Here is a 72,089-nt window from a genome sequence, read left to right as displayed (position 1 = left end):
TAGGATCAACTTGGCGATATTGACTTGAATAGATTTTACGGTAAGTTTAATTAAATCTAAGTCAAAGTTCAATATCGGTCCCTTCCGATGCATACTCCATGCATCCAACCTGAGCTTTACTTTAACCAATGTTCTGGAAAGAACATAGTATTTCTCCAAATACAAGTAAACTCTTGTTGTAGATTATCATATCAGTAAAACCCTGTGTCTGATAAATCTAGGAAACTTTATTCACATAGTCATGTTTACTTTCCAATGTGTTGACGGCACAATAAACAGGATCAAGTATGTGAAAAGGGTTTCAGATGAATCTATACATTATGTACATATAATCATGAAATAAATCAAGTGAACCATGCAACATTAAATGTTATTTCTGATTTATATTAATAAGTAAATCTGATTATATTGAAATGAGTTTTATTTAGGGCATAAAACCCAACACACTGGATTTAGACTGACATGGTATAATCAGCGATAGGTATTCTTACACCTTGGAAAAGTGTTATGTCCTTTCCAGGACATTGGCAAAGTTTACCAGTATCGGATGTATGGAGTATACATCGGAATGGACCGATATTGAACTTTGAATTAGATTTTGAAACTTACCGTAAACATCTATTCAATTCAATATCATAAGTTGATCCTAGATCACATGATCGAAATCCTGATATGGTTAGGCTCAATTTCAAGAGTATTATTCGTGTTCTTTGATTTGTTAGTTAAGCCTAGTTTTGTATCAGGGTGATACGTACATTTTGGGAACACGGTAATGCAATTGAGTGGGGGAGCGCTACCATAAATATGGAATCTATAGCTTCTATTTGGCAAATAGAAGTAAAGGATGATTTCCTTCGAGCTTAACCAAACGAAGATAAATGGTGGAGATCTCATTTCACTTAGGTGAAATATCATTTATACAGGGTTAAGTGTTTTAAGGATAAAATACATTGTAGGGTGTTACGATAATTTAATCCTGTACAGTGTAAATCATCTATATAGAGGATCATTGATCACATTAGGGTTATAACAATGGATAACTAATGACGTGTCTATATCGTGGAACATATAGAGCGTTTCTATATGACTGAGAGTGCAATTCCAAGTTCTAAGTGTGAATTCAATGAGGAATTAATAAGTTAGGGAATTTACTTGGTAAATTCGGTTCGACGTATTGGAAGCTCGGTTATATAGACCCATGGTCCCCATACTAGTTGAGGCCATACTGCTTGTAAGACTCAGTTAATTGATTTTAATTAATCAATTATAATTCTAAAAGTTAGACTATGTCTATTTTATGAATTTTCACTAAGCAAGGGTAAAACAGTAAATAGAGAGTTTAAAGGGTATATTTATTAATTGGGAAACTTTGATTAGTTTTTATTAATAAATAAAATAAATGACAATATATTATTTAATAATTAATTATAGTTATTAAATAATTAGATTTGACATTTATGAAGTTGAAAGAGAGAATTGGCAATTTTGAGAAAATGGGAAACTAGAAATGATGAAATAGGAAAGTTTGAAAAGTGGAAGGATTTGTTTCCCTCAATGAATGGCCGGCCACTTAATGCTCCTATTTCTCATTTTATTTTTCATTTTTTAAATACCAAATAATTCAACTTTAACCCTATGTGGTATTCTATAAATAGAAGGTAAAGACTTCAGTTTTGAGACAGACACTTTACAGTTTATTCTCTCAAACACTATGAAACCGCCACTCTCTCTCTTTCTTTCTTTCTTCTCTGTTTTTCGAATTCCCTTGAGTGAATGAGTAGTGCCCACACACATCAAGTGGTATCTCAATCATAGTATGGAAGACTATGGAATTTCTGCATCAAAGAAGGAGAAAAGAAGATCCAGGTTCAGATCTTGGTGATGCTCTGCTACAGAAAGGAATCAAGGGCTAGAGATCTGAACGGAAGGAGTCATATTATTCCGCTGCACCCACTGTAAGGTTTTCTAACTTTATATGTGTTTATTTTCATTGTTTTAGAATTCATATTAGGATGTTAATCCAACATACTTGTTAGTAAATCTAGATCCTGGTAAAATAAATTCCAACAACTGGCACCAGAGCCATGGTAATGATTTACTTTCATGTTAATATGAATTAAAACGATGATTGCATGTTTTTGTGTTGATTTGGATGGTTTCATGTTGGTTTATGTGTTGCTTGATGAATGTTGATGTTGTACAGTTTCGTTTTCCATGAAAAATATTTTTTCAATTTTTGAAAATATTTTATTTGGATTCCTTGTGAAAAATTAAGCAATTTTGTTTTTTACGAAACTCGATTCCGATAAAATTGAAAAAGTTATGAATTTTGGAAAATTGGGTTTCTTGGATGTCGAAGCTAGGTGCACGAATGCACCAGGTGCTTCGATCCGCGCGCGCGTGAGCCTGGGTGTGCACCCTGCAGACGCCGAAGTCTGCCGCACACGAGACCCTGCTCCCGCCGAGGTTTCTCGCCCATGACACTCCCTGTCCGCGCGCGTAAGGCCCTGCATGCACCTCTATCCGGGCCGCTTCGTGCGGCCCCGTCGCCAGCTTTCCCAAAAAGTTGCGATTTTTTGGATTTTTTCCCAAAAATCCAATTTTTCCATGGGATTGTTTCCCAAAATTCATTTTTCCAATTTTAAATATTTCTAAATTGAAATGTTTCCAATTTTAAATATTTTCAATTTGGAATTTTTCCAATTTTTAAATATTTCTATTTTGGATTGTTTCTAATTTTTAAATATTTCCTATTATGGTCAGATTTAAAAATTTGTTAACTTCTTTAATATTTATTTGTTATTTAATTATAAGATTGGATATTTTGATATTTAAGATATTTTAAATTAAAAGATAACTTTGTCTTTTTATTTAAAATATTATATTAAAATTATCTTATATGGCAAATTAAATAATTAATAAATTTGAAATTAACATAGATATTTTTATAGATATACTTACCATAATGTTTTCAAATTCAAAAATTTGTTATTTTGTTAAATATTTAATTATTTATAAATTATAAGTATAAAAATGATATTTTTTCTATATATATCATTTTTTCCTTATTAGAAATTTATAAATCATATTTTAAATATTTAAATAACATAGATATTTTTGTAGAGATTTGAATATTGCTTAATTTGAGATATTTTGACATATAATTATGGTAATTATTATTTAACCAAATCTATTTTAAAATTGGTTTATTTTATTAAATTATAAGATCTGAAAGTGATATTGAAGATTCTTTCCTTTCAAATCATTGATCTTATTAGATATTTAATTTGATTCAAATAAACCTAGATATTTTAAAATTAGTTTCCTTTATTTGGTTGGTTTAAGAATAATAATTTAATTATATTAATATATTGATTCACATCTGTTACATGGACAATGTTTGTTTATTTATATTATTTATTCAAAAACTTTTTTAACAAACCTATTATTTATCTGATCTAAATTGCTATGATTAACCTGGTGATAGATCATGATCCATTAATCTGATTTTAATCATAGTCCAATTGACGATAGATCTTATAAATAATTTGTAACAGGTAAATTTTGTACTTCTTTCATCTGTGTAAACCTAGTAACATGATAGGGCCCATCCAAATCATTTGACCTGTGTGAGCCTATATGTTTGCTTTTGGGCTTAGATACATATAGGGAGCCCATTTAAGTTTTTACTAAGTAAATGGACTAGGTTGCTAAAATAAATTTTGACATAAGAAAATTTATTTAGGCCCAATTAGATTTGGGCTTATTCAATGAATAACAATTGTTTATTTTAAGGTTAAATTCCTCTCTTTTGGGCCTTGTGTGAGAGTTGGGGGCCATAGAAGTGGGTACGACATACTGAACCCAGCTCCCCCTCACATGAACTACCCCAATTGTGAAGGCCCATTTGCCTTATTTAAATAATTGTATTAGGTTAATTATATTAGTCTAACCTAATTAAAATTGAATTAGCAACATAATTAACTTTTAAAATATATGAAATTTATTTTTCATGTAATATTTTAAAGTTAATTTTAGAAAAACACGTAGTCAATGATATATTCTAGACAGTTATTTCTAGTACTAGTTATTATTTCTAATATTAAATAGGAAAATATCTTAGATTGTGAAATTAATTGTTTCATAATTAATTTTGGTACAATCTAAGTTTAGTATATTTTCCTAGTATTAAACTAGAATTAATAATTAAGTTTCCTCTTTACTTAATTATTTATTTCTTGAATTTAATACATTTAATTAAATTGAAAATTTTAATATCTAAGTTGATTTTCATCATGATACTTTAATATTGTTATTTTCATGTTATTTAATTAAAGTTGAAAATTATTTTAAGTTTGGAATCTTATTTCAGAATAACTTAAGTTTGAATAATTTTCAGAATATATTTTATTTTATTTTATTAATCATTTCCCAAAATTTTGAAATTGCATTTCTTTAATGCAGAAATTTCGAATTTTATTTGAAAAATAGATTAAAGTTGAAAATTATTTATTTAATTTTGGACCAACTTAAATCATTGATTTTTTCATTTAATGGTTAATTAAAATAAATGAACTAAAATATATTATAATTAGAAATTGGATTAATTAGTCTATGAAAGTCTAGATAGATATTATCTGTTTTGCTTGAAGTATTTTTCTAAGTGTATTTAATTAAATAGAAAATTAATATTTAAGTTGATTTTTTAATCATGATACTTAAATATTTGAATTTTTTCTTAGAAATTTAATTAAATAGGGAAATTATATTTTTTGTTGAAAATTAATTTTTATTAATTTGGGGCCAACATAAAATTAGAGTAATTTTCCAGGATTTATTTTATTTTATTTTAAAGCATTTTCGAAAATGCAATATATATTTATAGAAAATTAAATTTGAGTTGTAAATTAATTCAAATTAATTTTGAAACAACTTAAATTGAATAATTTTCTAAATATTTATGGAAATTATTACTAAGATGGAAATAATTCACGTTATTTATCCATCTAAGTATAATTTATAAATATTAAATTAAAATTTATATTTAGAATTTTTCATTCTAAATTGGAAATTTTAATCAAATAAATATATATTTAAAATAAATTGATTAAAATAAATATTAGAAGAAAATACAACCCTTCATTAAATAATGAGCTTTATTATTATAAGGATATTCGATCTCCATTGTTGGTTTTACATAGCTATTGTTTTAGTGAGTAATCCTCCCTAATGGAGGAACGTTCATTAGCAAGTTAGCACCGTTTAATCTCGAAAGATAAGTAATCTTGTAAGTTTTTTATATAGTTTATGATCACCCTAATGGTGGCGACTATATAAGACTTGCAAGAATATGAAACAATGGTGGAAGCTCATAAGATAGAATAGCCTTGACTCTCGCCTAAACGGGACAACGCGGATTCACATCTTGATCGAATAAAAGGTTGCTAGAATGTTTGTCATTTTAGATGAGCTGACAACTCTGTTCAATGAATGATAGCTTTGACTCTCGCCTAAACGGGACACTGATATCAGTTTGTTGAAAACCTTGGAAATTATTTAGGATTGTATGTTTTAGTATTTTCACTTGTCATTCCTACTTGCTATGTGCTTCATAATTTCTGAATTGTGTATGAATTTGTATTGAACCATGTTATTTTCTGTTATTAAATTGTAGTTTAATTTCGAATCTTCATTGTTGGTCTAACTTGATTTGTTTTTCTAATGAGATAAATCCCTAATGGATTTTCACCATTAGACTAACATAATAGTGTTAGATCTCGAAAGATAAATATTGTATATGCAACATCTAGCTGTTCATCAATTGATGACACCTTAGACTAGTGTTTTACAATATGAAACAAGAAGATTGTATAAATAAGATTACTTTGACTCTCGCTAATCGGAGCATCGTTGGATTCTTATTTAAAACGAAATTATCCTAATTCCTCTTAGCTTATTCATTTCGAATTAGCTTAATGACATATCATTGGATGAATGGTTTATAAATCATATAAAGTCTTATTTTCTCTTAAGAAATTAGATGACGCATATGATTATATTCCCGGAATTCTATCCCTAAATGATATAAATCCTCAATCTTAGATGTCTCCTACTTGTATAGACAAATCATAGAGTTAGATTAGTAGTGGTGGTCCAAGAAAGAATTACTAATTATACAGTTACACTTTCACAAGTGTTTAATAACCATTTTCTTTCAATGGATTCAAACTGTATGAGTTTAGTATTCTGTGACCAGAATCCACTTGCACTATTCTAAGAACTCTTTGATGTAACTAAAGTAAGTCATCAAAAGATACAATCACATATTTTATAAATCTAAGGCATTTGTATCTTGTTCATAGTGGTTTTGACAAGATCATTCTCTGCAAAGAGTTAATATGCCTATATCCACTGAAAGTAATTTCATCTCATTCGCAGATGGATGTACGTTCAGGGGTGGATATGAGTTTTCGTTGTATTCTTAAAACGATCACTCTAGATTTTACCTTATGCAAAAGAAATTTGAAATGTTTGAAAAATTTCATGAATTTCTAGCAATGGTAAGTGGTTAAAGATCTTGAGAACTGATAGGGGTGGAGAAAAGTTAGTAGATATGCAGTTCAAAGATCATTAATTTTATTTTGAATTATATCCAAACTTACCTCCCCAGAAATTCGAGTTGCATATTGATGATTAGTTACTAGTCGTTGCCTAAATCCTTATATGGAAATTTCAGAATGATGTAATGGTTGTATACTTAATGTAAATCATTACTAGATTCATGGATGACCTAATCGAAACCTTAAGAAAAGCTAGAACTGCTAACCCTGGTTTGCATGTTTGTTAGCTATTCTAAGTGATTAGGGGTGGAGCATCCCATAGTCATTAGATAAGAAAGTGTTTGTTTAAACAAATACTACTTTTCTAAGAAAATGACTAAGTCTGAAAGTAAAGTAGCAAATAAAGGAGATATTTTTTCTTGATTCCATAAGTGTTCTATCATCTTATTCGTTACAAGATGATCCCACTGCCTCTGTTGTCTTAACACAACTGAAGAGGTCTATACCATTTAGTTTTCTTTGACATAGTTCACAGTACCTTGTTGTAGTGGGAGAGTTTCTAGGAACTCACCTTCTTATAACTTGGAAGACACTAGTGATTAAAATCCATTGTGAGTTTAAACAAGTAATGGATTGTCAAGATAAGAAACTAAGAAGAAAGCCAATAGAACTATGGTTTGATCCATTCACATGGAGTAACCTAAAGTTTTCTGTTACAAGGACATGAAAGGAAATTTTTGTTCATAAGTCTATTCAATGGACTTAACAAAACTTCTTGTTCCTAGTATTGTAGGTTTGAGTTTATCTAAACCTATGGCTTGTGGTATACCTGGTAATTACTTACTCTAATACAAGCAACTTACTTTAGTAAGATGCTTGAGCATTTTCTTTCCAATAGAAATCTATAGAAGCTTCACAGCTTCTTAGGTATAGATTTTATTTATCTAAGGAAAAGTTTCAACTATTCCAGAAAAGATAAAGCCATGAAAGAATTCTTAAATCAACAGTGAGAGGTCTCAGATATGCTTTTGTATGCCTTAGACCAAACACCTGCTGTTGAGTGGGAGTAATGAGTAAGTATCAGATTAATCCAGGAGAGGAACATTGGAAGACAATCAAGTAAATCTTAAGATTAAGAAGAGGAACTATATGTTAGTCAATAAGGGTGGTTTTGAAACTCTTAGACTACACCACATCAGATTTTAAGACTTGCCTTTGTGCTAGAAAGTCTGCTGATGAGATGGTGATTACTTTGGGGGTGGAGTAGTGATTTTGGAGAAGTGTAAAAACCTATCTGAAATCTCTTGGTCTACCAGAAAGAGACTGAATGTTAAAAGTTGCAGGAAAGATACTTTTTGTAACGCCCGTATTTTATAATAATAAACTCGAAATTTATTTTAATAATTTATATATTAATAATCATATGGATCGGGATCCCGAGTATCAAAATACAAGTTAAAAGTATTTTACTAATATGTACATATATATATATTTTTTTTTAAGTTTAGCGGACAAGCATCCTCAAAATACAGACTCCAAAATACTAGAAAATCGAAACCCTCCAGGTTGCACTGCCGCGAGATGTACAATCATGCCGAGTTCCGCCTCACTGTTCCTCCAGCTTTGCTTTTCCTTTACCTACACAAGGTAGCAAACTGATGAGTCAACAGACTCAGTAAGATATGCAAGAAATATATAAAAGTAGCACGCTGCCAGCTTTATGATTAAGCTGCCCTGAGCTTAACAACGAAGCTCACCAATGATTAAGAACGTTCTTAAGGGTAGTACGACTACTATACCAAATGCACTAAAGTACCAACTCTGTACTTGTGTTGGTAGAGCCCTAACTGTACTCCCGGGAATTACTAAGTGTTGTACCACGAACACGACGTACCCAGGGTACTCGTGTTGGTAACACCGTAACCACCTTACCATGCAATACTATACTAACACTCTAATAATCATTTATTATTAGTGCTAGTAGTATAACATTCAAAACAAGCATATACATTCATATATATATATATATTCTTACGCTATCTTACCTCGTTCCGTGCTCAAGTGTGCCGGTCAGCCTGAGTGGAAGTGCAGCTCGACGTTTTACAGGGCCCTAAACCATAATGTTCAAAATCCGATGAGAGACTCGCTAAAACACTTAGCGGGGATTTAAAATAGAAACTAAACTTAACCCTATCGATAAATAGGATGCCAATACCCTAAATTACTTAAAAAGGGGAAAAACTAGGGCTCGGGAAAAAGCCCCAACCGGCAGGCCGGTTCCCAACCGGAACCCCAGTTCCTGGGTACCAACCGGTCGACCGGTTGCAAGGGGCTTCTCAGAACCGGTCGACCGGTTCTGAACTGGGAACAGCAATTTGATCCCCTTCAATTCAAACCAAGCCCAAACTCTTCAAAACTTTCCAGAACACCTGCCTATACCTTAATAAGTTCAAACCAAGCAATAAAACACCATAATCAACTCAAAACTTAAAAACACCATTGGAGACTCAAGATGAACATTCAAACCTCCAATCTTGCATAAATCATACAACACCTACCATTAAAGCTTAGAACCATCAAAAGAAACCTAAACTAGATTTTAACAATCACAAATAAACAATCCTCAACCCACAGCACCAAAAACCCAACCCTTGCATCAAAACTAATAAAAACAAACAAAGAAATCAAAGGGAAAGAAAGCTAGGGTAAAATACCTTGGGTTGAAGCTTCACAAATCAACTAGAATTACACAAAATTGCTTGGAGAGAGTTGGATTCTCAGCTGGTTCCTTGGGGTTCGAAAGAGAGGGAGAGAAAGACTTAGAAATTTCTAGGTTGCTTTTGACTAAATTCCTTTTTCTTGATTTTATTTTATCCCTTATATTAATTAAAATTAAACATAATACTTTACTAAAAAGATATATATTCAGCCCCCCAAAAGTCATAAAATCCAAATAATAAAAGCAAGAAAAGACCTATTTACCCCTAACTAAATTAAAAAATAAATATTAATTACCAAGGGTAAACTAGTCATTTCCAAATCCCGAAAATCCCATACCGCTAAAGCCTAAGAAAGATACCCCGAATAAATTCTAAATTATATAAAATGCGACTCTCTATAGGCCCAACGTCGCTTTCCACGGCTTCCAAACACAATCACAGAAATTGAGAATTTACATAAATAGCATAATAAATATATACGAACTCAAATAAATTCCCATAATTGTATTATTATCAATAATAATAAAATCTCATACATAAACCCTAATTATTTAATAATTTAAGGTATTAATCATATGCGGTCTTTACACTTTTTCAGTCTAAGGAAAGTTCTATACATTTGTGGCAGTGTTCCAACTTGCCTTAACTACTAGGGTTACTTCCTGTATAACAAAAGAGTAGTTGCCCAAAAGTATAGAATCCAGTATCCCAAAAGAGTAGACATATAGAGAGGAATTTCACATTATCAAGGATTTTGTGATTAAGGAAGAGTAATGGTAGAGAAGAGGTTGTGTTTAATTCAACCTGTCAGATCCCATTACGAGAAGTTTACTACTATTACACTTGATTGGTATATCAAGGTGTTTATGATTATTTGAAATGCACTTTTTGTTTTATATTAGTGCAAGTGGGAGTTTGTTGGGTTTTATGCCCTAAATAAAACTCATTTCATATAATCAGATTTACTTATTAATAAAGATCAGAAATAACATTTTATGTTGCATGGTTCACATGATTTATTTCATGATTATATGTATATAATGTATGAATTTTTTTTAAGTCCAGAACATATGAGTTGGTTAAAGATTATAGTGTTGTCAGCACAGTGGAATATAATCTTTATATGTTCAAAAGTAGATTCCCTGATTTGTCAGAACACTGGATTTAGACTGACATGGTATAATCAGCGATAGGTATTCTTACACCTTGGAAAAGTATTATGTCCTTTCCAGGACATTGGCAAAGTTTACCAGTATCGGATGTATGGAGTATACATCGGAATGGACCGATATTGAACTTTGAATTAGATTTTGAAACTTACCGTAAACATCTATTCAATTCAATATCATAAGTTGATCCTAGATCACATGATCGAAATCCTGATATGGTTAGGCTCAATTTCAAGAGTATTATTCGTGTTCTTTGATTTGTTAGTTAAGCCTAGTTTTGTATCAGGGTGATACGTACATTTTGGGAACACGGTAATGCAATTGAGTGGGGGAGCGCTAACATAAATATGGAATCTATAGCTTCTATTTGGCAAATAGAAGTAAAGGATGATTTCCTTCGAGCTTAACCAAACGAAGATAAATGGTGGAGATCTCATTTCACTTAGGTGAAATATCATTTATACAGGGTTAAGTGTTTTAAGGATAAAATACATTGTAGGGTGTTACGGTAATTTAATCCCGTACAAAGGTAAATCATCTATATAGAGGATCATTGATCACATTAGGGTTATAACAATGGATAACTAATGACGTGTCTATATCGTGGAACATATAGAGCGTTTCTATATGACTGAGAGTGCAATTCCAAGTTCTAAGTGTGGATTCAATGAGGAATTAATAAGTTAGGGAATTTACTTGGTAAATTCGGTTCGACTTATTGGAAGCTCGGTTATATAGACCCATGGTCCCCATACTAGTTGAGGCCATACTGCTTGTAAGACTCAGTTAATTGATTTTAATTAATCAATTATAATTCTAAAAGTTAGACTATGTCTACTTTATGAATTTTCACTAAGCAAGGGTAAAACAGTAAATAGAGAGTTTAAAGGGTATATTTATTAATTGGGAAACTTTGATTAGTTTTTATTAATAAATAAAATAAATGACAATATATTATTTAATAATTAATTATAGTTATTAAATAATTAGATTTGACATTTATGAAGTTGAAAGAGAGAATTGGCAATTTTGAGAAAATGGGAAACTAGAAATGATGAAATAGAAAAGTTTGAAAAGTGGAAGGATTTGTTTCCCTCAATGAATGGCCGGCCTCTTAATGCTCCTATTTCTCATTTTATTTTTCATTTTTTAAATACCAAATAATTCAACTTTAACCCTATGTGGTATTCTATAAATAGAAGGTAAAAGCTTCAGTTTTGAGACAGACACTTTACAGTTTATTCTCTCAAACACTATGAAACCGCCACTCTCTCTCTTTCTTTCTTTCTTCTCTGTTTTTCGAATTCCCTTGAGTGAATGAGTAGTGCCCACACACATCAAGTGGTATCTCAATCATAGTATGGAAGACTATGGAATTTCTGCATCAAAGAAGGAGAAAAGAAGATCCAGGTTCAGATCTTGGTGATGCTCTGCTACAGAAAGGAATCAAGGGCTAGAGATCTGAACGGAAGGAGTCATATTATTCCGCTGCACCCACTGTAAGGTTTTCTAACTTTATATGTGTTTATTTTCATTGTTTTAGAATTCATATTAGGATGTTAATCCAACATACTTGTTAGTAAATCTAGATCCTGGTAAAATAAATTCCAACAAGTGATTGGTCATAGGGTGTGTGGGGGAAATTGGAAGAGTAAGGGCAAGAGGGTTGATTATAAATAGGACTCTCCAGTCCATTGAGTGGGGGGCTTTTGAATTTCTGAGAGCTAAAAATTGTATGATTGTAAAAGCATTTAGGGGATACTATTCTCAAACACATTAAAGACTCTAAAGTTCTTTCTTCCGAGTATTATAGTCAATGTTTCATTAAAGTTTATCAATATTATTAGTTGAAAAAATTTATCTATATCGTTAACGAGTTCAGACCGTTAACATTTTGGTGTCTTCTATGGGAACGACAAGCTCTGGCTACGTTGGTCTCAAATCATTCACCATCACTTTCGAAATGTCAAAACATTCCCATTATCTCAAAGAAAATGGGGGTCACTTAGATGAAAATCAGTCAGCCACCATATTTAGAGGACACCAACCTCCCGTCGTTGGAAAAGGCAGAAGGATGAACAACAAAAGTGTGGGCTACCAAGAAAACGCTCGAAGAGAGCCCCCAGCACTGTGTGACCCGATAACAACTCTGATGGTTAACCCCGTCAATAAGAACGTTCAACTACCGAGAAAGTCGTCTCTGGTGCAGAGCCTTCTATCACATGCATCATCAAATCCCGACACATCAAGGCATGGACCTAGAAAGGAAGAGCAAGTGTGCTGAGTGGGTTCAAGCTCTCGGGCTCGCTACTATGAAGCGGAAATAAGTGACCTCCACTAAAAGAATAAAAAGCTAGAAACTACTGTGGCTGGTATGCAAAAAGTGTTGAATATAATACTCAAAGGCAAAACCCAAGCCTCACATTTACGTCATAAAAGCCACCAAGTAGAGAATGAGATCTCAACTCCATGTGCCAACAAAGGTGATTCCCTATCATCCACTAATAGCACCCCAAGAGATGAGCACGGAAGGGTCCTGTCGCAAGACAGGAGCCCAACGAGCCAGTTGAGACAACTCAAACCTATCCACTATAAGGAGATTACGTTGAGGGAAACACCCCATAGCAAAAGAAAGAGACTTCACCCCAGAGGCCTCATACTAGGGGGCACCTCTCATGAGGCCCCCCCAAGGGCAGGGCCCAATGCAAAGCACACACAAGACAAAGGGAGGACGAGTAAAAGGATGAAGGAGTTGGAGGCAGAAATGCAAGACCTACGACGGAGAATGGCCATCGCCTCTGCAGCATCAGCCACATTAGACATTCTTTTTTTCGCAATGCCTTTTAAACTCATTTTTGGATCACCTTTAGAGGACTTCGAAGGAGGTTTCTTAAGATGCTTTAAAAAAAATTTAGCAGGGAAAAGGAACTTGGAACCCAATCTAGTGGTGGCCATTTATACACAACGAAAAAAAAAATGAGAAGGAAAATACAAAATACAGTTGTGGAAGAGAAGGGATCATGACTGAACTGGGAGGTTGGAAAAATAATGGGTTAGGGCAGAGATGGTTTACACAGGCAAGTCGTGGGTTATGCATAGAGAAACAAAAATCAACAGAAAAGAGAGAAGAAAAAAAACAAAAAGAAGGAGAGAGAAGAACAAGGGAACAATAACGTGTAAGGGAAGAGAAAATGATGACATTAGCATGCATAAGTAATTTTTGAAATTTAAAATTGAAAAACATTTTTTTTCAAAAAAAGTTTAAAAAACCGTATAGTAACAAATATGTAAAAAAAAAATATCAAATTTAACATCTAGTGTAAAAATCTCATATATCATATACTTTTGGTTTAATTTTCAATACTTTTTTAATAGGGTAAATGGCGGCAAAACCCCCAATACTTTCGTTTTGATTTCATTAAACCCCCAAAACCCAAATTTCTGCGGGTAAACCCCCAAAACCAGAAAACTGTTAGCAATTTAACACTTCCGTCCAAATTTAGCTGTTAACTGCCAGGTTGGATTGTCCACGTGGACACAATAAACACGTGGCACAATTTTATTGGTCCACGTAAAAAATTATTCAAAAAAAATTTTAAAAATAAAATAAAATTAATTTAAAATTTTAAAAAAATTATAAATAAAAAAATATTTTCTTTTCTTTCTTTTTTTTTCTTTCTTTCCTTTTCTTTTTCCTTATTTTTTGTCTTTTCTCACACACATATACCCTCTTCTCTTTCTCTCTCTCGCACGTACACAAGCCCACCACCATCTTCAAGCTCTGCAGCAAGCGTCCACCATCTTCATTCCTTCTTCTTCATTCCTTCAACTAACAGCACCGCCACCACCAAAACAACCACTACCCTACCATCGCAACCACTGCAACCAACACCACAACCAAACCATCAAATCAACGTAAAAACACAAAATAAAAATTAAATCCATAAGCAATCTCAAATCCAGAAAATAATTTTGATTTTACATGATTCTCTCTCCTCAATTCTCAGATCCAAAAAAAAATCCCCAAGAAAATCAATAAACAAAAAGAGAAAAAGAAAGAAATGATAAACATCTTACTAAAGCTAAATAAAATACCAAAACGAGATCTAGGAGCTCCGCATCGGGGTTGGTTTTTGGAGTTCGGGATTTCATCTTCTTCTTCTTCTTCGTTATCGAAATCCATAGCTCTGAATCTTCTCCTGCGATGGGGATTACCCATCATTCCTAGTTAGATTGGAGAAAGAGAAAGAGCTCGATCAGATCCAAGATCGGAACTTTGAGAGGGATTATCTGAACCCTCTTCGTTGTTGTTCATTTCTTCGATGAAACCACTTTGGCAAAAGGGGCATTTGATTTCAACCATTTCCATGATTGGGTTGACTATTTCGGATGAAGAAGAAGGTAATGGGTGGTGGTAGTGTGGTCTGGAGAGAGAGAGGGAGAGAGAGAGAGAGAGAGAGAGAGAGAGAGAGAGAGGAAAAAAAAGGCAGGAAAAAAAAGGGAAAAAATTATTTAATGATTTTTTTTAATCTTTTTTTGTGTTTAAAAAAAATTAATTAATTTTTATTTTATTTTTTAAAAAAAAAATATTTACGTGGACCAATAATATTGTGCCACGTGTACACTGTGTCCACGTTAGCTAAACTGAACTGAGCCACACTAGCAAATAACGAAGTCAAGGGAACGGAAGTGTGTTTTTGCTAACAGAATGCTGATTTTGGGGGTTTTACCGCCAAAATTTGAGTTTTGGGGATTAATTGCAAGTAAAATAAAACTATTGGAAGTTTTGCCGCAATTAACCCTTTTTAATATTACTTTGGTTTAAAATGTTAGTTGTATTAGTATTTAATTAATGATTAATATATCATGTATATATGCATGTGTTTAATTATTATGAGCACAAAAATGTATTAATTAATTTGTATGCTCTTATATTTATTTTTTATACACTATACATGATCATTTCTACAAAATTAAGAAATTAACAAAGCACGTTACATCAAAACCATGCATACGTACGTATAGGCGTATACATATTATATTAAATTTATTATTTATAAGAACAATATTATATATGACAACATATTTTTTTCCAATATTCATCTTTTTTAAAACTACTCATCTTCTTCCTCTCAAATTCCTAATTTTCTTTTTATATATAACTCACCTAATATATATGGACAAGACTATGGCTGGACCTAGCAAAAGTTCGTTATCGGTAGGGAACTTTTTTTGACCATTGATTTTAGATCATGTGGTTATTAATTATGCTGTAAGGTATATACTCTTACGATAGGACTGCTTGTATACGATTAAAACTTTATACATATTATAATAATATTTATTTTCTAAAAAATAATATTAATAATTAAAATTTTATTAATTTTTATTTTGAATTATTATTTTTTTAAAGTTACTTTGAATTATTTTTATATTGGTATTTATTTTAAAAAAGAATTATTTTTTTCTAAACTTATTTTTTTGGCTTCTTATTTTTGGTTTTTCATAATTTACTGCTAGTTTTTTTTATGTTTACACCTAATCTTTTCTTTGTTTTGTTTTTAGGCTGTGTGTAGTTCTGGTGTTATTGACTGTTTTCTCAGTAGTTTTTATTATCTTGTTGTTGTTTGGATGCTCTTTTGAGACGTCACTTATAAAAAAAAAAACAAATAATTAATTCGGTTAGATATTATTTTTTCTGCCAAAAAAATTGAGTTTAGGAGAAGCAAGTTGGTACGGTTCCAATTCTAGAGCATCTAAAATTATTCAAGCGATCTTACATTAGAAGAATTTTTGAAAATAAATATCTATATAAAAATAATTTAAATTAATCTTAAAAAATAATAATAATTAAAAAATAAAAAATTAATAAATGTTTTGATTATTAATATTATTTTATTTTTTTAAATAAATATATTATTAAATATTATTATAATATGTATAAAATTTTAATTATATACAAGCAGTTCTATAGTAAAAGTATATACCTTACATCATAATAACCACAAGATCTAAAATCAACGGTAAAAAAAAAGTTCCTATCAGTAAGGAATTTTTACAAGGTCCTACCATAATATTATTCTATATATATATAAATACAAATTTTAATAGGCGCCAATACTATGAGCGACAAAGTGAGGTATTAGAATGCCTATATATATCTTGACTATAGTATATACCTTACTTCTTACTTCTTATTTCTTATAGTAAAATGACCTATTGATCCGCTCATATACCTTGAGTCAATGGGGGTGTGTTGGATCAATACGATGAGCGACAAAGTGAGGTATTAATGACGAATTTTTGTGAGTGAAAAAGAAATACTTAATTTTATTCTCATAATTAAGTATATGTACTTATGTGTCTTATTTCAAATACACCAATTATAATAGTTTAATTGGTGAAAATATTAATCACCTTGAGATATTATTATGTTTTATTGGATTTATATGTGACATTGTTTAAGTATTACTTATCTTTCTTTCTTTTTTTTTGCAAATTAAGTTTTACTTACTTCAAAAGTAATATAGTGAAATTATTTATTTTGACTGCATATATAATATGTATTTTACGTGGAGTTGTCACTAATAATTTATATTTAACTATAATATTAATTAATTATTAATACTTTTTTTTTGGGTGTATTAATTATTAATACTTAATGTCTAATTATGTAGTTTATACAGATAAGGAGGCGTTTAGTTGGAGATAATAAAATGGAATGGAATGGAAATGAAATAATTTTCATTTCATTCCGTTTGTTTAGTTGTATTTTAAAGTATTTTAATTTTCACCTTTTTGGTGGAATGACTATTTCATCTTAAAAATGAAGGAAAGATCATTCCAATGTAACAAGAAAAAAAATTTAATGATTTTTTTATCAAATTTTTTTATACATTTTAAATTTTATTCCATTCCATTCCTATTATTATTCACATTCTCATTCCTATCTAATCTTATATTTTCATTCCTCCCAACCAAACGTCATTATCATGTTTGATTTATTTATATTAGTGGGGATTTTTTTTTTTTATTTTTACACTTTAAAGTAGTTTTTTTTTTTTTGGTATTTTTACAAAAATTCACATAGCAATTAACGAATCAATTTAAATCACAACCAAAATTTATATAGTAATCCACATTAAAACTACCAGAAGTTCGGAACAACCACTAGAGCAACCTAAATTATGAATTTAAAAAAAAAATTAAAAAATAATATACGAAATCATTCCCTATATTGACAAAAATATTCATTTATCAATTAATTAATAGTTTTAATTTTAAGAAAATACGTACAAATGTCATTTTACTTCCATTTATTATTTTTTTAATAATGTAAAACTCATCACATGGGTGTATGATCTATTCCAAAGTACTTAAACAAAAATTACCATAAAAAAGTATTACAAGGAATTCATAAACAAAGCAAACAATGACAATTATAAACGCTTTTATTCAAAAAAAAAAAAAAAGCAAACAATGACAACTTTAATTCCATTACAAACTTCATTCCCATAACCCAAACATGAACTAAGAGTGTTGAGACAGAGTTTTAATGCTCTTTTTAGTTGGCAAAAAAAAAAGCCATAAAAATTTTTGTATATAACTTATTATCATACCCACTAACATGGGCAAATAGCCTAAAGTCACATATATTATTATTAATATCTTTTTTCCAAAATGAGTAATAATGTCAACATAATTGAAAAAGTGAACTTATTAAAGGTAAAAATATTTTGTTTTAAAATTAATCAACAACTGCCTTAATCATGTGAGACTCAACCAAAAAGTGCTTCACATCCTCACAATGAGATGTATACGAAAAAATAAAATAAAAATAAATGGGAAAATATAATCTCTATTTTCCACGTATTATTAAAAAGGAAAAACACAAACAATGAATATTATTATTAGAGTACTTTTAATATTTTCACTACTCTATTTTTTTAAAATATATCATAAAAATTTAACTTTTTTTATTTTACCTCACACGTATATATATTATACTATACATAAACTTCTTTATTTTATCCTCTACATCATTTAAATATTATATTTTAATATATTAAAATATTTTAGAGCATGTGTTATATCTATTTTTCGAGCAATTATATAAATGTGTCTGATCGCATATACATGTACAAAACAATAGATGAAAAATTAAATAAGACTCATTTAGTCGCATAATGAAGAAAAGACGTCACATGACAATCTCGAAATGACACTTCAGAAAATGTTGGCAGAACTATGATAAGATCTGATTTGATCAATCAACAAGGAAACTAAAGAGAAGGGCTGCTCGAAATTGTCCTTCAAAAAAAGCAACTCTCCGCCTTAGATATAGAATATATTTGACTACTTGCTAAAAAAATTACTTCTTAAAGAATGCTTTGGAACCACACTCTTCTCGAGACACCTCTCTTTAAGAAAGAAGATTACCATGTTGTTAAAGAATTTGATGATGCAACTTATGAATCAACAGAGGAGTAGCTGAGGAGAAGTGGGACCGAGTGAATGAGGGAATCTCAAGGTTTATTCTGTAATCATTTTCTGTAACAACTTTTTGTTAGGCATTGTATTCTGTGCCCCTTTATTCACCACGTGGTGTATCTTTATTGGCTTGTAATATTCCCCTGTATTCACCAATTGCCTATATAATGAAAGCTGCTGCACTCACTCATATTGAGTTGAGTTTTCCAATTTCTTTTCTCTCCAAATTTAACTTGGTATCAGAGCCTTTTCAAGGCCTTCCACCATGTCGACTGAGTAAAGTCAGACAACTCAACCCTCACCTGCAAAAGCAGCTACTGGAAACTCGCAAGTAAGCTCCATGGCACAGTCAAGCTCAACAATGGCTGCTGCTCCTATGTTGGTTGCTCCTTTCAGTAACACTCTAAGCCAGCCTTTCTCTCTTAAGCTGGATCGGAGTAATTTTCTTTTGTGGAAAACAATGGTGTTCACCATAATACGAGGTCACAGACTTGAAGGGTACCTTAATGGTCAAAAACTCTGTCCATCTGAGTTTATCACAGTCGAGACAAACTAGAATGAAGAAGTTACAACAGAGACTTTCTAAATCCAGACTATGAGTCTTGGATTGTCCATGACCAGCTTTTGATGGGTTGGTTGTATGGATCTATGTCAGAAGGAATTGCATCAGAGGTAATGGGAAGTAAATCTACTGGTGCTTTGTGGACAGCTTTAGAAGAACTTTATGGAGCACACTCGAAGGCAAACATGGATGATTTACGCACCAAATTGAAAACCGTTCAGAAAGGAGCTCAACCAATGGTGGATTATCTCAGACAAAAGAGAGTGTGGGCTAACTCTCTTGCTCTTGCTGGAGACCCATACCCAGAAAAACACTTGATATCCAATGTTTTGTCTGGGTTAGGTATTGAATATTTATCTATTGTTCTCTTGCTTGAACACCGTACTGATCTCACTTGGCAGGAGTTACAGGGTTTCTTACTCAGTTTCGACAATGAACTTGAACGGTTGGGGGTTGTCTCACCCACTAGCAAAAATCTTGGAAATCCTTCAGCTGCTTTTGCACAGAAACCCTCAAGTTCACCAAACAGAGGAGGATATCCGAGTCGTGGTGGTAGCCATAATAACTACTCTGGCAGAAACTATGGAAGCAACTCTTCATACCAAGGAAATCAATCTGGTGGTAGAGGAGGTAACAACTATGGTGGCAATACTCGTGGTAGAGGCATATCTGGTGGCCGTGGCAACTTGAAGCCCACTTGTCAAGTTTGTGGGAAATTCGGACACTCTTCTACATCGTGTGATAATCGGTATGATGAAGGGTACATGGGACAACCACCACAGGCTGAAAACAATCAGCAACAGGATAGATAAGCTCAGTTGGTAGCTCTTGTAGTAACCCCACAAACTCTTCACGATGATAGTTGGTACACCGACAACGGAGCTACCAACCATCTTACACCAGAGGCTGATAAAATGAGTAACAAGATGGAATATATGTTGGAAATTATTTTACCAGGATCTTAGATCTACTCACAAGTATGTTTATTAACACCCTAAATATGAACTTTCTAAAACGATAAAATAAACACATATAAAGTTTAAAGAAACCTTACATTGGTTGCAGCGGAATAATATGACTCCTTCCGTTCAGATATCTAGCCCTTGATTCCTTTCTGTAGCAGAGCATTATCAATATCTGAACCTGGATCTCTTTCTCTGAATCCTTGATGCTGAATCTCCTTTGCTGATGATCTTTCTTCACGATCTTCCTCACTATGATTGAGGTATCACTTGATGTGTGTGGGCACTACTCTAATCACTAAGATTTTTGAAATTCAAAGGAAGAAGAAAGAAGAAGTGGTAGCTAAAGATAGGGAGAGAGAAGGCTCAGTTTTTCTGATTCAGAAAGTGTCAGAAGAAAAGTGTAATTTTTTTGAAGCCTTCACTATCTATTTATAGCATTCCACTAGGGTTAGATTTGAATTATATGGCATTAAAATAATGAAAAAATCAGTTTAAATTTCCTACAAAAGTGGCTGGCCCTATACTAGTGGATTTGGGCCTCACTTTTTGCAATTTTGCAGTTTTATCTTTTCTGCATCTGATTTTCTCAAAAACGCCAATTTTCTAATTCAACCATTTAAATGCCAATTCTAACTATTTAATAACTATAAATAATTATTAAATAATATTGTCATTTATCATATTTATTAATTGAACCATACAAAGTATCATAATTAACAAATATGCCCCTATAAACTCTTTCTTTACAATTTCGCCCTTACTTAGTGAAAAATTCACAAATAGACATAGTCTAATTTGAGAATTATAATTGATTAATCAAAACCAATTACATGAGTCTTACAAGCAATATTATCTCAACTAGTGGGGGGACCATGGGTCTATATAACCGAGCTTCCAATAAGTAGATCAAGAATTTAGCACTAAAATTCACTAACTTATTAATTCTTCGTTGAATCCACGCATAGAACTTAGAATTGCACTCTCAGTATATAGAATGCTCTATATGTTCCACCATATAGACACATCATTAGTTATCCATTGTTATAATCCTAATGTGATCAATGATCCTCTATATGAATGATCTACAATGTAAAGGGATTAAATTACCGTTACACCCTACAATGTATTTATTCCTTAAAACACTTGACCCCGTATAAATGATATTTCAGCTTATGTGAAATGAGTACTCCACCATTTATGTTCGTTTGGTCAAGCTCGAAGGAGATCATCCTTTGCTTACTATTCGCCAGATAGAAGCTATAGATTCCATGTTTATGCTAGCGCTCCCACTCAATTGCACTACCGTGTTCCCAAAATGTACGTATCACCCTGACCTAAAAGTAGGCTTAACTAACAAATCAAAGAACACGAATAGCCTCTCGAGATTGAGCCTAATCATATCAGGATTAAGATCATTTGATCTAGGATCAACTAGGCGATATTGACTTGAATAGATATTACGGTAGGTTTAATAAATCTAAGTCAAAGTTCAATATCGGTCCCTTCCGATGCATACTCCATGCATCCAACCTGAGCTTTACTTTAACCAATGTTCTGGAAAGAACATAGCACTTCTCCAAATGCAAGTAAACTCTGTTGTAGATTATCATATCAGTAAAACCCTGTGTCTGATAAATCTAGGAAACTTTATTCACATAGTCATGTTTACTTTCCAATGTGTTGACGGCACAATAAACAGGATCAAGTATGTGAAAAGGGTTTCAGATGAATTCATACATTATGTACATATAATCATGAAATAAATCATGTGAACCATGCAACATTAAATGTTATTTCGATCTATATTAATAAGTAAATCTGATTATATTGAAATGAGTTTTATTTAGGGCATAAAACCCAACAAACTCCCACTTGCACTAATATAAAACAAAAAGTGCGTTTCAAATAATCTCAACACCTTGATATACAAATCAAGTGTAGTAGTAGTAAACTCCTCGTAATAGGATCTGAAAGGTTGAATTAACCACTACCTTTTCTCCACCATTACTCTTCCTTTAATCACAAAATCATTGATAATGTGAAATTCCTCTCTATATGTCTACTCTCTTGGGATACTGGATTCTATACCTTTGGCAACTACTTTTGGTTAATCAGGAAATTAACACTAGTAGTTTAAGGCAATTTGGAATGGTGCCAAAGATGTATAGAACTTTCCTTAGACTGAATAAGTAACTTTCCTGCAGCTTTAACATTCAGTCTATCTCTGGTAGACCTAGAGACTTCAGATAGGTTTTTACACTTCTCCAAAATCACTATTCCACCCCCAGAGTAATCACCATCTTATCAGAAATATTTACTAGCACATAGGCAAATTTCGAAATCTGATATGGTGTAGTCTAAGAGTTTTAAACACACCCTTATAGACTAACATATAGTTCCTCTTCTTTATCTTAGGATTTACTTGATTGTCTTCCAATGTTCTTCTCCTGGATTAATCGATACCTACTCATTACTCCCACTCAACAGCAGATGTCTGGTCTAAGGCATACAAAAGCATATCTAAGACCTCTCACTGTTGATATAAGAAATTCTTTCATGGCTTTATCTTTTCTGGAATAGTTAAGACTTTTCCTTAGATAAATAAAATCTATACCTAAGAAGTTGTGAAGCTTCTATAGATTGCCATTAGAAAGAAAATGCTTCAGCATTTTACTAAAGTAAGTTGCTTGCATTAGAGTAAGTAATTACCAGGTATACCACAAGCCATAGGTTTAGATAAACTCAAACCTGTAATACTAGGAACAGGAAGTTTTGTTAAGTCCATTGAATAGACTTATAAACGAAAATTTCCTTTTATGTCCTTGTAATAGAAAACTTTAGGTTATTCCATGTGAATGGATTAAACCATAGTTCTATAGGCTTTCTTCTTAGTTTCTTATCTTGACAATCCATTACTTGTTTAAACTCACAATGGATTTTAATCACTAGTGTCTCCCAAGTCATAAGAAGGTGAGTTCCTAGAAACTCTCCCACTACGACAAGGTATCGCGAATTATGTCGAAGAAAACTAAATGGTATTAACCTCTTTGGTTGTGACAAGACAACAGAGGCAGTGGGATCATCATATGTCATATAAGATGATAGAACACTTTTGGAATCAAGAATTAAATATCTCCTTTATTTGCTACTTGTTTTTCAGACTTAGTCATTTTCTTAGAAAAGTAGTATTTGTTTGAACAAACACTTTCTTATCTATTGACAATGGGATGGTCCACCCCTAATCACTTAGAATAGCTAAGAAACCATGGTTAACAGTTCTAGCTTTTCTTAAGATTTTGATTAGGTCATCCATGAATCTAGTAATGATTTACATTAAGTATACAACCATTACATCATTCTGAAATTGTATTACCATAGAAGGATTTAGGCAACGACTAGTAACTAATCATCAACATGCAACTCGAAATTTCTGGGGAGGTAAGTTTGGATATAATTCAAAAATCAATTTAATGATCTTTGAACTGCATATCTATTAACTATTTCTCCACCCCTATCAGTTCGCAAGATCTTTAACCACATACCTTAATGGTGTTTAACCATTGCTAGAAATTAATGAAATTTTTCAAACATTTCAAATTTCTTTGCATAAGGTATAATCTAGAGTGATCGTTTTAAGAATACAACGAAAAACTCATATCCACCCCTGAATGTACATCCATCTGCGAATGAGATGAACTACTTTCAGTGGATATAGGCATATTAACTCTTTGCAGAGATTGATCTTGTCAAATCCACTATGAACAAGATACAAATGCCATAGATTAAGAAAAATGTGGTAGTGTCTATGATGACATAGGTTTAGTTACATCAAAGAGTTCTTAGAATACTTCAAGTGGATCCTTGTCACAGAATACCTAACTCATATTCCATACAGTTTGAATCCATTAATAGAAGATGGATATTAAACACTTGAGAAAGTGTAAATGTATTGTATTCTGGAATTAGAAATATAAGAAAATTTCTATTTGGATTCTAAAATTAAAGTCAAAGACTTAAATTCAACCAAATATAATGAGTAATTCTTTCTTTGACCAGCACTACTAATACAAACTCTAAGTCAGATTTGCCCATACAAGTAGGAGATTTCTAAGATTGAGGATTTATATCAATTGGGAATAGAATTTCGGGATTATAATCATATGCGTCATTTAATTTCTTAAGAGAAAATATAATGACATGAAATGATTTATAGACCATTCATCCAATGATATGTTTTGAAGCTAATTCGAAATGAATCAGTTAAGAGGAATTAGGATAATTTCGTTTATAAATAAGAATCCAACGATGCTTCGATTAGCGAAAGACAAAGTAATCTTATTTATGTAATCTTCTTGTTTCATATTGTAAAAATACTAGTCTAAGGTGTCATCAATTGATGAACAGCTAGATGTTGCATATACTATATTTATCTTTCGAGATCTTACACTATTATGTATGTCTAATGGTGAAAATCCACTAGGGATTTATCTCATTAGATAAACAAGCCAAGTTAGACCAACAATGAAGATTCGAAATTAAACTACAACTTAATAACAGAAAATAACATGGTTCAATATAAATTCATACACAATTCAGAAATTATAAGCATATAGCAAGTAGGAATGACTAGTGAAAATACTAAAACATACAATCCTAAATAATTTCCAAGGTTTTCAACAAACTGATACAGTGTCCCGGTAGGCGAGAGTCAAAGCATCATTTATTGAATAGAGTTGTCAGCTCATCTAAAATAGAAACCATTCTAGCAACCTTTTATTCGATCAAAATAAGAATCCAACGTTGTCCCGGTAGGCGAGAGTCGAGGTTATTCTCATTTTATGAGCTTCCACCATTGTTTCATGTTTCATAAGTTTATCTCTAAGTAGTCACCGTAGGGGAGAGTCTAATAGAGACGAAAACTTACAAAACACTTATCAAATGAAATCTTACGGTGTTAAATGCGTTCAACGAATAACCATCCATAGGGGGACGAAGTCTAAATGCCTCGAGGTTATATTGAAAACATTTAACTTTTGTAAGACCAACAATGGAGATCGAATATCTTAATAATAATCAAGCTCATTATTTAAAGTGAGTTGTATTTTCTTTGATTCTCTTTATTTAATTTATTTATTTTAAATATATATTTATTTAAAATTTCTAATTTAGAATGAAAAATTCTAAATATAAATTTTAATTTAATATTTATAAATTTTACTTAGATGAATTATTTCCATCTTAGTAATAATTTCCAATAAATATTTAGAAAAATATTCAATTTAAGCTGTTACAAAATTAATATAAATTAATTTACAACTCAAATTTAATTTTCTTTAAATATATATTGCATTTCGAAAAATTAAAGTATTTAAGAATACAATTTTCGAAAATGCATGTTAAAATAATAAATTAATCTTGGAAAAATTATTCTAATTTAATGTTGGCCCAAAATTAATTAATAAAATTAATTTACAACAAAAAATATAATTTTCCTATTTAATTAAATATATAAGAAAAATTTCAAATATTTAAGTATGATGATGAAAATCAACTTAAATATTAATTTTCTATGTAATTAAATACACTAGAAAAATACTTCAAGCAAAAATATCATCTATCTAGATTTTCCTTTGACTAATTAATTCAATTTCTAATAATATACTTTAATTCAATTTATTATTAATTAATCAATAAATGAAAAAATCATCGATTTAAGTTGATCCAAGAATTAATTAAAATAATTAATTTACAACTTAATCTATTTTTCAAGATAAAATTCGAAATTCTAGCATTTAAGAAATGCAATTTCGAAAATTGATTAATAAAATAAAGAAAAAATATATTTTGAAAATTATTTAAATTTAGTTGAAAAATTAAATTTCAACTAAAAATAATTTTCTATTTAATTAAATGTTATGAAAAAGAAATATTTAAGTATGATGATAAAATCAACTTAGATATTTAATTTTCAAATTAATTAAATGTATTAAATTCAAGAAATAAATAATTAAGTGTAGAGAGGCTTAATTATTAATCTCTAGTTTAATACTAGGAAAAAATATACTTAAAATAAATTGTACCAAAATTAATTATTTAAATAATTAATTTCACAATGTATAATATTTTCCTATTTAATATTAGAAATAATAAGTAGTCTAGAAATAACTATCTAGAAAATATCTTATTTGACTAAGTATCTTTTCCACAAAATTTGAAAAAATATCTAATTTAAGTTGTATTAGAAAAAATCTAGAACTTAAATATTTTTCAAATTTAAATTTAATTAAATATCAAAAATTAAGTTGTAACCACTTAATTTGAAAATATTCCATTTTAAGTTAATATTCGAAAAGATATTAACTCAAAAAAATATCTAAAGAATCTTAATAACCAATGCCTAAAATTCCTCAACTTAATTTTGAAATTTGAAATTCAAAAGATATTCAGATTTAAGTTGGTAAGTTGAAGATAACTAAATATCAACTTAAATAGGAATATTTAATGAAAAATTTAAATTAAGTTCCAGAAAGAATCTAGATGGTTATAATTCTATATTTAATTAAATACAAGAAAATACATATAGTTTAGCTTAGAATAAAGAATTCTTTGAACTATAATTTTCTTAAATTAATTTCAAAATAAATGAAATTAATTATGTTGCTAATCAATTTTATTAGGTTAAACTAGTGTAATTAACCTAGTACAGTTGTTCAAATCAGGCAAATGGGCCTTCACAATTGGGGTGGTTTGTGTGAGGGGGTGCTGGGTTCAGTATGTCGTACCCACTTCTATGGCTCCCAACTCTCACACAAGGCCCAAAAGAGAGGAATTTAACCTTAATAAGAACAACTGTTATTAATTGAATAAGCCCAAAACTAAATGGGCCTAAATAAAATCTATCAATGACTATGACATTTTATTTAGCAACATTAACCTATATGCATCTATAATAAAATTAAACACATAGGCTCACACAGGCACACTTTGGATGGGATCATGTTGCTAGGTCATACACAGATGAAAGAAGATTGTAAATATACCTGTTACAAATTATTATCTTGACCAAGGGAGCCATCAGATCATTAGATCTGGCAAAAAGTAACCATGGCTATTTGCAATCAAGTAATAATAGGTTTTAAAAACTTACACATAAGCTAAAACACATACTCCTGCAACAAGGTTAGCTGGATAGTTGGATGTAGGATTTATTTAATTTTAAATAAATATTTAATTTCGAAAATAATTAATTAAATAAATAAAAATAAATAAAAAAAAATTTAAAATTTTTAAAAAAATTTAAAAAAAAATTCGAAATTTAAAAAAAATTTAAAATTAAACCTACAATTTTTGAAAAATTAGGTTTCAACCAACCTAAATATCATTTCAAAAATTTGCTAACTACTTTTAAATTTTAAATGTTATTTTATAAATAAAAATTAAATAAAAAATTAGAAAAGATAAATAAATATCTTTTTCAAATTTTTAAATGTAATTTAAATAAATAAAATAACAAAATTTAAAAAATTAGCAAAATATCTTATATCTATTTAAAATTACATGATTATAAATATCTTATTTTAAATTTAAATATGGTCAAAATATCTAAAAAGATTTAATTAAAAAATCTTAAAAGATAAGATATTTTTAAAATATCTTAAAAGATATTATAAATATCTTTAAAAGATAAGATATTTTTAAATATCTTAAAAGATATTATAAATATCTTAAAATATCTGACCTTAAATTTAAAAAAATATAATCAAATTTAAAAATAAGATAGATTTTTAAGCAAAAAGATAAATACTAATTCTATTCAAATTCAAATTACACTAATATCTTGAATTAAATTAAAAAAAAATTTAAATTAATTCAAAATGATAATTAGAATTGAATTAGGAATAGTAATAGTATATATACAAAACCATACAAAAAATTGGAAGTTAATTCCATGAAAAAGTATGAAAAATTGAAGAAAATTGAAAAAATTCGAAACTGTACGGACAGTTCTGCGATCGCAGGAAACTATCAAGACAAATTTCCGATTTTGTCAAATCTTCAAAAAATCATAACTAATTCAAATAAAATCCAAATTGAGTTCTGTAAAAGGCTAACTTGCTTAATTTTTTCCATACTATCCAATAAAAATAATGCCAGAACCGAAATAACAATTATTTTTCACGAAAATTTCACAATCATCAATCAATCATCAAATAACACTCAATACAACATGATACCATCCAAAGAACATACAAACAATCGTTTTAAAGTCCAAATTACATGTAAGTAGATCAATTACCATGGCTCTGAGGCCAGTTGTTGGAATTTATTTTACCAGGATCTTAGATCTACTCACAAGTATGTTTATTAACACCCTAAATATGAACTTTCTAAAACGATAAAATAAACACATATAAAGTTTAAAGAAACCTTACATTGGTTGCAGCGGAATAATATGACTCCTTCCGTTCAGATATCTAGCCCTTGATTCCTTTCTGTAGCAGAGCATTATCAATATCTGAACCTGGATCTCTTTCTCTGAATCCTTGATGCTGAATCTCCTTTGCTGATGATCTTTCTTCACGATCTTCCTCACTATGATTGAGGTATCACTTGATGTGTGTGGGCACTACTCTAATCACTAAGATTTTTGAAATTCAAAGGAAGAAGAAAGAAGAAGTGGTAGCTAAAGATAGGGAGAGAGAAGGCTCAGTTTTTCTGATTCAGAAAGTGTCAGAAGAAAAGTGTAATTTTTTTGAAGCCTTCACTATCTATTTATAGCATTCCACTAGGGTTAGATTTGAATTATATGGCATTAAAATAATGAAAAAATCAGTTTAAATTTCCTACAAAAGTGGCTGGCCCTATACTAGTGGATTTGGGCCTCACTTTTTGCAATTTTGCAGTTTTATCTTTTCTGCATCTGATTTTCTCAAAAACGCCAATTTTCTAATTCAACCATTTAAATGCCAATTCTAACTATTTAATAACTATAAATAATTATTAAATAATATTGTCATTTATCATATTTATTAATTGAACCATACAAAGTATCATAATTAACAAATATGCCCCTATAAACTCTTTCTTTACAATTTCGCCCTTACTTAGTGAAAAATTCACAAATAGACATAGTCTAATTTGAGAATTATAATTGATTAATCAAAACCAATTACATGAGTCTTACAAGCAATATTATCTCAACTAGTGGGGGGACCATGGGTCTATATAACCGAGCTTCCAATAAGTAGATCAAGAATTTAGCACTAAAATTCACTAACTTATTAATTCTTCGTTGAATCCACGCATAGAACTTAGAATTGCACTCTCAGTATATAGAATGCTCTATATGTTCCACCATATAGACACATCATTAGTTATCCATTGTTATAATCCTAATGTGATCAATGATCCTCTATATGAATGATCTACACTGTAAAGGGATTAAATTACCGTTACACCCTACAATGTATTTATTCCTTAAAACACTTGACCCCGTATAAATGATATTTCAGCTTATGTGAAATGAGTACTCCACCATTTATGTTCGTTTGGTCAAGCTCGAAGGAGATCATCCTTTGCTTACTATTCGCCAGATAGAAGCTATAGATTCCATGTTTATGCTAGCGCTCCCACTCAATTGCACTACCGTGTTCCCAAAATGTACGTATCACCCTGACCTAAAAGTAGGCTTAACTAACAAATCAAAGAACACGAATAGCCTCTCGAGATTGAGCCTAATCATATCAGGATTAAGATCATTTGATCTAGGATCAACTAGGCGATATTGACTTGAATAGATATTACGGTAGGTTTAATAAATCTAAGTCAAAGTTCAATATCGGTCCCTTCCGATGCATACTCCATGCATCCAACCTGAGCTTTACTTTAACCAATGTTCTGGAAAGAACATAGCACTTCTCCAAATGCAAGTAAACTCTGTTGTAGATTATCATATCAGTAAAACCCTGTGTCTGATAAATCTAGGAAACTTTATTCACATAGTCATGTTTACTTTCCAATGTGTTGACGGCACAATAAACAGGATCAAGTATGTGAAAAGGGTTTCAGATGAATTCATACATTATGTACATATAATCATGAGATAAATCATGTGAACCATGCAACATTAAATGTTATTTCTGATCTATATTAATAAGTAAATCTGATTATATTGAAATGAGTTTTATTTAGGGCATAAAACCCAACAATATAATGGTAAGGAACATATGGTAATAGGTGATGACAGCAAGCTTGAGATTAAGTATGTTGGTACTGGTAAACTTGATACATTAGATTCCACACATTTGGTCTTAAATGATATGCTACATGTTCCATCAATAACTAAGAATCTAATTAGTGTTTCAAAACTGACCAATGATAATAATGTGTCTATTGAATTCTTTCCAATTTTTTGTTGTGTGAAGGAGCTAACAACAGGAAAGGAGGTGTTGCAAGGAACACTTAAAGATGGTCTCTACAGATTAGGCCCAATTCCAGCTTGTTTTTCCACTACTGTCTCAAGTTTAAACCAGTCTAGTGTGTCTTCTTTCAATTCCCTAAAGGATATATGGCATAGGCGTCTTGGCCATCCATCCATTTCTGTTTTAAATCAAGTGTTAAGGCTGTCCAATGTAAAAATTAACAGTAGTGAAACACATAGTTTTTGTGATGCATGTCAGTTCGGAAAATCCTACTCTTTGCCATTTAAAAATTCTGATGCACATGCTACTCATGTCCTTGATTTAATACATACCGATTTATGGGGACCTGCCCCAATTGCATCTCACACTAATTATCGATATTACATTCATTTCTTGGATGATTTTAGTCGTTTTACATGGATGTATCCTTTAAAACAGAAGTCTGATGCATTACAAGCCTTCACTCATTTCAAAAGTCTTGTTGAAAACCAACTTGAAAGGAAAATTAAATAGCTTAGAACCGATTGCGGGGGCAAATTTCAAGCATTTTCTCAACTTGTTAATGACAGTGGCATTCATTTTCATCATTCATGTCCTCACACATCTGAACAAAATAGTCGTGTCGAGCATAAGCATCGACACGTTGAAACTGGTCTAACCTTGCTTGCTCAAGCTCGTATGCCCCTTAAGTATTGGTTTGATGCTTTCCAAACTGTAGTATATTTAATTAATCGTCTCCCTACATCAGTTCTTAAAGGAAAGTCACCCTTTGAGCAGTTGTACAATTGGGTTCCTGACTATACCTTTTTGAAAGTATTTGGTGTGTCCTGTTTCCCATGCATCCGACCATATCAAAGCCATAAATTTCAGTTTCACACCGTCAAATGTTTAAACCTTGGATATAGTGATGTCCACAAAGGTTACAAGTGTTTGAGTCCTCATGGTCAAATTTATATATCCCGGAGTGTGGTCTTTAATGAATCTGACTTTCCTTGCTATACCGGTTTCTTTAACACTCAAAAACCTGAACAATTTGTCACAATGCAGACTCCCCATTCCTGGTTTGTCTTGCCTCCAGTCTCTCCAGTTGTGCAGCCAATTGTCTCAACCTCAAGTATTCCTGTATCACCTTCAACTCCTGCATCTCCTCACACTGTAAGTGATTCCCATTCTTCCTCTAGTTCACCTATACATTTGCCTCATGATGATTTTCTTGCTAATATAGACACAATAGCTCCACCTGTTTCTGTTACTCCCATTGAACCAACTTCACCCGATAATATATCTCCTACCTGACTTATTGCTCCAGCTTCCCCACCATCTCATATTGCACCAGTTCATCCCATGATTACTCGGGGTAAAGCTGGTATTTTTAAGCCTCTCACTTTCCTTGGTCAAGCTACTTTTACTCCCCTAGTTTTGAACCTACTTCAGTGGCTGCTGCCCTTCAACATGAGGGGTGGAATTTGGCTATGTCAGAAGAGGTTGTTGCCATCAAACGCAATAAATCATGGATCCTGGTACCTCCCTCGAAGTTCTATAATGTTGTTGGTTGTAAATGGGTGTACAAAGAGAAGTACAATGCTGATGTAAGTCTTCAAAGACTTAAAGCGCGACTTGTGGCCAAAGGTTTTCATCCACGTCCTGGTTTGGATTTTGGTGAGACATTCAGTCCCGTTGTGAAAGCAGCTACTGTTCGTGTTGTACTTACTCTTGCTGCTGCATATGATTGGGAAGTGAGACAAGTGGATATCAATAATGCTTTTCTCAATGGTGTGTTAGATGAGGATGTGTACATGATGCAGCTATCGAGTTTTGAAGATGCAAAACACCCTGAGTATGTCTGCAAGCTTAACAAATCGAGTTACGGTCTGAAACAGGCACTGAGGGCCTGGTATGATTAACTTCGTTCCACACTCACACTCTGGCAGTTTGAAAACTCCAAAGACGACTCATCCTTTTTTATTTACAAACATGTTAACTATGTCATCATGGTTCTTGTTTATGTAGATGATATAATTGTTACAGGAATCAAGTCTCAAGAGCTCAACACCTTCATTGATAGGTTGAACAGAACCTTTTCTCTAAAAGATCTTGGACCACTTCATTACTTCCTAGGGATTGAAGTGTTCCGTGATAATATAGGGTTCTATTTGACACAAAGAAAATACATCAGTGAACTGTTAGAAAGAGTCAAAATGATGAATACTAAACCAAGTGTTACTCCTATTACAGCAGGCAGACCCTTATCCATCAATGATGGAGAACCTATGAAGCATCCAACACTATACAGAAGTGTAATAAGAGCCTTGCAATATTTGAGTCATACAAGACCTGATATCTCTTTCTGTCAATAAACTCAGTCAATTCCTCAAACAACCAACAGATATTCACTGGGGAACAACCAAAAGAATACTCAGATATCTCAAGGGTACTATGAACCATGGTCTTCATATAGCACCCAGTGAAAACCTGTCTATGATAGGTTTTTCGGATGCTGATTGGGCTTGTTGTCCTGACGATCGAAAGTCGGTAGCTGGTTATTGTGTCTTCATTGGAGACTCCTTAATATCTTGGTCTTCAAAGAAGCAAACAGTTGTTGCTCGCTCGAGTACGGAGTCCGAATATCGTGCCTTGGCTCAACTTGTTGCTGAAATCTCTTGGCTGTAAAGTCTGCTGGGAGAAATGAAGTTTAAACTACCAGGTGCACGAATTATTTGGTGTGATAATTTAAGTGCAAGTGCTCTTGCAGCCAATCTTGTGTGTCATGCTCGAAGAAAACACATAGAGCTTGATGTTCACTTTATTAGGAACAAAGTACTAGAAAAGAAATTGGAGATAAGATATGTGATCAAGTGGTTGATTGCTTGACAAAAGGCCTGATTCCAACACGGTTCAAGTTCTTAATTGACAAACTTCATGTGACTCAGTCACCATCTCGTTTGAGGGGTGGTGTTAAAGAATTTGATGATGCAGCTTATGAATCAGCAAAGGAGTAGCAGATGAGAAATGGGACCGAGTGAATGAGGGAATCCCAAGGTTTATTCTGTAATCCTTTTCTGTAACAACTTTCTGTTAGGCATTGTATTCTGTGCCGCTTTATTCACCACGTGGTGTATCTTTATTGGCTTGTAATATTTCCCTGTATTCACCAATTGCCTATATAATGAAACTTGCTACACTCACTCATATTGAGTTGAGTTTTCCAATTTCTTTTCTCTCCAAATTTAACTCATGTGTCTTGCTTAGTTCAAAAATAGTTAATATTAATTTGGTTGTTAGGTTTACCTTGAAGAAGCTTGACACAATCTATGGTTTTTTTTTATAACTTTTCAAGAAGAATACAAAACAAGTTCTGCTTGACTGTAATGTGCTTTGACTTAGTCAAAGCATCGGTTCACAGGGGCGGAGGTACATTGCAACCAAGGGTGGCCTTGGCCCCCCCACCCCAAGTAGTATATATGCATTATTTTTCTAATCTTTATTATATATAATTTAATTTTAAGAGTTTGTTACTAAGTGGCCTCCTTTGATCAAAGTAAAATATTCTAAAGAATTTGTCAAATAATATTAAAACAAACTCTACTTGTAGAGTAAATGTTCAAAAACATAATTAGTTTTCTTTTTTTTTTTCTTACTTTGTAAGTCATTGATTATTTTTTATTATTTATTAGTAAATTTAATAATTAATAATATAAATAATTAGCAAAATTACTGTCCAATTTTTTTTTTTAAGAATATCAAAACACTTACAATAATCAAGTATCATCTTAACTCTTTTTTTTATTTTATTTCAAAGCAAGTCACACGAGTCACCATTTTGTAAATAAAGTGATCATATATCATTGAGTTTTATTTTGATCCTATATTTATAAATATGCTTTTATTATTAAGTTAAAAAATAACATATATATAATTAATTGGTAGTAGTGAGTTTGGCCCCCCTCACTTTTAAACCTGGCTCTGCCCCTGCCGGTTCATTTGTATTTTTAAAACACAAGTGGTTATTTATATTTCTCGCTTGTGTATAAATGTGTAAAATATGGGGAAACCCACTTGGTATAACTTTCCATTAGATAAGATTGAATAACTACTATCCTATTTTTATAAATTGCAGTGAAAATAATGAGAAAGGGAAAAAAAAAATTGTATGTCGAATCCCTACAAAAATTTGTATACAAACCCTCAGAGAAATAATATTGACTTGTGTACTACATAGATTTTAACTATTAAACTACGTAAAAAATCCTTACTTTTATTTAATTTAGTCATTCTTATCACGTAAATATTTTTGGTGTATTAATTATCAAGTCTCATTTATATCAACGAAATTTTGAGTTAACAAACATGAATAGTTGTAGCTAAGGAATATTGTTTGAGGTAAATTAGCTAAGCATATAATGTTGGAGTTTTATGCCCTAAATAAAACTCAATTTCAATGTAATATTATTTACTATCAATAAAGATCAAAATCATATATTGACCTAATCATTATCTTTGTTCACATGTCTATTTCATGATTTTATATTTGATATATAAGTTCTATTAAATCTTAAACATGTAGTTCTTCACAATTATAGTGATGTCATCACAATAGAGGATAATTGTGATTATATGCTTCAAACTATTTAGTCCCGAGATTTATCAGTGCACTAAACTTACACTGACATGATAATCAACGATGTGGTTTACATATACTTGGATAGGTGAAATTTCTTTTTTAGGGCATTAGCAAAGTAAGCTTGTATCAGATGTATTGGCTATACATTAGACTAGACCGATATTGACAGTAAAAAAAGATATCATAAACTTACCGTTATATCTTTTTAAGTCAATATCACTTAGTTGATCATAGATCAATTCATCTCAATCTTGAGATTAAGCTTTAACCTAATTATATTGCTTAAGTTCTTTGACTTGTTCGTTATCAGCTTACCTACAACGCCCTAACTTTTAGGAGCGTCACGTGTGTGCTTTTATAAATAATCTTATAATAATAAGCTCAACTTTAGACTCTAAAAATACGTTTAATTAAAAATAAAACAATTAATACAAATAAATTACACCTTTATTTTATACTTTAAATTGCAGACTTTCTTTACCGGGGATCCCCATTCAAAACTAAACACTTTTATTTATATAAAAAATATTTAAATGAATTGTTAAATAAAATACGACAGAGCCTTAACATCTGTTGCTAATAATTAACTCAACCCCATAGGCTGAGTAGACTAGAATTTGTATATTAGTTGCCTCGCTCTCCAACTCATGGCAGCACTAAGTTATCTTACATTTACCTACACCATAAAGCATCTGTGAGTCATAAAGACTAACAAAAAATGCATTAAATCATATTTAATTATTTAAATAAATTTCAATAATTGAATTCGTTACTGATATTTTAGATGACGGAACATCTCAACCAATCTGAAATATCTTTAACCACTTTTTAAATGAAAATATTTAGCTAATTGACTTACTTAAATATGTAATTAACCCAAAAAGACAAAACCAATAGGGACACCCAAATATAGGGTAGGCGCCTACCTTGTCTGAATTAAGAGAAGGATGTTGTCTTTTGTCCTAAAAAATTTTGTCTCAACAAATATTGTCTTAACAACTTTTATCTTTTCTCTATTTAATTAATTTAAAAAATTATTTATTTGTTACAAAAATAAATAATTACTATTTTACTAATTCAAAATAGATTTTTCCGAACAACATTATACAACTTTTTTTTCCCTACCCTTGATTGTATTTCAAGGTGGCAATTCGGGAACCATGGACCTATAAATTTAAGCTCCAATAAACTAGATTATTTGTTGAGTTTCATCAACCAAATAATCTTTGTTTATTAATTCCATGATTACTCCACTATAAATATGGAATCGAACTCTTAGTAATTATAGAATTATATTTACTGAGTTTTACTACATTATCCATTGATATAATCAATTCCAGTGATTAGTCCTCCTTGCATTACTTCGTAATTAGTTTTGGTCAAATTACCGTTTCACCCTTCTAAGTACTTTTTTATTCTTCAGTACCATTAACTCACTAGTGGAAGTATAATTCAAATCCCATCTGAATTTGTACACAACTTTTCAGTACTAAAATTTACACATAAAGGGAACCAAAATTCGATCCGTTAAAAAAGTCAGGATTCCATTATTGTAGATCATGTTCCCAGTCATCTACAATATTAGATTCCCAAAACAGAAGTTGTAAGAATCATCTTCTCTGAGAAACTTTAACGAGTGAATCAAAGAAACTAATAACATGAACAGGATTTCATGATTACTCAAAATTTAGGTCGATCTACTATTGATCATCGTTTTGATATGAATTAGGTCTTTATAGAAAACAGTAAGTTTGATAAAGACAAATTTATTTATATTGATCCTTTTCATATATAATCTCTATTATATACAACACATTCACTTAAATGCCATCCTACATCAGTAATCGGAACTGAGATTACTTGCACCAAACAACGAGCATTAGTGAACCGTACTAGCAACCATTAATTAAAAATTCCATAACTTTAATATGTTGTTGACTATATTATTCATAGCTAAGTGATCTTAGTTATCTGTACAACTACAAGTCACAGTCTCATATATGAATAAAGAATTTTTTGATATTTATATAAATAATCTAATAATAAATATTAATAATTTAACATTCATGCATATACCAAAATATTCAAGTCTTTATTAATAATTAGAAATGTCTTTATAGACATCTCAGGGCATAAACTCTAAAAATCTCCCACTTACCCTAAAAGCAAACCGGGCATCTCCCTTAGTCTCATATTAGTTATATGACCCATAAAAGATTTCGCTGGTAGCGTCTTTGTGAATGGATCTTCCAGGTTATATTTTGACACAATCTTTAAGTCCATTATATCACCTTTCTCTACTATATTTTTTAGTAGATGGTACTTCCTCTCAATGTGCTTGCCTCTCTTGTGGCTCCTTAGTTCCTTAGAGTTGGCCACCGCTCCACTGCTGTCATAGTAGAGCACAAGTGGTTTTTCTACTTCTAGAATTACTTCTAAATCAGTGTAAAATTTTCTTCAACCAAATTGCTTCTTTAGCTGCTTTGTAAGCTGCTACATATTCTACTTCAATGGTTGAATCTGCAATACTTGTTTGCTTAATGCTTCTCCTCACTACAACTCCTCCATCAAGAGTTAATACTGATCTAGATGTAAACTTTTGACTATCTTTGTTTGATTGAAAATCAAAATCAGTATATCTAGTAGGATTCAACTCTCCACCAGAATATACAAGCATGCGATCTCTTATTCTCTGAAGATACTTAAGAATGTGCTTTACAGCTATCCAGTGTTCCAAACTTGGATTAGATTGGTAACGACTAACAATCCATACATCGTAGCATATGTCAGGCCTTGTACACAATATTGCATACATCAAGCTCCCAACTGCTAATGCATAAGGGTACTTTCTCATGTCCTCTTCCTCTTGAGGATTCTTTGGACATTGATACTTACATAGAGTAATTCTATGTTTGGACGGTAACTATCCTTTATTGGCATTCTCCATTGAGAATCTTTTGAGCACCTTATTGATATAATTTGCTTAAGAAATTGCTAATGTTCTCTGCTTTCTATCTCTATAGATTTTGATCTTGAAAACATAGCTTACTTCTCCCATATCATTCATTTGGAATTTATCGGCTAACCAATTCTTTACTTCTGACAACATTTCTATATTGTTTCCAATAAGTAGAATTTCATCAACATAAAAAATTAGGAATACCACTACATTACCTTTAATGTATTTGTATACACAGACTTCATGTTCGTTTTGTTTGAAGCCATACTCTTTAATAGTCGTATTAAAGGTGATATTCCAAGATCTATAGGCTTGCTTTAATTCATAAATGGATCTAAGCAATTTTCACATTTTTCAATCTTCCTATGGTAACACATACCCTTCTAGTTGTTCCATATAAATGAATTCATTAAGATCGCCATTTAAAAAAGCGGTCTTGACGTCCATTTGCCATATCTCACAATCATAAGTGACAAATATGGAAAGAAGAATGGGAATGGATTTAAGCATTGCCACAGGAGAGAAGGCTTTGTTATAATCAGTGCCTTCTCACTAGGTGTAGCCTTTGGCTACAAGCCTAGCTTTAAAGGTCTCTACCTTCCATTCAATATTTCTATTCTTCTTGAAAATCCACTTACACCATATGGTTGTAATGTCCTCAAGTGGAGTTTCATATTCCCAGACTTTATTGGTGCGCATAGAATCCATTTCTTGATCATGGCATTGTTCCACTTGTCTAAGTCAGGGTCTTCCATTGCTTCTCTATAAGTCAACAAATCTTCCTTGTCTATGTCAGAGGTAAGAACATGTGCTTCATGTTCATAGCAGACAGGTTGTCTCACAATCCTCCCACTACGATAATCTACTAGGGTTTCCTTATTAGGAATTGTGGTAACCGTTTTCGGTCGTTCAACTAATGGTGATAAAATTAATGTTTTAAAAATCTTCTCATTTCTTATTTCCTCGATAACCACTTACGGTTTGTGACTTTTCATATAGTCATGTTCAAGAAAAGTAGCATTTCTCTATGCAAATACTTTGTTGCCTTGATGACTATAGAAATAGGCACCTCGCGTTTCCTCTAAATATCCCACAAACATACACACTTTAGTTCTCGAAGAAAGTTTCCCAGTCTTCAGTTTAAGAACATGAGCAAGACAATCCTAAATATAAAAAAATGTTTCAAATTGGGTTTTGTTCTATTTCATAATTCCATTGGAGTATTGCTTATGCTCTTTGAGGATACTACATTCAAAATGTAGGTAGCCGCTAGAAGTGTGTATCCCCAGAAGTTTAGTGGCAGTAATGAGTAACACATCATTGATCTAACCATTTCTATCAAGGTTTGGTTTCTTCTCTCTGCAACACCATTTTGCTGAGGTGTTCCATGTGTTGTAAGTTGGAACAAGATCCCTTCTTCCATCATGTAGTCTTTGAATTCAGAATCCAAATACTCGCCACCACGATCTGATCATAATGTCTTCAATGATTTACCTAATTGCTTTTTCAGCCATGGCTTTGAAGTTTTTGAACTTTCCAAAAGTTTGATATAATTTGCTCTACTTTGTTTATTGTGATGAGTTTCCCTTTAAAGTTTGATATCTTATTCATTGTATTTTAATTATTTGTTGATCTTGATTTTTTTCTTAATTAACCTATTTTCGGAAAGAATATTAGTTTATTCTTGTTTCCTTTTTTATTTTATTTTTTTTTATAAAAAAGAAGAAATTTTTTAAAGGAAAACAAGTGGGGCGGTTTCCTGTTCGTTGGTATCTTGTCTCTTTGTCTCTCAGTTTCTTTTTTAGAATTTCATGGCTAAGACAAAGAACTTAGGGGCATTCATCAATTTGGCTTCTAATATCTTGGACCAAATTGTTTCATTCTAAAGAGGTACCATCTTTCAACCCTTGGAGTACTTTGATGGAGCTTTTCCTAAGCGTCCTAAGGCATCTGTTGGTGCAAATCCTGCTGTTGCTGCTGCATGTTTCAGTTTTGCTTCTACAGATGTGCAGGAAGTCTTTCTGGTGAACAATCGTTTAGCAGCCATGGAGGAGGTTCAGCAAGAGATGTCCAAGCAATTGTCCACTCTGATCAAGCTTTACGGGGCATAAGTTTTTCCTTTCTCTTTGACTTTTTGTTGGACTTATTTTACTTTCTACTTGTCTTTGGCACATAGATAAACAAAAAGGGGAAGTAATAGTTTTTATTTTCTTGCTTTGTTTTTCTCAACTCTAGACCCTTTTTCCAGGGGGAGTTGAGATTGGTACTTGTGTTAAACTTTGGTTTAAAAGTTAGCATTATGTTTCAGTTTTATGTTGTGTTTCTCGGGGGAAGTTTTGTTTGGTATGACTAACTTTGTTTTGCAGGTACTTTTCTGTTAAAAAATATTTTGATTATCTAAAGTGTCAAAGGGGGAGATTATAAAGTCCTTTTTTGGCAATTTAGATGCCAAAATATTTTTTATTTATGGTGCAATTTTTTGGCTTTTATAAAACCGATTTTCTCGCCTTAATTAAATGTTTTTATTGCTCTTTTCTATCATAGGAAAGATTTTATATTCAGCTGTCATTTTCTTTGTTTGAAAACTTCTTGTAAGAGAAGAAATTCTCTTATAGAAACTTTGACTATTCTTATTTCTTCTTAATGAGTTCGATTGTGTCTTAATAAGACCATATCAAACACATTGTTTTTGGCAGGTATCAAGTCCAAATACATGATCGGACACGTTTTTGGAAAGTTTTCTTTTCTAGTCTAGTTTGTTATTACAGAACCTGTCTCTAATGTTGCAAAATAGGATTTTCATTTAGAAAAATTTGTACAGTTGTAGAGTCGACTTTGTGGCTATCTCTAGGATTGTTATGTTCTATAAATAGAACCTAAAGAGCAGCCATTCGATTCAACTCTTTTAGATTTCATTTTTTTTTTTGCATATTCTCATTTGTGAAGAGAGAGTTCTTTTTGTGAGAACCTAGTTGTTCATCTAGGTTTTAGTGTTTATATATCTGTTCTTATACTGGTCTTAGGGTTGGTTAGAACATCTTGATTGAACAAGAGAAAGGTCTTTGGGAGAAGACTTGTGCAAGCCTTACTTCGGGAGGAAGTAAACACTCACACCTCAAAGACGAAGGGAGTTCGTTGTTTGAAGGGGGTTCTGAAATCAGATTCATGAAGTGCATTACAAAGGATTGCGGCAAAAATTTAGAGGGAGTCTAAATTTATTTAAGTCAATTGTCTTTGTAATTGTTGATACTTTATTAATTGATTTATTTCTCTAGATGGGGTCCCGTGGACTAGGAGTGTTTGAAAGAAGTACTGATACCACGTACAAATCTTTTGTGTCAAGTAATTTAATTTTTCACAATTATTTTTAATATTCTGCTGGTTCTAGTTTGATTCTGCAAAAAAAATTTCTACAGTAACAGAATTATATTCTGCTACCGGAGACTATTATAATCTTATATTTTGTTATATATCTATAATAATTATTGATATTTGTAAAAACTCGTTTTCTCATATTGTTCAACGTCCTTTTGCAGTCACCTGCTTCTCCAGTTTATATTATTTTTTTTCATTAATAATACAAGTGGTATAGTATATATTTTGCATTAAAAGAAATTGGGGACAATATTTCAGCCAAAGCATGTGTGATGAATACATTCTTTTGAAAGTAAAATCTATACGATCATTGTATGTACACTGAGAAGAACTAGTGAGAGCCAATATATTATATAGTATCATTTTTGCAGATATAAAAACCATTAAATCACCGCCTTATCATGTTACATTATAATATAGGATATAATATCAATAAATAAGCTATCCATTATTTCAACTAATAATATTGTATGAAATTATTAAAATTGGTAGTTTAAGTACCCCAGATATTTTTGACTGTACCTTACATGATACATGTCGTACACTATTATTTATATATAATATAATAAGTCAAGCTACACTGTTTTTTGTTCAATTTTTTAATAAAATATATAGGTAGATCTTTTCATGATATATGTAATAAATAAATAAATAAATGTGTGCAGTGCCAGTGTTTTGATTGGCTGGTGTTTTGGAACCATGCAGATTGGTAGTGTAGATTGGTAAGTAAAAGTTTTATAAAATAATCAAGCATTCATGTGGTCGTGTCGGGTTTGGAATGGAGCCTTTCTGCTACCAACCGACTCTGATTGAATATATATTTTTTGTTTTAATTGCATTAATATATATATACCATAAAATAATATTAGATTCAATTGTTTCTCTCTTACCTTTTTATAAAATTCACGTACATGAAATCTAATGAAAATCAAAGTTCAATTCGATCTTCTTCATCCTTTTTATTTAAGTGAACGAAAATATGAACTGCGTACAATGAAATTGTGATTATCTAATTCAAAAATTTTAGTCTTTAATTAGTAATCTTTTATCTTTGTTGGCAACTTTTTTTTTTTTTTGAGGAAATCTTTGTTGGCAACTTTGATATTACAAATACATCATATTTGTTTTTATAATCAATATTTTTTCTCCTCCTATCCTTATTTTTTTTATATGTATAATTTAAGATTATTTCAAAAATAAAAAAAAATTTATAAATATGATTATATTAAATATATTTATGATTTTATTTATATAAAAAACGGTCTTCTGATGTATTTTATGTTGTACTTTTATTATTTTGTTGTTAAATTTTTATTATTTATATATTACTTTTTTATATTATTTAAATATCGTTTTCTTATTATTTTTATGTATTTTTTTATTATTTTTTTTATGTTACTTTCATGAACACTGTAAAAATATATATAAAAAAAATAAATGTAAAAATGTAAAAATTTTATAAAATAAATAATAATTTATGCAGATTTTCACTATATAATCTACTCCTATATGGCTATACATATTGACAGCTGCAAACATGTGATATTTTTATATAAAATTAAGAAACAAACCGTGTTTCGTGTACAGTTGTATTTTGTTTAGTAAGATAATAATTTTTAATTCTTTTTTAATATTTTTTTAATTATATGAGTAACTATATTTTTTTATTTTTATTTCAAAAATAAATTTAAATATAGTAAAAGAAATTCATAACAATTGAAAAAGACAACTTTAATAATCAATAAGTGTCAAAATTTTTTTACCATAAGTCTACCTTTATGGTTTACATGTCATGGAGTACTCATATATTTATATATTCTCATTCTCCTTCATAAATATTTGGAATGATAGAACAATAGAGATGTATACATATATATATATTAATAATAAGATAGAAAAAAAATTTATAATCTTAAATAAAATAAATGAATGACAATAGAAGTAAACTTGTTCTCCTTTATCCTAGTTATGATTTTATTTTTCAAGCGATTGAATGAAAGTGAAGGAACTTATTATATTGTTAGGTTGGTAGATAATTTTGTAGTTTTTTTAAATTTTAAATAATTATTAATTGTGTAGTATTTTTTTTAATAATAAAAAAAATTATAAATTATAATTGATTTGATTCATAAAAAAATAACTATAAATTATGTTATACCCGAAATTCGGCTAACATTTTAGTGGAGGACACGTGTCAAGATAAGGGGAATATGGGTCGATGAAATCACTTTTAATGAATAACTCATTAATTACGTAAGTAACAGAGTATACTTGCAACTCGCTGACTATAAGGTCTTATGCGAGAAAAATATATGCAAACTATTGTTCAGTATATTAACGAGAAACCATACGTCATTGGATGCATAAAGCGAGACATCAACTTCGTTACACCTGGGAAGACACTTAGCGTATAATGTACAAACTAAGTATAATAGTCGGGTGGGCTCCAGACCTAATAAGCGAGGCGCCTATCTCGCCATAGGAAGGCGCATTCCTGTTACTTTCACCAATTAACTCCAGACATTTTACAGTGAGACTTATAATCTTGACGAGTCAAAAGTTGATATTTAAATTAATGACTACCGAGGAACTCTCTGTTAATAAGAACTGTGATTATCAGAATGAAGCATTAAGCCTTCATTCAAAGAAGCAGCAAGGTGTACATCATCGACCTCAGAAAGATAGGGAAGAAAGCTCTAGCTCGCTATCAAGGTCATTGGAACCAAGTTCCTGTCGAGACATCCTAGAACGCTACAATTAAAGACGTGTTTAAACACAAGATCATTTTGACCTAGTAAAAGTGGGAAAATCACAGCTGTGTGATATTCAAATTATAACCGCATTTATACTACGTGATATGTAATCAAACCCCATGATTTCAGGGAAAAAACGTTGTAAAGATTACAATCAACTTTGTAATTAACTGCCTACTATGTGATTATAAATAGTGGCAAGTTAGATCAAAAAAGGGACAAAAAAAGATCATAAGAGAAAAAGGCCCTGAAAAACTATCAGAAGTCTAATAAGATTGACTCGTGAACTATGCAGAATTTTAACTGCAAAATCACGTAAAAAATCCCTCGTGCTCATACTTTTTACTTTACTGCTTTTATTTTTTTGTGTGAGATTATCACTATTAGGCTCATATTTGATTAACGAAAATCTGCGTTAACAGTATTAATTTATATTTACTCTAAATATATAAAATTAACTTCTCTACTACAAGTGCAACGAATCTAAAAAATTTCTACCAACTCCAAAAGTATGGAAGTTATTCAGAGTTATAATGTTAAGAAAATAACTTTTGAAGAATATATATGTTTCTCAACAATATGACTATTTAAAATTTGTTAGAGTGATTGGAATGACACGATGATGACAACGGGTGAGGTACAACGTTGAAAGATACAGTCATGATATTGAGTGAGATACGGTGACGACAACGGATGAGATATGATCAGACAACAAGTGATGACAATGAGTAAAATATGGTAATGACAACAAATGAGATACGATGAGAGATATGGTGTTGAATACTCTAATACGGTGATGACAATAAGTGAGATACAGTGATGATTACGGGTGAGATACAGTGAAGCAATGTGAGACAATGGGTGACGATATTGAATGATCAGATAAAAAATAATGCATTAATATAATGGAGAACACTCTATTTTTTCATACACCACCCTATTTACTTATATTTGTAAAAAAAAAAAAAATCAACAAAATAATTTAAAATTCTATATATTTATACATTAATAGTATAAATTTATGTAATTAGATAATATAATTTCAATATTATTATATATTAAAATAATTTTTAAGTTATTATTTATTATATTAATAAATAATTACTTTTTATTATAATACTTAACAAAAATTAAATTAACTGGGTGAAGAGTAACAATATTATGTAGTTATTAAGATAGCACAAGGGCAACCATCCGTATTAAATAAAACTTCAAATCTATACAATATTAAAACAGTGAACAATATTAAGATTAGAGGCAATTATGAAAAAATTCCTAAAAAAAAAATAGCATGTGTCACTAATTCCTTAGTAGAAGTTGGTATACAAATACATACAACTAAAAACAAATACATACAACTAAAAAAAAAAAAAGAAAGCCACCTCAACTCAACATCCTCAAAAGTCAAGACAAGACTACCCGCACATCTTGTCCAAGATTATTAATTATTTTTTCTATATAATTATAAATTACGTACAAAGAAAGCTTAACAAAAAAAACCTCTTTCATTATAATTGACTTAATTGATAGTACTATATAATAAATCAGATTCAAAGAATCTTAAACATAAACTTCTTGAATATTCACTACCTACCTATATAATATAACATGTGTGTACAAACAAAAATAATTTTCTTTCTTTACAAGGTATTATTATTTGTATGCTGCCAAATTAGAACAATAAGTGCCTTTGAGTTGAATTTGATTTATGCCAAGTGGATTTTTCTATTTAATTTTAAAGTTAATAAAAAATTAATTTTAATGGTGAAAAATGGCCAAAAAAAGAATCTAAATTTGTGTAGCCTAGCCTAGCCATGCATAATAATGGTTGTCTAAATCTAAATGTGACATTACTGCTACACAAAACAAACATAAAATATGCATGTATTATGCACCACAAATTTATTTATACACTTTTCTTTCGCAACATGACATAATTGTAGCTACATAAAGAAACTATATCATTTTCAAAATTAACAAATTACAAAAAAGAAAAATATATATAATATATATTTATAGAAGAAAAATCCAACCAGAGGATAGTGACTTATCAGAGGAAATTTTATTTGTTATCATGTGAGATTCTCACATCTTATTTTTGTTTTCAACGAGAATAAAATAATCAGATATATAGTAATAGTAATGCCTAATTTTGCATAACCAAACCAACTTAACCAAGAATTTTTGCTCACGAGTCATTAGTATATTTTAAAGTTTTGCCAGCTTATTAATTGTAATTGTTGACCAACATTATAGTTTACAGTTGCTTTTAATTATTTGATTAATAATTTATACATGTTTAAAAATTCATACATGTTTCTAGTGTTCGTTTTTATTTTTATTTTTTTGTATCTTCTATTTTTGTTTTAGTTTCTTTCTTTTTTTTTTTTCCTCTTGTTTTTATTAGTAAATTAGCAATGAATAAGAAATATTTTAAAATATTATATATTTAGGTGTCCATAAAAGTTAATACCACATATAGTTTTACATAAAAATATTGCATAAAATAGAATTTAATATAATACAATACAATACACTACGAACTAATACGGCGTTCCAAACGAGCCCTTAATATTATATCTAATGCACAATTATAAAATTTAATTTCATTAACGTTTTTATTAAAATATAAAAAATAATAATTTTTTCACCAAATATATAAAGTAATAAAAATAATATTATAAATACTTCATCATTTAATATTATAATTAAATACTATAAATAATAAAAATAACATAAAAAATAAAAAAAATATATTACATTTATATTAATATAAATTTTGTACCATATCAAATGTTGTATCTCTCAAATTTACCTAATAACAATGCTTTTCTTCTTTTTTTTTCCTATTTTGTTATGCATATAATATAAATATATATATACTAGGGTGACTATTCTTTTTTTTTTTTTTTGAAATGTATAGTGACTATTCAATGGTTACATTTTTCTTTAACCTATAATAGCATGTTACTAATAGGTAAATATTCTTTTTTTAGAATTAATTAATTATAATTAACTATTTTCTTAAAATAATTAATCAAATATTTAACAATACCTGTTTTAGCAATTAATATTTATAAATAATTTTTTTTATTTATATTTAAATCCTTACTCTAATTATTTTAACAATTAAGCCATTTAATTATAATATTTACAGTAAATTTTTTTTTTTTTTACAAAAATGAAACTTCTTTTTACACAAATTAAAATTCTCTTCTTATAATAAATTTTTAAACAATTAATTATTTTTAAATGATATTTAATTATTTTATTACAATTAGATGAACTAAGTATGAGGCCTCAAGCTAGTCAATCGATAACAAGTGTAGCCATTTTTTTTCTAAAAAATTCTTCAACTTATTTCACTACATACTTTTTAAATATTTAAATAAAAAAATTAAATAATTAAGTGTAATAATTTAAAATTAAGATTACAAGTATAATAAAATTTAAATTATAAAATTATATGTGTATAATTTTAAATTATAAAAAGTTTTGCTATAAAATTTTAAATAATTTAAGTGCAAAAAAATAAATTGCTAAAAGATCCTTATATAGTAATAAATTACAAAAAAATAATTTATAATTATAATTAATTTAATTTTAAAATATAATTAATTTTAATTAAAGTTACAAAAAAATAATTAATAATTATAATTAATTTAATTTTAAAATGTAATTAATCTTAATTAAAGTTTTATAAGGAAATAAATTATTAGGTTATTTTCAAGTTACAAGTTATTTATTATTTATTTTTATTTAATTTCTAAATTAATCACAACCATTCAATTGTAATCCAATCACTTAAAAAAATGTAACCATGAAATATGAAGTAAATTCCCAAATTAAATAATGATATATGAAGTATTTTCTTTTTAAAAAAAATGCAACCATGATAGTTACAATAAAAATGTAAGTGTTGAAACCTCTTCAAAATATATCTCTTAATATATTAAAAGTGTCTATCTAACGACATTTCTTGGTTTAACATTCTTGGTTTAACAGAATATTCTGTTAAATTTAACGATTAGGTTTGATCCCCGTTAAAAAATAAACCCAATAATTAAACCAAAAAATTAAACAATCTTTTAAATAAACAATCTTTTAAATATTAATAATCTCTTTTTAAATTAAAAAAATCATCTTAGCCACATATCTCTCTAACAAACTTATCTTGGGAGAATATTAATAATTTTTTTATTTATTTTTTAAAAAAGAAAAATATAGATAAAAAAGATAATATAAAAGAAGATTGATTGTGTTGGCTTAGAGATTTTTGGGCTTGGGCTTAAAAAAATAATAATAAAAAAAAATAAAATGAAATTTGTAATTAGTATTTACCTTATATGTTTGTGCTTATTTTTAGTTTTATTTTTAATTTTACCACCAAGAGGAGAAGGTTGAAAAATATTAGAATATGAAAATATTATTGGTGCTTATTAGTAATTTGCAAAGAATGTGAAAGTCTATAAATATATAGTTGTGTAGCTATTATTAGATATGAAATGAGATAATAGAACTTTTTTCAATTAGAAAATTAATGTACATTTTACTATTAATAACATACATTATTATAACACAACTATATTTTACTTACTAAATATACTGACACATATTTTATTTTTATAAAACAAATCGTTCAAATAATTATACTATTTTAATTATTAATTCAAATAAAAAACTAAAATATTAAATAAAACTAACACTACGTGGCTTGGCACGTAACCATCACCTAGTATACATATAAATATATATATATTATATAAACCTTTTCTGCTACACAACTCTAGAAGATAGAAAAGAATTTCAAAGATAACATAATAGAGAAAGCCATGTGAGTGTAAAACATTATCAACAAAGCTAATAATACCAAAAAGACGATCTATGGTTGCTAAATGTTGACACCTATGATCCAACCCCCTTATTTTAAACTTACCAGTCAACCAAATCCAACTTGGCTTGGGGAGGTGATGGGGAAGATGAACTTAACAATCATGGTGACTTGTGTTGTTTTGATCCAACGGTCCATAACAACTGCTTTGATTGCTTTCTGATAAAATTATGGAAGAATACAAATATTCAATAAAAATATATAATTTTTTTAACTTCTGGCCTGATTCATTGTTTGTTTCAGGGTTAGCCCCATTAAAGTCTCCAAACCAATTACATGTAATCAAACACCTTATTATAGAAATGTTATGTCATAGAGTAGAGTATAAAGTCTCCTCATGATGGGGTAATAGATCTAGAAGCCAGTAGCCACATGGGGGCAATAACTAAAGTAAAACTAGATTAAATGGTATTTTAATGCATGAAAATAGAAAAATATAAATCTACATTTTTCATTGTTTAATCTTTATGATATGAGAATTCATAGCGAAATCTAGTGCTAAAACACAAGGCACATTACCAAGTGAATATAAAGAGAAAAAGATTTATTCAAATGTCAAGCATTCAAAATAAATAAAGGATTGACCTTTGACCAGCTTCTCTTTGCTGCTTCAACTAGACCTTTCTTTGCCCAAATCTTCATGCAGGGCAAACAAAGTTAAAGTGAAAGAAGCAAAAAGAAGCTTTGGAAAGATTGTAATATACACAAAACAAAACAATGAAAGTTTCCTAGTTTGTTAGAAAGAGCAACATTATTTATAGAAGCTTAGTTTATATGAAATGAATGGCCTAAAGATTATTGCTTATAACTGCATCTTCATCTTTAGATTTCTGTCTGCTAACTCATATCCCATTTTGTATTTTGTTTCTTCGTTCGGTAAGTCATTGCCTTTGTAGGGTCAATGATCTCCAGAGCGCCACGTACACATTTGCGGTATGAAAAATCTTCTACAGTACCATCGACTCTTACCAACATAAAGCATCGACTATTCTCGTGCTCCTTGTGATATGCAACCTATCAATGAAGAAACATGAATATTTATACATTTTTGATAGGAAACATCTAAGATGGAGATTCAATAAGACAAGGACAATAGCAAAGATCAACTTAGCTCACCTTTATGTCTTGAGCTCCAACGCCTATTTTACGATCTTTTTCTGGGTGAAAATTTAAGGCAAACAGCAAGATGGACTTGTCCACATCATTTAGCCTCTCATCTATTTCATACCTATACAGAGAAATTGCAAAGGAATAAATAACTTTGTTTATTTCATTAATTTTTTTACACTAGGATTAAATGTAAACAATGCATAACATCTAATCTCAAGACCCATATGAAAAATTAAGAACTGAGATGTTTGAAGGGCCAGAGCAGGCCCATCCCCATGAACTTCAAGGGCATGCAAATCACTAAAAATTAACATAACTTCCTGAAAAAACAAAGTGCAAGGGAGACTCGAAAAGAGACTATAGCAAATGGCAGGTACTCGAGAGGGACTCAAAACCCAGAACTTGTGGTAGCTGTAGAAAAATGAGAAAAATGAGAGAAATGATTTTTATTTTCTGATGATCTCTTTTAGTGTATACAAAGGGTATATATAATATATACAATGTGAACACCTAGTAATACTAGAGTAAATGGAAAATACATTAAATGTAAATTTACAACTAATTGCTAGCTTGATTTCCTACACTCCCCCTCAAGCTAGATATATACTAAACATTCCTAATTTTGAACTTAGTTCTCTAAAATTAGGACGATGGAGAGCTTTGGTTAAGATATCAGCAGCTTGTTGTCTCGAGGGAATATGCTTCAAGGTGATGATCTTGTTTTCAATCTTTTCACTGATGAAGTGACGATCAATTTCAACATGTTTGGTCCTATCATGATGAACTGGATTCTTTGCTATTGCTATGGCTGATTGATTGTCACAGAGAACATCTATTGGGCCTTCAAGTTTGATTCTGAGTTCATCAAGAAGACGTTTCAGCCACATTCCTTCACAAATTCCATGTGCTAAGGCACGAAATTCTGCTTCTGCACTGCTGCGAGCTACCACTTGTTGCTTCTTGCTTCGCCAAGATACGAGATTTCCCCAAACGTAGGAGCAGTACCCAGAAGTGGATCTTCGATCAGTGAGAGAACCAAAATTTCAATCTGCATCTGTGTATATTTGAAGATCTTTGTTGAGAGTTTTCCTGAACATTAACCCTTTTCCTGGTGTTCCCTTGAGGTACCTAAGAATCCGGTAGACAGCATCCATGTGTTCCTCAAAGGGATTATTGAGAAATTGGCTAACAACACTCACAGCAAAGCTTATGTCAGGCCGAGTGTGAGTTAGGTATATTAGCCTTCCCACAAGACGTTGATACCTTCCTCGGTCAACTTTTGTTCCGTCTGTCTGTGCTTCAAGTTTGGTATTAGGGTCCATCGGAGTTTCACTTGGCTTGCATCCGATCATCCCTGTTTCCTGTAAGAGATCAATGACATATTTCCGCTGAGTTACTGAGATACCTTGGCTGGATCTTGCAACTTCCATCCCCAGAAAGTATCTTAATTGGCCTAGATCTTTAATTTCAAATTCGCTGGAGAGAAGCTGCTTGAGATGAGAAATTTCTTCCACGAAATTACCTGTAACCACAATATCGTCGACATAAACAATCAATGCTGTTAATTTTCCACCAACTGAGTGTTTTATAAACAAAGTATGATCTGATTGGCATTGGGTGTAACCATCTCCTTTCAACACTTTTGTAAACCTGTCAAACCAGGCTCGAGGGGATTGCTTGAGGCCGTAGAGAGACTTTTTCAGTTTGCACACTTTTCCTTTTGAGAATCGGTCCTCAAATCCTGGAGGAATGTCCATGTATACTTCTTCCACAAGGTCGCCGTTAAGAAACGCATTTTTTACGTCAAGTTGGAATAAAGGCCATTCATTGTTGACAGCAATAGATAAGAGAACTCGGATGGTGTTCAACTTAGCAACAGGAGCAAATGTCTCTTGGTAATCAATGCCATACGATTGGGTGAATCCTTTAGCCACTAATCGGGCTTTAAATCTTTCAATGCTCCCATCAGCCTTATACTTGACTAAGAATATCCATTTACAACCAACTGTGCGTTTGCCATTTGGCAAATCTGTGATAATCCATGTTTTATTCTTTTCAAGTGCTTTTATTTCCTCCATTGTGGCAGCATTCCAATTGGGATCCTGTAGAGCTTCCTGAACTGAATTTGGAATCTGAACTTGATCCAGGGTGGTGATAAAAGCTCTATAGGTAGGAGATAAGCTTGAGTAACTCAAATAGTTGCGAATGGGATGTTGAGTGCAAGAACGAACACCTTTCCTGAGAGCAATGGGAATGCTTAGATCGTCAGATACATCTTCTTCCACAGCAGGTTCAACTCGAACATCTTCCTGTGTTTGTTCAAGAATAAATGGAATCGGATTATATTCATGACTTTGCTGAGTTTGAGTGGTAGCTTGTTCAATGCTGGCAAGATTTTTCTTTTTCCTTGAGTAAACTCGGATTTCTTTGTTTGGGATGTGGACAGGAGTTTTTGGCTCATGTGAATTGGCTGAATGGTTGAGTCGGTCCTCGTTGATAGGAACAAGGCTTAAGGAAGGAATTGGATGAGGATTTCTTGGCTCATGTGATTTGACTGAATAGTTTGGAGTATGAGTAACAGACGGATGACAAGTGTTTGAAGCAATGGTGTTGTCAGAAGAAGAATGAGGATCAGTGAGTGAAACAGGGGGATGAGTAGTTTTTGGAGCAATGGTGTTGTCAGAAGAAGAATGAGGATCAATGAGTGAAACAAAGTCCCAATTTTCCCAATTTTGTAGTTCTTGATTATGATTCTCCCCCTGAACTGCAAATTTGGGATAATAAGACTGTTCCTCAAAGAAAGTAACATCCATGGAGTTGAACACTTTTTGTGAAACAGGACAGTAGCATTTGTATCCTTTTTTATTAGATGAATAGCCGAGAAGGATACATTTCGTGGCTCGAGCATCAAGTTTGCTACGATGTGAGGAGTGAACATGGACAAATGCAACACAACCAAAGACACGTAAGGGAATTTGAGACACAAGATGTGAGTGGGGATATGTTTCTAGGAAGATTTGCAGCGGAGTTTTGAATTTTAATACACGTGATGGCATTCTATTTATGAGATAGGTAGCTGTGAGAACTGCTTCACCCCAAAATCTTTTTGGAACATGGGATGAAAAAAGTAAAGATCGGGCTACCTCTAGTAAATGACGATTTTTGCGTTCAGCCACACCATTTTGTTGTGGTGTGTCTACGCACGAACTTTGATGAACTATCCCATTGGATTGCAAATATGATCCAAGTACAGAATTGAAGAAGTCACGAGCATTGTCGGTTTTTAACACTTGGATGTTTGTTTGGAATTGAGTTTGGATCATTTTGTGGAAATTTTGAAAAATATGACTTGTTTCAGATTTTTCTTTCATGAGGAATGTCCAACTTAGGCGGCTGTGATCATCAACTAGTAATAAAAACCAACGTGCTCCACTGATATTTTGAATTTTGGATGGTCCCCATATATCACCATGAATGAGTGAGAATGGGTGAGAGGGTTGATAAGGTTTTGGAATGAAAGAGTGGCGAGAGTGCTTAGAAAATTGACAAATATCACACTTGAGAGACTGAGGATTTATATTGACAAATAGGGATGGGAATAAGTGTTTAAGATATACAAAATTTGGATGACCTAGACGGTGATGCCATAACATGATAGTACTGATTTTATTAGACTGATTTACTGAAGAAAGAGATTGACCTTGGGAGAAACAACAACGATTTCCATGGTTAAACATGGGGTTGTCGATTTTTAGCAGATACAAGCCCTTACTGAACTCAGCATAGCCAATCATCTTCCCCGATTCCACATCCTGAAAAACACAAAACTTAGCAGCAAACTTAACTTCACAATTAAGATCACTACTCAATTTGCTTACAGAAAGTAAATTGCAATCAAGCTTTGGAACGTAAAGGACAGAATGTAAGACAAGACTTGGAGAGATTGTTATAGTTCCAATTCCATCAATTCTAGAAGACGAACCATCAGCTATGCGAACAGTCTTTTCATGAGAGCACTTACTTAGAAAAGAAAATAGTGGTCTATCACCTGTCATATGATCAGAAGCACCAGAATCCACAATCCAAGGGTCATGAGGGATTTGCATAACCTGAAGTGCATGAGTATTGCACTGTCTTGCAACTAAAGAGATGATTTGTTCTGCCATGGAGAAAGACAACAAGACAAAACAAACAAGTATAGAAACAAAGAGAGACAACGCTGGAAAAACGTCGCTGGAGTTGGAGAAGAGCCAGAGATGGAGAAACCTGAGAGAGGCGATGCTGGAAAAACCGCCGTTGGAGGCTGCCACGCGCGCCCACGCGCTGGCGCGTGGAGATAGTCGCCGCGGATGGAGGTGGCGCGTGGGGCCCACGCGCAGCTCGGATGATCGCCGGATTTTTGGGTTTGGCCGATCGGAGGTGGGAGAAGCTTCTTGGGTCGGAGGTGAGAATAGAAAACTCCTTTTAATTAGTTTTCTAAGATAGAGCCTCCAAACCCTAATTTTAAGAACCCTAATTTTAAGATGGGAAGGAATGAAAAAAATTCTTTTGAGGAGCTTTTACATGCTCTGATACCATGTAGAAAAATGAGAAAAATGAGAGAAATGATTTTTATTTTCTGATGATCTCTTTTAGTGTATACAAAGGGTATATATAATATATACAATGTGAACACCTAGTAATACTAGAGTAAATGGAAAATACATTAAATGTAAATTTACAACTAATTGCTAGCTTGATTTCCTACAGTAGCAAATCATATGCATGACCGTTTCAGCTATCCGGGTACAAAGATTAAGACTACTGAAAAAGGCATCACAAGTTCACTAGACCCAATGAATATATGCAATCTTTACTAATGATGGTTACTAAAACCAACTTAACTAAAGCAAACAAACATACAAAAATTATATGGAGAAGAACTGAACTTACTTTTTTAAGATACTCTGTAGGTCGCATTCGAGTTTCCAAATATCATTCACATTCAAATATTTTTTTATGTTCAATATACCCAACTTGGATAAAAGCCGAGCAAACATTTTCACTGCGTTAGGCTTCTCCATTACATTTTCTTTATCAGAAATGCTAGCACCCAGCAAGTCATATACATCTGCAGGCTTATTAATCTCGTGTCCCTAATGGTATTGAAAAGAACAAACATTTCAAATTATATCATTACATGTTATGAAAATAAATTATAATAGAAAATAAATGGCAACATTGAGACTCTATTGACATATTAAGATTATTTGTGAATAAAAATTGAGTTTTAAAGTTAAAAAAAAAAAATAAAAAATTAGCATGTACGCATTGGAGCACAATTCGAAAAGAGTGACTTGCGTGTGAATAGCTAAACATGTCTTTTTGCATTGGACATGTTCGGAAACCTTGTTATCCATGACAGACAAATATGTTTGCTATAAAATATTTTGTTGTAAATGCAGGATACACTAAGACGAAGAGTCAGACTATACCTTCTCCGAGTATATAAGCTCAAACTGTCCGCCAGTTCCAAAAGGAGGAGTCTTTCCCCATGCCAAAGCATCAAGACTCCCTTTAAGTCCATCTGTGACTTCAGCTTTTGCCGCTTTAATAATGCAACCAGCAGGATTCTGCAACATATTCCAGAAAATTATAAGAATATACCATTTCCTGTAGCATTTATCTAAAACAGAAATGTTTAAAAATAATGGCTGAAAACTGAACTAATATAAAAATGAGAACTAACAGAAAAGCAGGCTTGTGTAAAGGGTGACGGAGCAGATGCATTTCCCCTCTGCTGAGCGAGGCCTTTAGGAGTCAACCCAACAAAATATCCTGTAGTTGATAAAGAGTTCGCAACCATAAGTAAATGCTCGGGGAGTATGCTCTTGCCAACATCAGATACTGCTGACTCCAAATTCTGCACTCGAAAAATCCAATATTGATTATATTTGTTAAAGAGAGCAATTCATGAGAAATCTTGTAAATCAGCACCAATGCCCACCACCCCTTGAGATCTCAAAAGAAAAAGAAAAACAATTAAATGGGGTGGGAAGAGGGCAAAGGATAGGTAGCATAAAGCCAAGTGAACTTACATTGAGAAAATACTTCCATCCTGCATCTACTCCATAGACTGAACAGAATTCATTCATGTTATCTGGATGACTGCGTGACCAATCAATTAAATCCATGATTTTGAGACAATGATCCATGAGTGTACCCCAAAGTCTTCTTTTACAAACACGTGTCATAGACACTCTGAGGTAGAGTTCTCCAGGAGAACTAGACCGATCATTCCATAGAATGTCTATGCTTTTAATTTCTTGGAAGCCTAAAGAATCAATTGGCAACAAAAGGGTAATGAGTAACCATCTCAAACAAGGGTTTAAACCGCAGACCTCTTACACACAAAACCACTTGAGCTAGACTCGTGGTGATAAGGGGTAATACTAACTTCTACTAATTCAAGATCCCAATAACCAATTTCTTGCAAAAACCTCTTACGTCACATTCCAGTCTTGGGGCATATTACCATGATTCTTTTCTCAATGTCACCCTAATATAACTATAAAATGAGGAAAAAAAATCACATGCGATGTTTAAAAGATTCTTCAAAAAAGACTCGGAAGATACCATCTTTACGAAATCCCCATAAAACAAATGTCAACAAAGCATTAGTTCACCACCACAAACCTTTTACAACTATCTCCAGCATGGCAGGCAACACTTTTTCCTGAACCTTTTCCAACTCTATGTAAGAATTCTGGAAATTTTCAGCTCTCACAACAATGCAATATGAATCCTTTTCTTTATCCATAGTAGAACAACCACTGATATAAAACAGATGACTACAATCAGGAACGTAAGAATATGTGCACATGGCACAATGGTGCCTTTGATATGAGCATGCAAATTATGAAAGTTCGAAATCAATAATTTGAGCATCATGTTATGTTAAACAAAGTGGACTTGAAAGTATAAGTTTTGAAGAAAGCAAAACCAATAGAGAATAGCAGAAAATAGTTTAAACTCTAAGGTGGTGTTTGGTTTGATGTAATGTAATGGTAATGCTAATAGTAATGGTAATGTAATGGAAGAAGAATGGTAATAGGAATTGATTACAATGTTTGATTTGTAATTAGAATGAATATTGTAATCAAAATTATTGTGTTTGGTTTGGTATGAGAATGTAATGGAATAAAATGTGTATTGACTAAAATAACCTTATTGCTACAATTATAAAATTATAAAATATTAAAAAAAAAGGGTAATATAGACTTTTACTTTTTTTACTATATTTTTTTTTCTTTGTAATGGAGTGTAATTGTAATGGGGATTACATTGGTTTTGGTATGTAATCATCATTACAATACTCAATGTAATAAGCATTACATTGTAATGGATTACAAAAGTTAAAAAGGAAAAGCAAACAATGTAATCAACCTATTCATTACCATTACGATTACCATTACAATGAACCAAACATCACCTAAGATCTTTCTGTTTATTTTGAAACAGGAAACCACCTATCCTTCAACAAAGTTGCTCCATCTGCTTTATTATGTATGAAGAAACTACTTGGCATTACTCCTTCAGGAGAATACGAAATACCATTTATTAATCAATCAACAGAATTTGGAAAGCCTATAAGCCACTGAAACTAGCTCATCAGAGGTGTGAAGGAAGGCTTGAGGTGGAGGAATTGGAAGAAGAGAGGACCAATGAAGAAGCAAGAGAAATCTAGTGTTCCCACATTATTGTGTTTAATACATATGACAATTTAATAATGTAAAGAAAGAAAGATAGAAAAGTCATGTAGAAAAATTGGTGAATAGTAGAAAAACAAGTTAAGAAAGTGACAGGAAGAGAAAGTAGAGAATAGAATTTAGGGTAACCCTTGGTAAGAAAAAGGAAAAAAAAAAATGGCATCACAATTAAATCTACACAAAAGCAATAAACAAATACAGACAATTTTTTTTATTGTAGGATTATACTGAAAAAGAAAAAAGAAAAATATAAAGAAAGAGGAATAGTTTACCTGCTCTTTATCTGACAATTTGGTAGGTTGTCTTTGGATCTATTTAAGATTTCATACCACCCTTGACGAAGATTATTGATTACAGTGTGCAAATTCAGTTTTCTTTTTCTCAAAATTTCCTGAAAGATAACAATAAATTAATACCAGAGACCAAGATTAATATGAACAGAGAATTTCTGAGTTCCTTAACGTAATACCTTGTTGATATGAAAATGGCAAACCCAAGGACTGAATTGTCTCTGGCTACCGGCCGTCGAGGTGTAGCTAAAGTAAAAATAATCAAAGCAATAAGAAGAGCAAAAGAAGGTAAATGTGCATGTAAAGAACAAAAATGCAAAGAACATAAGAGGGTAGAAACCAACATTATCATGACTGTAGAAACAATGCTTGAAAACTTCAGTCTCTGCAAATAATTTTTTATTTCTAAGGCTCCATACTCAAAACCATGCATCTGTCTCCCAAGCTTCTTGGACAAATATAGTGACATAGTTTGACTAGCTTTGCTTTTTCTTGAGCCACACTCCAAAGCATTCTGTATGATAAAAACAATTTATAGAATTGTTGTGGGAAAATCCAATACCAAGCATCTATCAAGTAGGCAAATATTCCATAAATGCACAAAAACATATAGAGATCACTTTGATACGGTATCTTAATTACTTTTTTGGAACAAAAAACATAATTTATTAAATGATGCAACATAAAAAGGAGAGAGAGAGAGAGAGAGAGAGAGAGAGAGAGAGAGAGAGAGAGAGAGAGAGAGAGAGAAGACAACACCTTTAAATTTAGCAGAGGAGAAGTTTCAAGGAGACTAATAGGTTGATCCAAAGCACTGTATGCAGCTTCAGAAATGGCACAAGCAGATAAGGAACCAACAGGTTTACCACCTATGCCATCACAAACAGTTGAGGAAGTGCGACCTACGTCAGTATTGTACGAGAACTGCACAATCTGATTGCCACTACCAGTTCTTACCGTTCCATCATATGCAGTGTGCATATCACGCATGAAAAACATAAGCCTTCGGGTCAAAGTCCCAGGAAGTTCAGCGTTATCACTAAACGTACTATCACGATTTGTGATTGAATGAACAAAACATTCTAATGGATTCAAGCCAGTAAGGAAAGAGTTTTCCACCACAGCATACGGGATGTAAGACCCAGAATACTTGGGACCATCATCAACAGCATTCTTGCTTAAACCAGACTCCTTATGATTATTCCAACCATTACAAGAGAGGGTGTGAGGAATACTAAATGATAATGGCACAAGTGAGTGTTGTACCCCAAGACACATGCTCTGCTGAACTAACTTTGGCAAATTCCCTTTGCTTCCAGCTTTAAACATAGCCAGCAAGGAATTGTCCTTATTTGCATATTTAAAGGCAAGACTCTGAATGTCACGAAATACTTGCTTGAAAGCATCTATCGAAACTTGACTGAGTGCAGCAGACGTTTGCTTCTCATAACACAAACGTTCTACTTGAACAGACGTGGATCTAGGAATCTCCTCATCAGAATCTGTAAGCGCTTTATGAAAGGAGTTCAGCACCTGTTTAAACATACAGGTCTGCTCTGCTTCTTGTAAGCCATAAAATATTTCGTGCATCAAGTTTCTTCTTGAGTACAAATCAGAAGTGAGGTTCAAATCCAAGAGTGAAACACTCAGACCCCTCATCGACAACCACTCACACAGAACTTCCTGGGCAGCAAATAGAGTATCGAGTACCTTACTTGGAGCATATTTTATCAAGTTTTGGAAAAGGTTGCTATTTGTGTCGCGCAACCATGAAGATCCTTCCGAAGCTATAATCTCCCCATTTGCTATATTCACACCATTTGAATCACAAAAATAATCAAAACCTGAAGGCAAGATTGCACTAAATAATTGTTTTCCCGTCCAAACAGGACAATTAAGTAAAGGAGCTTTGAGTATCGCAGGAAACAATTGGTGATTCAAACAAAACATTTCCAATTGTTGTATTTGATAACGAGTCAATAAGACACCATCTTCCATCACCAAATGAGCAGCAACTAAGCTGTCTTGATTGAGGGAAAGCAAGTTTTTACCACTTTGTCCATTGATCAGTTGTCTATCTAAACCAACAAGCTCTTTAAGCTCAACTTTAGTCTCAACGGACTGTGGAACATAGCCATGAAGGCAATCACCATCAAAATCACCACGAAAGGGAGAACAACAAAGTGGATTTAGCGATAAAACTGAGTTTGTTGGAAGGACCTTGGTTGATAAAGCTATGAGGGAGTGTTGATGAATGGATGGAGGCCTGTTAATCAACACAATATCTCCATCACGTAGAGGCCTGTATATAGTGTCTCCTATCCGTAATTCATCCATAGGGCGTACCTTCACAAGATGGCCATTCCTACGAACGCGGATCCCTCCTTTCTCTATAAAACATACATTCCAACACGCATCTGATCTTTCTAAGTTCCATCTATTCAAATTCTCAGAAATGTACATTTTGTCAGCAACATTAGAAGGTATGCCGATTTCATTAAGTTTGATATTTGGATCACCAACAACAACCATGCGAAAACAATGATCGCTGCGTTTCCCCAAAACAACATCTTTGACCCATCTCAAACCCGATGTTTTTGAAGGAGAGTCTTTAATCTTTTGCTGAGCAAGAACCACATCTTTACTCAAAGAGTTGTCAGAGTTTAACTGCAAGTAAAATGCATAATCACTTTAGAAATTTTCATAAAGGCATGCCTTAGAACTTAAAAAGAAGCATTACTTCACAACGACTTGCACAACTAAGGAAATAAAGCTAGCTAACTTGCCTTAGCAATTTTCATGCAATCCAAAACACGAGCAGCCAACTCATTTGCCACTCCTCTGAAATCAACCAATTTACGGTATGTTCTGGTCCGTTCATCCTACAACCAAGGTACATGCAAGGACATAAGAGAGAAGGAACAAAAATGAGTAGGTGATCTACTAACCAAATCAACCAAAACACAAATGGGGAAATAATTCTTACAAAAGTCAATCGCTGCCCATTGGAAAATGCATGTGTAAATTCAGTCACGCGATGACAATTTGGTGTTACAAGGAAACTGTTCAAAAAGAGTGAATCTAGCCTTGGAACAAACTTTTTTATGAATGTAGGATCGACATCCTTCAGCAAATGATAGACCTACAAGCATAGTAAATTAAAAAAAAAAGATAAGAAAAGGCTAATATTTTTATTAAAACCGACTAAACAAAACTGCACTTCTCTAAGAATGCAGTTTAAAACAGAGTAAGAGTACCCAAATACTACCAACCTGCGCATGTGACAAAACTCTTCGGTGTGATTTATTGCTACTTTCATCTACTTGTTCATCAGGTATCAAAAAATTCCAATAATCATCTGGCATCTCTCTTAGTTTCTTTTGGAATTTTGCATTGTTTTCATTTACAACCTCTACTATAATCGCACTTCTTCTAAAAAGATCAGTTGAAGAAACTTTGAATTTCATTGGATGATACCTCCCTTCGGAACTTCTCTGTTTATTTAGTACAAAGGTATTTCAAATTACAATACTGCATAAAAAAAAGGGAAATTAGAATAAAAGACCGAACAAACTTACAGTACAATATTTGCAACCCGTAGGCTGATGATCATCATTTACAGAGTTGGCACCCTGGCATATGCATTAACATATATTAAAAAAGGAGTAAAAAAAAACAAGAAAATAAATCAAGCTTTTTAATGTCACATTTTATTAGCATCATTTTAAAATAAAACTAGAAGGATTTTTTTCTCTTTCTAAAGATGCATTTATCGTCAGACTAGTTACCCAGACATGTTAACATTATATTTCCATCTTTGATCATAAAATCATGTTGTCCATTAAGGAAAAAATAAAACCTACTTTGAGTCAAAAGGTTCCATATGTTAATGAAAGTGAGTGTGATTATAGAATCTCAAGTATATTTCTATAATATAAACTATATAGCGTTACATTAGTACTCATCTAATATGTTTTTAGTCAAGCAATAATGTTGATATATTAGTATTTTCTTCCAAAATTTCGAAAGCCAAGAAAAGTATAGTTCAATCATTATTTTACATGAATAGAAAAGCTTTATTTCAAAAGAAATTTACAAAAATATAAAATATATAACATACATGTGCAACACTTCAATTAGTTCTCACTAATTAACCTTGGCACATCAAGCATAAGGAATGTGATACCTGACCTTGACTCGTTGAGATGGCTTGATTCTTTTACATGACGGACAAACATTGTTTAGTATCTCTGCAACTTCTGATAGAAAATATGGTTGTAGTATTGTGAAAGGAAACTTGATATGGCCAAAATGACCTGGAAAACAAAAGGCATCTTAGAGCAATCTCCAATTACAGCAAGACTAAACGATCTTATTATCTAATTATGAGCCATGACTTTGATGTAACATGTCCACTCTCACCTTCACAGCTCTTATTTTCTTGATAGGGAACACCTTCGCGGCGCCTTATATTTTGAGCACCACATGTGGTGCATTCAAGAGATAGATTTGGGAGTCCCATTCTCGAATCGGTAACCTCGTTGACATTCTCAATCGATATCTCAGATATCTTTTCCTGTAAAAGAATTAAAATACCATGAAGTTTAATCTACAAAAAGTTGAATTTTGGTGCTTTCGAACTACTAAGTACAAAGCCACTCAATGTACAGTTTTGAGCTAATAATCTTGCATGTATTAATATGCACAGCATCAAAATGTATAAATAAGATATAAATAGCAAAAGGATACGATATTAAGGAGGCATTTTAAGAAACAACAAAGCTAAGAACTAAAACAAATGATATATTTTGAGAAGAAGCTAATGTATCAAGAAGGCGAAATTCCAAATGGTGTGTTCTTCATTTTTGTCGGAGAATTGATACATCCAAAATTGAACAAATAATAATACCAACAACAGCATAATGATAATGACACAAAATGTAAGCAAAGAAGCAAGTTTTTTTTTTTTGTATGTATGTATCAATGCACGAAAACACATCCAAACTCTATATTTACTAGGTACAAACACTACACTTTGTCGCAAACTCAAAACTGTGTTTTACAAAAGTTGCAAAAATCGAACTTTAATTACCAAAACACTCAAACCCAACTTCTACTAGCTAGTTTCTCTAACAACCAATTGACTTGATCAATAGACATGTTTGTAAGAAAAACCTATATTCCCTTCACACACACTCATATTCAGTAGCTTCATATGAATATATTAGTCCAAATATCATATGCAAACAGCAAATAGACCAATAAACAATAGGTATAAAAGTTCTTACTGTAACTTCACGAGTTGAAACAGTAAAAGTTATGGCAGTTAGGATACCACAAGGCACTTCTTCATCTTCATGCAACTCCTTCCCCATGAGGCCAGATGACCTCATACCTGCAGCAAAATATCAAGCCACCTACTTTAAATTAGCCAAAATATTAATAATAATAATAATAATAATAATCTAGGCACTAAAGCAATAATAACCCGTTTGAAAGAACTTAGTAGAAGCAATAGTAAAAGCACTATAACCTGCAAAATCAAGGCCAACCCAGAAAACCAACCCCTCTCCTTGTTGCAGTAATTATCAAAAGAACAAACACTCTCAACCACATAGCAAAAGTTTAACATCACATGTCTAATTTCTTTACTTTTTAATAGAGTTGCAGGGCAACTTTTCAAAAGCTAACAAACCCATAACTATTCAAACCAATCAACCAAACAAGTACACTGACTATTATCTTACATAAACCGATGGGCTAAAATTATTTAAGAGAGAGAGAGAGAGAGAGAGAGAGAGAGAAATAAATAACCAGCCAACAATCATATTGCCTTTGAGACCCAACAATTATAGTACAGATATTAGTGAAAAACCAACAAGAACACAAAAGTTGCAACCACATTGTACAAAACTCTAATTTTTCACTCAGAAAAGCCAATGATCAATCGTGAACATGCAGAGAGAAACCAAAACACAAACCTCCATGCACATTACAAAAGCCTTCAATGTCAAAAACCCATCAACCCCAAACGCATAGCACAGAAAAACACCCACAAAAAAAAAAAAGAACGATCAAACCAGTACTCAAATACAAAAGTTAAAACTGACCCAGATAAACAAAACAACAGAACATTAATCATCCGTAACACAATCATACATAAATGCCCCCAAATCCAACCAAAAGAAAACACTCACTTTTGTTTGATGGAGGAGAAAAGAAAGAACTTTTTCAACAGAATCTTGTAGAGTTATCAAGTGAAACAGTGAGAGATAACCCACCTATCTCTCTCTCTCTCTCTCTCTCTCTCGTTTCTTTAATGTATACTTATATCGAAGACCAGAGTCTTGATTATTGTCGTTTTAGAGTTAAGTTTCGGTAAGTGAATGAAACGACATCGATAACGGTGTCGTTTAGATGAGTCGGTAACAGAGTCAGAGAGAAACACAAACAAACTAGTTTAACGCCGCCGGTCTTTCGAGCTTAAAGTGAAAGACAAACACTGATTTCTAAGAACCGGAATAAGACCGAGGTCGATAAAGCTTTGCCTTTTTAAGTTGTGTCAGATATAATATAATATAATATAAACTACATACCAAAAATATTTCTTCATAATTACCAAAATGACCTTTTATTATAGGACATTTCGATTTTCGAATAGGATTCTTTTTTATTTTTTGTTTTTTTTATAAAAAATAATAATAATCTATTCGATTAGAAGTGGGGATAATAGTTTGAGGTGATAGTAAGTAATAGAGGATAAATTATTTATTTTTGTCTTAGGTGTAATAAATAGATCATTGAAATGTCAATTTTCATTGAGGATGATGCATTAAGGAAGAGAAAATTGCTGACCATCACATTCAGAGGTTTCCATTGTGAGAACTTGTAATGTACTAACACTCCATATAATCAAGGAATGAAGTGTTTTTACTTAGTAAGAAAAAGAATGTCAATTTTCATTCATTGACAAAATTTGTTTGTGAAAATATTGAGTTTTTATTACTAGATGAATTCAACTTTTTTTTTTTATCTATTAGTGATGACAATAGTAAGTATGATGGAAAAAAATACAAAATTTGAGACAAGTGATAAAATTTTCTTGCTAAGAAAGAAGGAGGGGAAATAATTCTATTTTAAGAAAGTTAACCGTCAATAACGGTACGATTAGGGGCGGGAATGAGAATATTCTTGTCTTTTAGTTTATAAGATACTACCGAAAATAACGGTAAGAATGAGAGCGTCAACAAAAATTCTCGTCTTTCAATTTGTTATAAGATTCATCAAATAATAACAGTAAAACTAATCGTTACTTAATTTAACACTTTACATAGAAATTACTAAAAAAAGATTATTAAGATCAAATTTTACAATTAAAAAAACATCATACTATATGTTTAGCAAAAAAAAAAAAAAATCACACTATATGTAGAAACAAATTATTCTGTGTATAATACTGAATGATTATGATAGGTGCTATTTTTCAATTTAGAAAATATTAATTTCAAATTTTATAGGAATAATTACATAAGACACTATTTTTTTTGTAAAATATTTACATTTTTACGTTCAAATAATGTTTTTTTACATTTTTACAGTTTTTTTTAAAAAATAACACGAAAAGAACATAAAATCAACAAGAAAACAACATAAAAGTAACATCAAAATAACATCAAAATAACAACAAAGAATAACATACAGATAATAAAAAATTAACAGCATGAACAAAATTTCAAAATAAAAAGACCGTATTTTATGTAAATAAAATCAAAAAAATCGTAAAAATGTTTAAAATTCCGTGAAAATGTATTTTTGTTGTTTTTGTGCATTTGTGAAATTAACCCAATTTTATAATTTAAGAATATTCTTTAAAATTAAATTATTCTCTTATTTATTATTATTGAATTTTTAAACTCCAAACAATAGACTAGATTTTAGACAGCTCTCCCCAAAAATTTATGAGGGAAGAAAAAAAGAAAAAAAGACTATGATTTCTTAATTTCTTCTCCAAATTAAATTAATAAGAATGACTTCGTTTTCCTTTTGATTCTGAGTTTTTTTCTTTGTCTTTTTTTTTTTTTTTTCTCGCCTATGCTTAAAGTGATATTCTTTGGAATCTACCACTTGTTGCTAGTGGTGGTAAAACGTATTATTGTATTATATTAGGTGGCGTTTAGTTGGAAGTAATAAAATAGAATGGAATGGAAATAAAATAATTTTTATTCTATTTCTTTGTTTAGTTGTATTTTAAAGTATTGGAATGACATTCTAATGGAATGCTCTTTCCACCATTTTGGAAGAATGACTATTATATTTTAAAAAAGAAAGAAAGATCATTCCAATGTAACAAGAGAAAAAATTTAATGATTTTTTTATCAATGTTTTTTATGTATTTTAAATTTTATTTCATTCCATTCCTATTTCTATTCTAATTTTCATTACCATTTCTATATTTTTATTCATTCCAACCAAACGGCACCTAGTGCCATATTCTATTTAATTTGCTTCCATATTTTGTATTAGGTGTGTCGATATATTTTCGACCCATATCTAATTTTTCAACTTTAATATGACTCATAAAAAATGGTATTGTATTTATATTGATTCATTTTGATTCGTTTTGTTATTACTAAAGTTGGAGTTGTAGTGAAAATAATAAATTTAAAATTCATGTACATTTATATATAGTTTTTATATATAATAAGAGTGAAAAATTTTAAAATTTTAAAGAAAATTAATTTTATAAATTTTAACTCAACATTACATCACTAAATATATATTTTTACATAGTCATATAATCATATTATATTAATAATAATTTTTTATTTTATTTCATTTAAAAAATCATGTTAAATTCATGTTAAGCATGTCGTGTTATATTTGATCTGTTTTTATTTATTGTCAAGTTGTGTCGATCCCTTTTCGGTTTGTATCTAATTTTCTCGATCCTAACCTGTAAAATTTGTGTCGTGTTCATGTCCGTGGGTCATGTCAAAAAAAATTTTGCCACTCCTACTTGCTGTATTGATCTTTGACTTGCTTATTATTTGTTAATTTGTTAATTTATATTAAAATATATTATTATAAGTATTGTAAATACGGGTCCAACTTTTTACACAATACGAAACCAACTCAAGCTCGGGAGGTACAAGCACAACTCACACGAAAAAATATGAGTTTGGACACGACACGACATGATGCTGCAAAATGGCACGACACGAAAAAATTTGGGTTAAGCACGACACGACATGACAAATCTGAAGGCACGAATAAACTAATCCAAAAGTACAACACATTAGAAATTAATATAATAATAATACACATGTATTTACTAATAAATATTCAAATTCTAATCATTCTATTATTGAAAAGTTATATAAAAAAATAACTGAAACTTTAAAAAATACATATAATTTAGTAATTAACTCATTAATTGTAAAAAAAAAAAAGTGAAAGAGAGAAGCTCGAATTCGAGCCTGTATAAAAAAACGAGCTAACATTTTATGAAAAACGGGTCAGCTCAAATAAAACAAGGCACGAATTTGAGCATGATGCAAAAAATATGGGCTTACGAGCCATATCGGGCTTATTTTTATAATATTAACACGATATGATCCATATCTTTTTATAGGTCGGTACAACACAATTTATATTATTGTGAGCTTTTTAAAATATGGGTCGGACCGAACCAGCACGGACTTATTCACAACTATATATAAGTGCTCTTATTTTGTGTTAAATGACACACATGTAAATATGTTATAATATAGGACCAAAGTGTAAAGAAACAATTTGGTTAAGGTAGGACCGATGTGGATATTTTCTTACTTTATTATGGACAAACAAATGTCTACGTTTTTCTTTAATTACTTTTTCATTTCACATATCAATGTACTGTATAATAAATTTTAACTGTTATGAAATTAGGATTTTTGCTCCTGAACTTTTACATGTACTAAATCATATTTTTTAAACTTTTAAGGTCGTTAAAAATGCCCCTTGAACTATTAAGATTGCTGGATTTAAGGACTTTTTTCTATTTTTAGTAAAAAAAATCTAACGTGGATGAAAATCTAAGGGTCATGATTTAGTACATGTCAAAATTCAAGGGGCATGATTTGTTAGATATTAAAGTCTAGGAAGCATGATTTAGTATATAAACAATCACTGAAATAGTAAAATTAAATGAAATTAGACAAAAGTCCTTAAATCCAACAATCTCAATAATTTAAGGGGTATTTTCAACAATCTTAAAAGTTCAGGAGGCATGATTTGATACATGTCAAAGTTCAATAGCGAAAATTCTAATTAGTCATTTTTAAATTCAACTACATTATTTATTTTCCATGTTATTTTTTTACTATTGTTAAATAATTAGTAGACAAATAAAATATGTAAAAAGTGCTCCAAAAGGGAAAAAAAAAGGAAGAAGAAGAAGAAAACTAGTGTGAAATGAAACAAAGTTAGTTTACTTTAAAAAGAAAGATTAGTATACCCAAGGGTAAAATCGTCAATATAAAACTTTCGAAGTAACTAAATAAAGGGAATAGGCTATTGAGCTGGGTTACCTACTCCAGTTGAACAATTCACCTCCCACAACCACAACTGAAAAATCAATAATTGAAAAAGAAAAATAAATAAATAAATAAATAAATGCTTCTTTCACTTCAAATCTAGTAATCTACAGTTTCATTTTGCACTTTCTTTTTTGTAGCGTTTGACTCTCTTTCACCAAGTAAGAGCATCTAAAATAAGTACCTATGTTTTTTTATTTTTGCTAAATTTTAATTAAAATAGTAAAAAAAATTATAATAGAGTCATTTTTATTAAAAGAGTAATAATTATAATTTCTTAGGCAATTTTATATCTAAAATTATTTATCAAAAATTTTTTTTTTCTAATTTTTTTCATAGCAATATTCGTTATAGTTACAATATTAATTCTGTTAATTTTTAAAAAAATTCAAATAGTTTATAGCACCGAAAACAGAGTTCTTGATATTTCAGTCTACCATGTATACTCAAAAAAGTTAAAATATATTTTTCGACACTGTAAACTATTCGAATTTTTTCAAAAATTTATAAGGATGACGTTGTAACTATAACGAACACCACCATAAAAAAAATTGAAGAAAAAAAATATTACTTAAATTATCCCTATTTAACTAAGAATTATGTTGAGAGAACATGGTTTCAAATACTCTAATAACAATTAACATTGAGCGCTTGAGTGGGTAGAGTTGGCGATAGCTAGATTTGATCTTAGAAATTAACTAATTAAAATGTTAATAGTGTAATTTCTTAGTATTTTCGCTTAAAAAAATGGTTTGATATATTATTTATTTGATTCGGCATTTAAAAAAAATTTGAGACTTTTTTATTTTTACACTTCAAAATAGTTTTTTTTTTTTTTTTTTGTATTTTTACGGAATTCTACATAGAAACCACTATTGCAATTAGCGCTGCAACCTAATTTGCAACAAAAAATCGTACAGAAACTCCTATTGCAACTAGCGCTGCAACTATTTAGGAACTCAAACCGTAAATTTAAAAAAAGTTAAAAAAATATTATATGGGGTAATTTTCCAAAATCTTTTTACTTTTTTTTTATAATTATACATATTGTAGTTATTTTATTTAGAATTATTTTTTAAATAATTTATAATATTAAAATTAAAATTTAAATATTTTATTACACGTGTAATTATTTTTTTAATATATGTGGTGCAACTTTTTCAATTTTATTTTTTACACTATAAATTATTAAAAAAAATAGAAATTTAAAAATAATCTTAAAAAATTACTATATAAATAATCATAAAAGAAAATTAAATTAAAAAAACAACTCACGAGTACCATAGATTTTTTTTCCAATTTATATATTTATAATAATAATAATTAGTAATGATTTTTTTTTTCTTGAAAGGGGATAATAATAAGTAATGAATCTAATGATTACTGACCCAAAAAAAAAATGGAGTTACACCTGCAAAATTAAAATATGGCAGGCATGCAATTGCTGTAGATTATGCGTTACACTTCTAATATAACCCTCACTTTTTTTTGTCAACATATATAACCCAACATATTTAACCCTCTCTTTAAACGTGACTTTCTTCCATTGTTTTTTAAAAGAATAATAAAATAAATCTGTGGGTAACAGCAGTAAAAATCTTTCAAAAAAATGTGTTTGATGGGAGGTAGGGATGCATACGGGGCAAGGAATTGACGGGGAGTGTTTCATGTCCTCATTCCCGTTAAGAATTTTAATCCCCATTCTCGTTTATTTTCTATGAGGGATGGGGCGAAAAATCCCTTAATGGGGACAGAGACGGGGCGGAGAATCCTCTAATAAAAAAATAAAGTTTATAATAAAAAATTTAATATGCAAAAATATTAAACAACATACAAATTAAAATGTTACACATTAATTATTATTCAATTAACTAATTATTATCCAAAACATAACTTAAAATTCACAAAAAACATAATAATATACTAAACAAAATACAAACATAAATTATAAATTATAAAATTGTATTAGAAATATTAGATAAAATACTAAACGGGTCCCCGTCGGTGCAGGGAGTGTGATCTCCGTTCCCGTCTCGTTTAACATTCGAGGACAAAAAATAATCCTCGTCCCCGCCCCGTTCCCCATTTAGGCGGGGAATCACCGCCCCATTAGGGGTGGGTCCCCGCGGAGCCCATCCCCATGAGCAGGGCCGGCCCAAGCATTGGGCAGCTTGGGCCATTGCACAAGGCCCCCAATTTTTTAAGGCCCAATTTTTTTATTTTTTTTATTTTTTTTAAAAAAAGGCCTATTTTTTTCTTTTTATTTTTTTTTTCATATTATGTATACATAAATAAAAAAAATCTATAATTAAAAATTTATGAACCAATCTTAAAAAAAAAAACTACTAATAAAATTGTAGTTATAATGTACATGATTTTTTTTTTTTTTCTAAATGGCCTAATTTTAAAATTTTGCACAAGGCCCCTAAAATGTTTGGGCCGGCCCTGGCCGTGAGGAAAATGTGCATCCCTAATTGGAGGTAATAAAATAATATAGAAGTGGTTAATTTTTATTTTATTTTTTTTATTTAACTGCATAAGTTCTATAGTTATTTTTTATTTGACAACTTATTAGTTTTAAATAAATTTTAAAGTTACCCAAATATATTTTAAATAATAAAATAGGATAATGCAACATAACAAATAGCTAATTAATTATTAAGATGGTTACAAATAAGTTTTAGAGGTAACCAAATTTTATCTCAAATTATGTAATTTAAAAATTAAGTTTTTTTATGTAAAAGTAATTAATTAATTTCTTATCATCATCATAAGTAACCAAAAGGTTACTTGAAAACCCAAGAAAATAAAATAAAAAAAAATGAAATTCGGGATTAATTTCGTTTCAGGAATATTATTTTGAAATTAAGGTATTTTTTAA

General features: G+C 31.0%; 1 protein-coding gene across 4 annotated transcripts; it reads right to left on the bottom strand.

Annotated features, from left to right (window-relative positions):
• Positions 1–50,009: 50,009 nt before the first annotated feature.
• LOC115716698 (DNA-directed RNA polymerase IV subunit 1) lies at positions 50,010–65,191 on the bottom strand. Of its 4 annotated transcripts, none has more exons than XM_030645561.2 (19): positions 64,832–65,191; positions 63,923–64,051; positions 63,057–63,210; positions 62,826–62,950; positions 62,213–62,266; positions 61,907–62,128; positions 61,621–61,776; positions 61,421–61,516; positions 59,394–61,301; positions 58,979–59,148; positions 58,814–58,880; positions 58,617–58,735; positions 57,272–57,408; positions 56,674–56,909; positions 56,325–56,498; positions 56,071–56,208; positions 55,529–55,731; positions 50,603–50,714; positions 50,010–50,500 (listed from the first exon to the last, which is right to left on the bottom strand). In XM_030645561.2, the coding sequence occupies exons 2-19, from the start codon at positions 64,025–64,027 to the stop codon at positions 50,324–50,326; spliced, it is 4,353 nt and encodes a 1,450-aa protein (XP_030501421.2). In that variant the 5' UTR covers positions 64,028–64,051; positions 64,832–65,191; the 3' UTR covers positions 50,010–50,323. The 4 variants fall into 4 exon arrangements, with proteins under 4 accessions (XP_030501421.2, XP_030501420.2, XP_030501423.2 ...); XM_030645560.2 differs by having other exon boundaries at positions 63,923–64,029; XM_030645563.2 differs by lacking the exon at positions 64,832–65,191 and adding an exon at positions 64,168–64,690 and having other exon boundaries at positions 63,923–64,029.
• Positions 65,192–72,089: the final 6,898 nt, after the last annotated feature.

This window comes from Cannabis sativa, chromosome 5 (genome assembly GCF_029168945.1).
Source record: "Cannabis sativa cultivar Pink pepper isolate KNU-18-1 chromosome 5, ASM2916894v1, whole genome shotgun sequence".
NCBI classification, from domain to species: domain Eukaryota; kingdom Viridiplantae; phylum Streptophyta; class Magnoliopsida; order Rosales; family Cannabaceae; genus Cannabis; species Cannabis sativa.
The sequence above is the reverse complement of the archived record's forward strand: the minus strand, read 5'-3'. Positions and strand labels throughout refer to the sequence as shown.

Bases quoted from the DNA above. Each gene is read 5' to 3' on its own strand.
- LOC115716698 (XM_030645561.2), bottom strand. From the start codon at position 64,027: ATGAGGTCATCTGGCCTCATGGGGAAGGAGTTGCATGAAGATGAAGAA. The intron at 56,910-57,271 runs GTTTGTGGTGGT...TTGATTCTTTAG, and splicing joins GCTGGAGATAGTTGTAAAAG to GCTTCCAAGAAATTAAAAGC. The intron at 50,501-50,602 runs GTGAGCTAAGTT...CTTCATTGATAG, and splicing joins TTGGAGCTCAAGACATAAAG to GTTGCATATCACAAGGAGCA.